The sequence below is a fragment of the Condylura cristata genome, unplaced genomic scaffold (assembly GCF_000260355.1).
Source record: "Condylura cristata isolate star-nosed mole 26May11 unplaced genomic scaffold, ConCri1.0 scaffold00033, whole genome shotgun sequence".
Lineage (NCBI taxonomy): Eukaryota > Metazoa > Chordata > Mammalia > Eulipotyphla > Talpidae > Condylura > Condylura cristata.
This window is the reverse complement of record NW_004567134.1, coordinates 8774864-8846952: the sequence shown is the minus strand read 5'-3', so window position 1 is coordinate 8846952 and position 72089 is coordinate 8774864.

The following is a 72089-nucleotide window of genomic DNA, read 5'->3' as shown; positions in this document are numbered from 1 at the left end:
CTGTAGCTGTTTTATTTTTATTTATCTGATTTTAAAAAGCTGATGTTCTAAACAATATTCAAAAAATCATACATTCTATTATATAAAATATTAAATAACTATATTATTTAACAGTATTGAAATTAATAAATAAATCTTAATGATTAAATATTAAATAATATTCAATATAAATTATTATCAATTAATTATAATAATTTACTATTATTGATTATATAATATATAATGTTATTAATTGTATTATATTAATAATTATATTAGTTAATTAATAATTAAATATTAAAATTTAAAATTCAAAGCACTGTTTGTCAGTGTATGACTTCAAATCATATTCTCCCAGTGCAACAAGTAACATATTTTTGGAAAACACTGGATTAGTAGAATTTTTTTATCTAGTTTTTGGATATGCATTGTTAGGCTCAGGCAGTGTATTAGGCAGTGTTCTGCGTAATAAGAGTAATTGAACTTGAAGGGGAATACCAAACAAGACTGGAGAAGTGGAAATCTGGGAATTCAGAGAAAAGAAGTAGCATTGCAAAATAACAAAAAGTTGTTGTGTGAAGTAAGAAAGGCTGTCTGAGTACATTGGAATCATCTAGTACATTGGAATCATTGTGTGACTTAAAAGGTCATATTCCCAGTCGTACCCAAACCAATGATAGCAACCAGGGTAAGAACCAGATGTCACTGTTTTATTTTTTTAATGTTTCTCAAGTTACTCCAATATGCAACCAAAATTGAGCTTTGCTCCTCAAAGTGTGACCCTCAGAACAGAAGCTTTGCATTACCATGGGTCACATGGGTATGGCCATGTTCCATGTCCTCTATGACCCTAAACCAGAATTTGCACTTCACAAAATCTCTTGGGACTCACTATCACATTCAAGTCCAAGAAACATTGGCACAGGGATACTTGCCATAAACATCTTGCCTCCTTGGATTTGATAGCCCCTCACCTTTCAGGGACAGACTCCTTTTCCAACGTCTTTTGTGATTAGACCTGGGCATGTGACCTATATAGCCAAAGTAATGCACCTACCCTGAGTCTTGAAAAGGGAACTAATCATACCAGAAAGCAGTGACTACAGGAAAGACGCCCTGGAGAAGAGTAGCAGCAGGAGCAGAGCCAGAGAAGTTGTGTCCATGCTCTCCATTGGGCCACCTGTGATGCAGTTCTGTGCCCTGAAGTGGGAGCTGGAGTTTCTTCTCTGGGCCAGTTCTGTGGCACGATTCCATGTGTCATTCCTGGAGACACATTTCCATTTGGTGCCTCGGTTGTTTTGAGCTTCTTTTCCTGCTTAAATCAGCCCCAAATTAAGTGGCTACTGCTTGCAACAAAGAACCTTGACTAAAATAGATGAAGAGTGAGGTCAGCCAAAATACTTTTAAGAAGAGGGTTAACAGCTGTAAGATTTATGACTCTTTGTTCTATGACTACATAGCACAATACCACTTTGCTTCCAATCCTTAGTACAGTTCTGCCATGTACACAATCACTGTGCCAGTAGTGTTTCGTGAGGGATGTCAGGGAAGGGTCTCTTTTCCCTCTCTGCAGCATCACAGTATAGACAGGGACTGTGTTCTGGACAGCTAAATGATCCGCAGATAAAATGATTCAGCAAGAACAGAAGCTTGGAGCCAGAAATGACCTGGAAGAGCATAAATCACAATCTCAGATTCCTGGAGAGACAGGATGAGACATATGTGCTGTTCCCACTGCATGAGCTAGTTGAGCCAATTCCATTTAAATCTGAGTGTAATGCCTCCACAGCAGGGTAAAACCCACCTCAGGTGCACTTGTGCACACTTGGCCAAGCAAGGTAGCTTAAGCCCTGTTTATTCACCTGTGACCCTGGCATCTGCATGTAATTTATTTATTCAACACTGAATCTTCTAAGCAGATTGCCTGAATTTTCAGGTTGGTTTGAACCAGCCTTCATAGTGATATGCCACTGAAAAGTGACTTGTAAAATAACAGTGACAATGAGAGTGATAACCTGACATGGCTTATACTATGTGCATGTACTGTGTACTGTTCTGTACCATTATATTATTTTACCTATAGTAGTTCATAGGTACGATTATTAACCCCTCTTACAGAGAAGACAAATAACTTGTCTACATCATACATTTGGTAAATATAAGTGGCAGTTTTACCCCAGACTGACTTCTCAGTTTGACTTCTTAACTATCATGTTATAATTAGCAAACTATAAGGAGTAACATAGTGGGCAACATTATCCAATTTCTGATTGCATGAGAGTAGCCAAATAAAGAGGGAGTCTTGCCCCCCCCCCCGGTGGCACAACAGGTTAAAATGCAGCATTATAAAGGTAACAGCAACCACTGCAGCATGAGTTCCATCCCTGACCAAGGGGGTGACCCACGTGGAGTGGCAGACCTCTCCCGACCCGCCCGCTGTTCCCCTCAGCAGTGCATTTCAGAACATCTGCATGTTCTGCTCCCCACTCTGTCTCTGGTGAATTCTCTCACTCCTTGCACCTCTGGCCTGTTCCCCAGTTCTTGTATGCATAAATAAATAAACAAATCTATAAATAAAAAATTAAGAGGGTGTCTTAACCTCTTTTTAAAAAGTCTCTTAGTCATTTCTGTTATATCCACATTACCAGTGAAGTTCAGGATCATGACTTCAGATATCCCATCAAAATCAAACAAAACCCACAAATCTATACCAGCCAACATACACCAGTGAATGGCTCCAACACAGTAGGCCCTTGATGAGACTACTCACCTAACAGAAATAAATTTCCTTCTGAATTTTGTAAAAGAATCTCGTAGTTCTTTTGCAAGTGGTAGGATCAAATCTAAAGTGTTTGAGAATGTCATCTCCAGCCCTGCTCATAACATGTGCTTCCTATTAACACACATATTCCCAATTGCCTTGAGACTGCTTTTTCTGAATCAAGAGAATTCGCTGAGCAGAACTTCACAAAGAGAGAAGAAATACAACTGTGGAGAGGCAGGGAGACAGTGTGCTTGAGCTCGCTGTCTTCCTTTCCACTTCCCTGGCTGCTCTCATTTCCATGTCTATAGAGCTATTCATTCTATTTTTAAATTATTTCTTTTCTTATCCTTTTTTGAGAACACAAGTAGTGCCTGAATATGTACACCTTTCTTAAACATTTTTTAAAACGCAAAAGTAAGGATTATGTTCCTTTTTGACTGCAATTCTGCATACCAAATCCCTTCTGAAAGGTAACTACTCTTGGTAGTTCAATCTGAATCACTTGAGATCTATTCCTAGACATTACCTTTGGTATGTTTATATAAAATCTTTGCTATTACACATTTAGAATGTATTTGTACAAATGGAAATCAGTGGGCTTTTCTTGAACTTGTAGAAGATATATTTTTGCTGTAGAATATATATAATTTTATCATGTGTATTTTTAAAAAAGATTTATTTATGCATACAGAACTGGGGTACATGCAGAGGTTCAGGGGCAGTGAGAGGATTCACCAGAGACAGAGTGGGGAGCAGAACAGGCAGATCGACATAGTACACTGCTGAGGGGAGCAACAGGCGGGTCAGGAGAGGTCTGCCGCGCCATGTGGGTCACCTCCGGGGCCAGGGATGGAACTCATGCGGAAGTGGCTTTAGCTTCTTAGTGCTTTAACCCACTGCACCACCAGGGAAGGGCCTATTATGTGTATTTTTATTTAACACAAACTCTGTATTGCAACTCCTTTTTTTTTTTTTTGCATTAAGCCAAATGACTTAATTGATGTCAATATTTCTGTTTAACCTACTTCCTCTTAACTATGTCATAATTTTATGTAATATGAATATACTGTAGTTATTCACCCACCCCCTACTCAATGGATATTTGGGTGGTTTTTACTTTTTCATTGTTAGAAGTAATATATAATAAGCTTGTCTAATAGGAACCACACAAGTATTTTTCTGAGCTTATTATCAAGAAGTATAGCTGTTGGCTCATGGGATAAGCACATGTCAAATTTTAATAGATATGAAACTGTTATAGAATGCTGTGCCAATGTATACCAATCTACAGCTGTGACTGAGCCCCATTTACCCACTTTCCAATATTGATATTATCCCCCTTTAGTTTGCCAATCTGGTGGGCAAAAAGTGACATTTCTTTTCATTTTGCATTTCCCTGGTTGTTTATGGAGTTGAGCTTAACTAGTAATGTTAAGCTCCATCAGTACAGTTTATGAGCTCAACTGTTTACTGTGTGCGAGGCCCTATTAACTAGGGAATCCTATTCAGGGTGTTCTATGAATAGCCTGTTCTTAGCCTTTAGCCATTTTTCCTTAGGGTTATTTGTCTTTTTCATAGCATCGTGAGAGCCTGTCATCTTTGTTTTCCTTCTTAGTCCTCTGGCAAAGGGTACAACCTCGAGGCAGTATTGCTGCCTCCTTGAAGTTCTAATCCAGTGTAAGGAACCAGAGCAATACTCATTTCCAAGAATTTCTTTCTCTGAATTGAAGAGATATAAGCCACAGACAAGAAAGTAAAGGCAATTGCTGGCATAAACACCAACTGTCAAACCTTTTAAATACTTTTGAACATCAGTTCTTTCTTGAACATCCTCCTAACAAGCCAGATGCAAGCTCTTGCTTGAATCAGTCCCTCCCTTTCAAAGAACATATTTTATGAACTCAAGGAATTGACAAAGAGCAGGAGAATTATTAGAGTTATTCCAAAGAGTTTTTTTTTTTTTTAAGTAACAGTGTTTTTAGGTAATGTGACAATCTTACAGAAATTTGCTGAGGATAACACTGTGCTTGTGGGCCAACAACTTTTGAAGTTCTGTTTTCCTGATCCTTCAGTTTAGCCTGAGAATGTGTATAGACAAAGAGGACTATCAAGTGAATAAACATAACTTTCATAGGGCCAGCACTTAGGGTTAGCAGGGAAGGCTCTAAGAACCAGCTGACTAATACAAGTGGAAGACAATCTCTGATTACCCTAGAAAGGAGAGTCTGAGATACTTCCTTTTCCCCATTAAGGATTTTTCCTGTGTCTTGTATGGAATTGACTGGGAACAAATGTCTATAATTTCAGAACCACCATGTCTTCCCATTTGGCAAAAGCTTTGTGTTGTGTAGCTGCAGCGAGGGTTTCAGCCAGCTTGGACGAGGAAGAAGTGAAAAGACAGAAGCTAGAACCTGAGTAGAAAGAAATCACAGTGTAAAGAAAGACAAGATACACAAAAGGAGAGCATACATGTACTGGAAAAAAAAAAGGGTAAAGGAAGACAGTTGAAAGAAACAATTCTTTTGTCATTTCCCTTATCTGGTCAGTGAAAAGTTCTATTTTTTAACCTCTAAATTGATTCTCTAACAGGTCTTTCTTTCCATCCCCACCACTTTCTTTTAGACTATAGGACTGGGTCTGGATCATTCCAAGAGCTATCTGAAGGATCATGCTGCCTAAATCTCCAAGAAATGCTACTCCAGTGTATTCCACTTTGCTCTGCTCAAAAACCTTCCAGGGTTCCCTATTTCCAAAGCTATAGTGAAATTTAAGCTCTCCAGCCTGGTTTTTAGACCCCTTTATCAGGTGACCTCACCCTGCCTAGCTATAATTGGGCATGTCACCAGCATTTCGTTCTTATTCTGCCTCCTGTATTCTTTTCATGTAGAATCCTCTCCCAGCGTTGATTTTCCTCTCTGAATTCTGTGTATTAAAGATCCAGTCAAGTTTCCCTTTCTCTGTGAAATTCTGTCTTTCCAACCTTTGTCATCTTCTTGCATAGTCATTTCAGTCCCCAAAGTATGTAGGGTGCCATTTTTTTTTTAAGATTTATTTATTTGTGCATACAGAACTGGGGTATAGGCCAGAGGCTCAGGGGCGGTGAGAGGCTTCACCAGAGACAGAGTGGGGAACAGAACAGGCAGATCGACGAAGTACACTGCTGAGGGGAGCAGCGGGCGGGTCAGGAGAGGTCTGCCACACCATGTGGTCACCTCCGGGACAGGCGGGAATCAAACTCATGCGGAAGCGGCTTTAGATTCTCAGTGCTGTGCTTTAACCCACTGAGCCACCAGGGAGGGCCTGTAGGGTGCCATTTTAAGGGTAATTATGGTGAAACAGAGGGAAGAGACTAGAAAAGTCTTTGGACTTGCATGGAGTTTGCTTTGTCTCTAGGTTCCAATGACACTGGGCCACGTACCCTCTCAGAAGTTCTATTTATGTTTATAAAGGGAACAATAATGTTTTTTTTTTTAAAGATTTATTTATTTATTGCTTACAGAACTGGGGTATAGGTCAGAGGTGTGGTGGGTGAGAAAACTCACCAAAGAGCAGAACAAGCAGATCCACTGAAACACCACGGAGGGGAGCAGCGGGCAGGTCAGGAGAGGTCTGCCATGCCATGTGGTTCAGCTCCCTGTCGGGGGATCAAACTTGTGGTGCAGTGGCTTTGGAGAGCTTCATAATGCGGTGCTTTAACCCACCAGGGAGAGCCCATATAAAGGGGACAATAATGTTTTACTTTAGAGAAGCAGTGGAAGGAGGATTCGGTAGGCGGAAGAGTAGGTATATGGTGCTGTAAGAAAAATGGAGTTAAGTCTTCCCATCTGTGGCCTCCACAGTCGGCACCTGCAGTCTTCCATTCCTCCGAGGTGATAGCACAGACACTTGAGTGGACAGGGGCCCGCATTTGGGTATGGACAGCTGGGCCCAGAGAGCTCAGGTATGCACATGTGTAAATGCGGACACCTGGGCCTTGAGCACGTGCAGCTGTGTCACCCTGAGGCTCGTCGGCTTCTTGCTGCCTCCTGCCAGCCAGTTCCCTGATTCAGTATTAATGGCCTGAAAAATGATACTGAGGGCACCAAAAGGCTCTTAGCACGTATGAGAACTGACAATGAAACACCTGGCCTGGGATAGTTGTACCTAACACCAGGCCTCACCCAGAAAAACTAGACCAGGTCTGCAAATAATTTCCTTTCTATCCTCATACACTTCTTAAAAGAATCCACCCCTACAGTGACCCCAGAAGAAATACCTATCATTTGGGATGCATTTGGCTTTTTGGGTATAGGTGACAGAATGCCTGAATGGAAGTGACTAATTAATACTGATTAAAAAATAAAACATGAAGTCAGGATTTCAGCAGTTTCAGCTTTGGTGTTGAGGCTCAGTGACATTAGCACTCTGAGTTAGCACTTTTAGGGTTCTTTGGTTGACAAAACATGACTTACCCTCAGTGTCAAGAGTATGGAGACAAAAAAGGGACTCTTCTTACATCTTTCATTTGGAAGGAAAATTTTTCCCTTTTATACCTCCGTGGCTAGAACTGTGCAAAGAGTCCATTTAAGCGCAAAAAGAGCGTCAGGTTGGTGGATAGCTGGCACGAGAACAGTGCGCTATCTATAGTCGCCTGGGCCAGGTATGACTGTTCTGTGGCACATTTCTGCCTGAAGTCAGAAGTGGGTGGCTCTAGCAGAGTCTCTCCCCAGTCTGCTGCGGACAACTTGGATGTTCTGCGACCTCTTTCTTCTGGTTGCGACTGACTGTATGGGAACGGACAGAACCAATCTGAATCAGCCAGGTTGTCTATTAGAATCTGAACTATGAACTCAAGAATTAGTTAGTACCTGATTAAAGTGCTTTGGGTGGTATAGCTGAGCTTGAAAACCTGGCATTCTGTGATGTACCTCTGTGTCTTTCCAATCATCTTTTCAGAAAGGGTTTCTGTTTCTTGAAATCAACTATGCCTTGATTAAGTTACAGTTATAGGTCACTCAAATGGCCATGACTAATACTCCCTAAAATAATCTATTACTTACTGTTATTTTTTTTAAAGATTTATTTATTTATGCATACAGAACTGGGGTACAGGACAGAGGTGCAGGGGCGGTAAGAGGATTCACCAGAGACAGAGTGGGGAGCAGAACAGGCAGATCTACTGAAATACATTGCTGAGGGGAGCAGCGGGCAGATATAAGAGGTCTGCCTAGCCATGTGAGTCAGCTCCATGGCCAGAGACCAAACTCGAGCCCAAGTGCCTGCAGATAGTTTCATAGTGCTGAGCTTTAACCCAACACCAGGAAGGATTCTTTTTAAAAAATAATTTCATACATGTCAGTTTCATCTTGCATATACCCTATAAATTCTTTAAAGGCAAAAATCAACCTTGTTTTTTATTTCTCATAGTTCTTAATTTTATCTACCAGATATAATTCAGCTCATTTTAACTATCAGGTGTTGCAAGTTCCTTTAATACTTGTTGAATGTTGCCTGATTGGTTGGTTCCTGCTCTTTAAAGTTATTATGTTAAACTGTTCGAGATGCAGATTAAAAAGAGAAACATGGTGAGTTTTCTGTCAAGTTAGCAAAATGCAATTCCAGAGTGTTAATTTGATAAATTTAAAACTTTTAAAATATGGCAAATTGACTGAAGAGGAAAGTGTAGTCCAGTATGGGAACAGTAGTTATGTTCTCTAAGCTGCAGGATTTTGGTCCTAACTTTGGGTCTGTCTTCATCAAAATCTGTATTTTTCAGATTTTCCACACAGGCTGTCAATTACATTCAGAATCTAGAAAGAAAGAGACTAATCATTTCAAAAGAGGCAATGAAGGGAAAAATATATTTATTTAGTACATATTTGTTAATTTCCTTATTTTGTCCAAGGGTATGATGCTATAAATACAGTTTAACATTAAAGCCACCAATTTTGGCCTTAATTGACTAGTTTAAATTTGGATTTTGATTTCCTTTAAACTTAGAATTATACTAATCTTAGAGGAAAGTTTAACACATGATATCAAATTACAAGTTTATCCTTATAGAACTTTAAAAATTCTGATTTAATTTAATTTAAGCCATGTTTTAAAAATGAACAGGAGAATGCTTGGCTAGATTTTAATTTTAAAATCATTTGAATTTTGTTAACATAAAAGGAATGTTACTTTGATAACATCATTCAAAGAGTCTAAGGGGCATTTGTACAAAGTCTGACAAGTAAAAAAAAAATCTTCCCAAGAACCCAATATCACAAAAGCTTTTGTTTCAAACTACATATTAAACAAAACCTGTTTTTTTCTCTGACCACACTGAACACTTTATATCAAACAGCCCCAGTCCAAGTAAATAGCCATCTCTTTAAAAAATAAAATTAATACTAGAATTCTTTCTGTTTGTGAAAAAGAGCTAGATTCAACAAGTTCCAGATGTTGTAACTGTACCACAGATGTATCCAAAATAACACTAAGGAGAATACTTTTTTTTAAATTCCAAGCCCAGTTTGCTGGTATGAATTCACATTGGGGCCACACAAAAATTGTATTGTGCTCAGTAAGTAAACACTATTGTTTTAGCAAAGTGTTTTAAGACATGATGTTTTATGAACATCACACCTTCCTATCTCAGCATTTCTCATTTTTAAAAACCTGCTGCTGTTGATTTTATAAGGGTTATTACCAGCGTCCTCATGCTACATTCAGATGTATAAAGGCAAGGTCACTTACTTACATTTAATTTTCTGCAGCAGGCCCCCATGAAGTCAGACTGTGGAAGAGGGTGTGAATAAGGGGGAGGCAAATCCTAATCTGTCCTATTGATAAGATTGCAACTTCTTCTGGTGTCAGGTGGACTCCTTTGGGATGAAATCAGTAGATTCATGTTTCAGGATCAGATAAAAGCTCCCCTCCTTTCTTCTTCAAACAGGGCAGCCCGAAGATGGAAAGGTTATAAATCCTCATTGGTGAGGGAAGAAGGGTGTCTAACACCTGTTGGACTCTCACTGGTGTGAGTACAGGTGGCTGGTCAGTTCTCTCTATTCTTGTGACCCTGGGGGAAGTGGCCTGACGGGGTGCTTGGGTGTGGGTAACTCCACTTACCTGTTTCCACATAGGCTCTCACCTGGCTGCAGATCCTGGCTGTGTAGTGGCCAGTCAGACAATGTCCACGCCAGCACCTCTCTGCAAGCCTCCCCAAGGACTAATCTACAAGGTACAGCTAACAGAGAGAAAACGGACTGGCTCAGGGTGGGCTCCGAGTTCTACGCAGGCCCAGTTCTCCCCCCCCCGCTCTGTCGCCTGCCCAGCATGGTGACTCAGCTACTTTACTCCATTACCCACCAGTGAGGCCTCTCCTTAAAGACCACTCAACCCTTGACTTTTCCTTCCTCCATCTGATTCATCCTGGTCCTCTCATACTTTGACCTGAATTGTCAGGACAGATCTCCCAGCCTGTGTTTCTCTTTCGTCCCACAGTGCACCAGCAAAATAGGGCACTTTTTCTATCTTGCAATCCTCCTCCTCCTCCCAGAGGTTCTGTCCTCCTTCCTAAGTGCCATAATTGGGGATGGAACAAGTAAGATCACCCATAAAGGGAACATGACACTATGGAGGGGTGGTTTAAACATTTCAGCTGCCTCCTAAGTGTGTCAGGGTTCAGTTTGTCTGGAGTATCACCTCAAAACACGTATAAGTAAGCCTAGAGATTTTTTTTTCACGTTAAACTCAATAGGTGGGCAGTGCTGGGTAGGTATGGCTCCAGGAAGTCTTCCATGGGTGAGATCTGCTTGATGTGGTAAATTCATCATGTGTGACATTAGGTTTTGAGGGTACCTTGTGTTTTAAGATGGACGATCTATTCCACCTATTATGTCTGTCTGTATTTTGGCAGGGGTGGGAAAAAAAAAAAAAAGAGAAGAGCAACAGGTGAATAACAGCTAGATTTTAAGGAAAGTTCTAGGATAGTTTTGTTTTATCTCACTGGGTTACAGGACCAGAAAGTGGTCCAGTGCCATTTCTAGCTGCAGGGATTGTGGTGGGATGATACTGCATCGGGCAAACCATGTGCCCACCCAAAATGTGGATGTTTTCATTATGGAAGGATGGAACATGGCTGTTGGGGGACAACCAGAAATCTCTGGTGTGATATGCTTTCACCATTCCATCCTCAAACAACTCCCAGGGATCAATTCTTGAGTTTCTAAATGTACAGTTATGAAGATGGGGAATTTAACTAAAAGTCAAAAATTAAATAAAAACTTACATTATAGTTCCTGCTTTTCCACTGGCTTGAGTTGTTCTGAGGAAGCCAGTGCCTCTCTGAATTTGGTTTCCTTTTCTGTAAGATAGGAGGCATATTACATGCTTCAGAAATTTCTTTACAGCTCTGATTATATATAGTTTATACTTCAACCATGATTTTAAAGACCTATGTTTATGATCTTTTATTTATATAAATATCAGAACTTATCATGACTGGAACACATGAGGGGATAAATTTTTTAATCCAGCCTTAGGTGTATTAGGTGTTATTTAAAGAAATATTGCCCATCTTTCATATTCTAAATACTTGACCCTAATTGTCATTGATCTGATTTCCAGTTGTACTCTGTTGGCAGATACAGAATACTTTAGTCTAAGTGGTCATAACAACTGGATCCATGTACTGCAAACTGTAGAACAAATCACCTATTGGTATTGGTTCAAAGAATATGTGTGGTTATGAATATGAAAAATAGTATAAATAACATAATATGAACACATATAATCACATATTTTAGTATACTATAGTCATAAATAAACATATTGTATGTCATATAAATACACAGAATTATGTATTAAAGTAGACAATAAGATATACTCATAATATGACTATTCTGGATATGAAATATCAAATTCATAAAAATGGAGATATGAGTGACATATTCTTAGTCTCTACCTCAGAAAGTCATCAGAGACAAAATGTTGATTAAACTAATGATTTGGTCCAGTTACCATTTATTCAGAAGACTGAATGTGTCCTTCAGTTTGAGCAGACCCACCCCCCTTCTTACAGGCATAGGAGTGGCATGTGGATTGCTACAGTTAGAACTGATAGGTTCTTTTTCCATCCCCTTTTGAAAGTATGGTAGTGTTGTTACAACTAAATCGTTATAGCTGGAAGACCCCACTAAGTTAAAAAAAACCAACAAATTATTTGGAAACAGGCTTTTTATAGAATGAATAATCTTAAGTGATGTTCCTTGCTTAACACCTAGAGACATCTGTTTGTCTGGGGGAAAGGTTCAGGGCAGATTTTTCATGTTCTCTTAATAAACAGTAAGCCCTTCACATGGGCTGTGTTAGTACTTTTAGGAAGTCAAATGGGACGAGAAAAATTGAGAATAAGATATTTAAGTGTGATCAGGTTCAACAAGTGTTTTAAAATTTAGTGGTTTTAGTCAGAAAAATTGAGCTTGAACCAAGAACATAATTAAAAATGCAAGGGCGGCCCTCCCTGGTGGTGCAGCGGGTTAAAGCACAGCACAAAGAAGCTTAAGCCACTTCCGCATGAGTCGATCCCCGCCTGCCCTGGAGGAGATCCACATGGCGTGGCAGACCTCTCCTGACTCGCCCGCTGCTCCCCTCAGCAGTGTACTTCATCAATCTGCCTGTTCTGCACCCCACTCTGTCTCTGGTGAATCCCCTCACCCGCCACATCTCTGGCCTGTACCCCAGTTTTGTACGAATAAATAAATAAATCTTTAAAAAAAATGCAAGGGCAGTGAAAAATTAGATAGGTCATACTAATACCAACTAGTGTTGGTAACAAACTTCTAGTTTCCTGCCTAATTTTGACTCCCAAGAATAATATGGCATATATTATTAGGTAAAAACCAGTGCATGTTAGGGTGCTACCCAAAGAAAAGCTGCAAAGGCATCAAACAAAGAAGCTTGGAACATGGCCTGTGCCCATAGAGGTATATCTATAATTTCTTGCAAGGCAAAAGTTACTAAGGTTGCATTATGTGATGTCTTTTTTTAAAAGATTTATTTATTCATACAGAACTGGGGTACAGGCCAGAGATGTGGAGGGTGAGAGGATTCACCAGAGACAGAGTGGGGTGCAGAACAGGCAGATCGACAAAGTACACTGCTGAGGGGAGTAGCGGGTGGGTCAGGAGAGGTCTGCCTCACCATGTGGATCTCCTCCGGGGCAGGCGGGAATCGAACTCATGAGGAAGTGGCTTAAGCTTCTTAGTGCTGTGCTTTAACCCGCTGCGCCACCTGGGAGGGCCTGTGATGTCTTTTAAAAACTGTTTTTTTTCTTAAAACTTAAATTTGGTGGGCCCATCCTGGTGGCACAGTGGGTTAAAGTGCAGCATTATGACACCCTCTGCAACTTGAGTTCGATCCCTGCCCAGGGAGCTGACCAACATGTCACAGCAGACCTCTCCTGTCTCGCCCGCTGCCTCCTCAGCAGTGTATTTCAGTAGATCTGCCCCCACTCTGCCTCTGGTGAATCCTCTTACCACTCTGCCTCCTGTACCTCTGGCCTGTACCCTTAAATAACAGTTTCCTAATACACCTAAGGCTGGATTGAAGAATTTATGCCCTCATGTATTCCAGTCATGATAAGTTCTGATATTTATATAAATAAAAGAGTTATAAACATAGGTCTTTAAAATCATGGTTGAACTGTAAACTGTATATAATCAGAGCTGTAAAGAACCTTCTGAAGCATGTAGCGCGCCTCCCATCTTAAATTTCGCTGAAGAGTATTGAAAATATATCTCACATACAAACTTACTTGTATGCAAATATTCACAAACAGCATTGTGCATAATCTTATTATGAAGTATTATTCAAAGTACAGATGCCCCAACTAATGAAGTGTGAAGAATTATTCATAAGAGCCCAAAGTAGAGATGCCCCAACTAATGAACTGATAACACAAAATGAATGTCCTCCTTGCAGCGGACCTTTATTCTGCCGTAAAAAGGAATGACGTACTGACTCATGGCAGCACAGATGAACCTTGAAAACATGCCAGTGAGCCAGACATAAAAGACCATATATTGTGTAATTCTGTTGATAAGAAATGTCCAGAAAAGACAAACCCGTAGAGACAGAAAGGCAGTTTGTGGATGCCAGGAACTGGAGCGGGGAGAAAGCAGGGAGTGACTGCAGGGAGTGACTGCTAATGGGATTGAGGTTTCTTTTCAGGCTGATAAAAATAGCCTAAAGTTAGTGGGGATGGCTGCATGGCTTGTGAACATACCGAAAACTACTTTAAAAGGTTGCTGTATGGTCAAGAAAAAAAATGTATCTGTAGTAATATGTACTCTGACTGTATGTAGAAATATTCATACTACATAAACTTGTTCTCTGTGGATCTGAGATTTGAAAAGATGTTTTAAACAAATAGCAGTCTTAATAGCTCACAAACTGTGAAAGAAGTAAAGAGTGAAAGCTTCAAAATAAAAAAGAAAAACCCTAGATTTTGCTTTCTAAAAAAATGAAGAAAGCAGGAGCCTCCCTGGTGGCCCAAGGGGTTAAAATGCAGCACTAGGAAGCTATCCACGGCCATTGAGTTCCATCCCCAGCCAGCTGGCCCACATGGCACAGCAGATTCTCCTGTCTTGCCCACTGCTCCCCTCAGCAGTGTATTTTGGTTACTCTGCCTGTTCTATTCCCCACTGTCTCTGATGAATCCTTTCACTCCCCGCACCTCTGTCCTATACCCCAGTTCTTCTGTGCATAAATAAATAAATAAATAAATATTTTTTTTTAAATAGAAGAAAATAAGCTATTCAGGGTGAAACAATTAAATTTGGATAAACTTGCTTCAGTAGCCCCAACTATAGCAAAGTACACTGATCATATTGTTCTTCCTTTTCTGGCAAACTTGATTTTTTTTTCCAGATTATAATGAAGGAAAAACAAATTGTAGGGATAGATTATATGCTGTCCTTGATCAACAACATTGTTTCTGACACTAGGCAGGCTTGTCATTTTTAATTAAAAAAATTTTTTTTAAAGATTTATTTATTTATGCATACAGAACTATAGTGCAGGGGCGGCAAGAGAATTCACCAGAGTCAGAGCGGGGAGCAGAACAGGCAGATCAATGAAATACATTGCTGAGGGGAGCAGCAGGCGGGTCAGGAGAGGTGTGCTGAGCCATGTGGGTCACCTCCGGGGCTGGGGATTAAACTTGCACTGAAGCGGCTGAGGGTAACTTGCAGTGCTGCATTCTAACTTGCTGTGCCACCAAGGAGGGCCCAGGCTCGTCATTTTTTAAAAAGTCACAAACACATCCTCATAAAAAAATTTTGGTGAAACATAATTTTTTTAATGATTTATTTATACATACAAGAACTAGGGTACAGAACAGAGGTGTGGGGAATGAAAGGATTCATCAGAGATAGCAGGGAACAGAACAGGCAGATTGACCAAAATACACTGCTGAGGGGAGCAGTCAGTGAGACAGGAGAAGTCTGCTGCACCATGTGGGTCACCTCCCTGGCCGGGGATCCAACTCGTGCTGCAGTGGCTGTGGCCAGCTTTGTTCGTATTACTGTATTTCAACCTGTTGTACAACCAGAGAGGGCCCAACACAATCAATTTTAAAACGTAGAATAAATGTTCTTGATCTCTTAATTCCTGACATAAAAAATGATTTTCTAAAAACAACTTTATGTCAAAATTTGGTCATTGGCTCCATTAAGTGATATGTATGATCTTTGCTTGCTGTCTTCACTAAAATGATCTAAGTGTGCATTGTATGTCATGAACTCTAATCTCTTGTCAGCAAGTTACACTTTCAGAAGGGTTCTGTGTGAGGCGGCTTGGGAAATGCTGTGGTGGCCTGTTCTCTGCACATCTGTACATCAGCAATATACTTATCAAGGTGTTAGGTGATGCGACAGGAATGAACCAGCCCCAAATCTCTGTTGCTTATTTTGAAAAGTTTATTAGGTGGAACCTCAGATCACAGACAGCATGACAGAGGTTTAATCTCCTTATTCAAATCTGTCATTTCCTTGAAAGGCATTACTGTGTTTTGCATGAAAATTACAAGATTGCACACCTGAGGAGAGAAACCCTATACTGTGAAAGAAAAAATAAACAAGGATGTTTATAAAGTAAAAGCAAAAAACAAACAAACAAAGAGACCCCAATATCTTAATCACTACTACATGACACTGGGAAACTGGGCCACAATGACCCTATAGTCTGCTGCTCACCAGACTGTGAAGGACAAGACCAGGGCTTGGAGATAACTGTATCAGCTCCAGGAAATACTAGTCAGTCACAGAGCTTTAGGTGAGTCCTGCATCCTGCTGAGTGTCAGTCTCCTCAGCTGTAAGAAGGCTTGCCTCAATGAGGCAGTCTGGAGGGTGGTTTTTAAAGCCTCAAATTCTAAGAGTCTTGTGAGGACAGACTACTATGACAAGGACTGAAATTTTTAAAAACAAAAGTTGACTTCTTGTACAATCGCTTATGGATTGGCCTGTTTGAGGTCCCTTTTCCCAAGGAGGCTAGCCAGTGCCCCGCTCTGTGAATTCCATCATTACCGAACACCTTTTGGCAAAAGGGGGTCCACAGTCTCCCAACTTGAGTGGCACAGGAAGCTTCTCAGTCTTTGGAAAGAGTGGCCTTAGGTTTAGAGATTTAAAATCAAGCCCTCGTTGGCCATGGGCACCTGTCGATGGGAATCTGATGAACTCCCTCTTCTGTCTTTGCCACTGGAATCCTGCTGTGCTTTCACCCCAAGGCAGGGGAAAGTCCAGCATGGATTAATGATCCACAAGGTATTTTGGAGTCCAGAGTAATTATTTGAACTATAAAGGGGGAGGAGAATGAGAACTTACTGCTTTCACTCACTGGGCAGCCAACTGGCCGGGTGGAAGGGGAAGAGGAAGCCTGAGGATGGGACCCCGGAGGGGCTATGGCTGTGCTGGTCTTGCTTACACTGTGGTAGGAGGTCAGCCCAGAGAGGCAGGGCCTGGAAGGGCCTGGCGGGCAGGCTCTGTCCCTGCCTCAGCTGCCCCCTGAGACATTCTCCGGACAGGGGGCCTTCAACCAAATCGCCTTCTACAGATTTCTAGAGCAGGAGAAACAAGTGCTTTCCTCTCTTCCTCTGGTCTGCTCTGAATTCACTCACAAGGCAAATTTCCTCTTAATTTCTAAGTCTCTTCTCAGACAAGGCATTAGGGTTAATTAGCATCGTTCATTTACTGTTGCATGTGCGCTTGGGAATAGAGGACGCGGAACCAGGGCACTAGGTGAATGTAATTCATTATGAGTGTGCCGGGCAGGAGGACTTATTAATGATGGCTCTTTACTGTATGTAGATTAAATGTGCAAAGTCTTTTCTTGTCTCTTCAAAGCCATGAAGGAGAAAACATTGAGTATTTTTATGATTAAACTGTTGGGTTGCCGTTAGTCCAAGGAGGTGAGAAATTAGGACCTGGAAACTTCCTGCTTAAAAACAATGTTTAGACACCAGGATGTGGTCCAGGGTACTGATTTTTGAAACTTTATGCAGAAACACACCTAAGTTGAGTCCCCTGTGGGAAAAAAAAGTCTCGTGTTTAAAAAAAAAAAATCAGGATAAGGAGGACAAAAGAGTGTTGTACAGTTCAGCTTTCCTTCCAACTAGACATCTTATCACTAAATTCCTACATTCTTGGATCAGTTTCTAGTGAGCAGGTTGGAATAAAAGGTAATGTGAGTTCAGGAGAGGCGAAGTGAGTCTGCTTATTTGGAAAAAAAAAAAAAAAGCAACCTGTGTTTTTGTTCTGTTACAGCTGTGTGTTTATTTCTGGCTGTGTGAGCCACGTGGTACTGTCTGCTGAGCTGGGGTAGGGCTGAGCCTTTGACCACTTTTCCTTCTCGCTCCCCCATTCTTGAGTGTCCTAATAGGGGTGGGGGGATATGTCAGACCTCCTTAAATAGAAGACAGGCTGGAATGCCTGAGGGCTGCTTCCTGTCTTCTGCAGGCCTCCCAGCTGGGTGCACTGGCCTGACTCCTCTTGGCGCAGACCGCCAGGGGCTTTACCCTCCATTGCCTGTCTGCCTGCTGTTGGGCACTTTGCACCCCCACATTGCACTAGTGGGTGCCTCAAACATGTTGTGCACTTTCGCATGCCTCCACTGTCATTCTTGATGTTCTCTCTGATTAAAATAAATGGCCACCACCTTTCCACTTGCTTGTTGCTTATGAACTTTACTTATTCTTCAATATCCAACTTGAATTTCTTTACCTTTGTGGAGTCCTTCTAAAATCCCCTGCTTCCACCCCTCCTATTTTGGTCAGAAGTGCTTACAGCAGACACAATTTTTCTCATACAGTGCTCAACACATGATTTTGATGGGGTTCAGCACACGCTGCCCTGAGTCATGGCACCTTGGTGCATTGAACATTTTAAGCCAAAAAGACTTTGAAAAACAGCAGGTGCGGGAGAAACTCTTTGACCCTAAGATCCTCCTGTGAGAAGCGCCCCTCACAATAATGTGGAGAAAAAGAGCATCCTTATGGCCAGGATGGAGAGACCCTGAGAGGAATCCAAGCAAACAGCCCTGCTGTCTCCCAGCGTACACACACGTAGCTTTGTCCTCTCACATTTCTCCACGGCTCCTTACTCTTCACCAAATCTAATACCAAAGATCAGGTTTTTAACCATTTCTTCTGGTCCCCATGTCCTTATAAATGAGGCTTTGGTGTCTAAAAAGTGTGTTAATAAATTTGTTTATGTTTCTCGCATCAATCTGTCCTTGTTACAGAGGCTTTGTTGAGAATATAAAAGGATAGGAGCAGCACTCCCTGGTGGCGCAGCAGGTAAAAGCACAGCACTAAGAAGCTTAAGCCTGCGTGAGTTCGATCTCCACCTGCCCCAGAGGTGATCCACATGGCGAGGCAGACCTCTCCTGACTGCCCGCTCTCCCCTCAGCAGTGTACTTTAGTAGATCTCTCCTGTTCTGCTCTCCACTCTGTCCTTGGTGAATCCTCTCACCCTCCGCATCTCTGGCCTGTACCCCATTCTGTATGAATAAATTTTTTTTTTTTTAAAAGGATAGAAGGAAAAAAGATGTTTTCCTTTCCCTAGTTTCATGGTGTCCTGTGGCCTTAACCTAGTTTCTCAGGCCTCAGCACCTCAGTTACATGAGGTAAGTAAGATGTGGATAAAAGCAATACTTCAAAAGAGGACACTCGCCAAGCCCCAGCACGGTCCCGGCACGTCAGTAAGAATCAGTCGGTTGCAGCCACTCTGATTACCGTAGTTGCCATAATTATCCATAACCTGGAACAGTGTGGAATGATGGTAAAACACCACATGATTGGCAGAGTTTAATGGGAAGACCAACGCTGCATTCTTTTTGCTTTACTTTCTAAAAACTTCATTATGAAATGTTTCTGGTATTCTTGAGAAGGCAAAGCATCACAACCCCCTGTTTCCCATCATCTAGCTCCAACAATCATCAATATACTGCCTAGCTTATTTCAGCTATACCCCTACCCCCCACTTTGCTGGTTCTTATTTTCCTAGTGCTTTATTGAAATAAAACTTACATGTAATATTCTCACCTTATACATGTAGTTTTTATGAGTTTTAGTAAATTTATAGCACTGTGCAACTGTCAGCACCATCCAGTTTTAGGATCCATTCTTTTCTTTTGATTTAAAGGGAACAAAAGCAACTGTCATCATTACTGTAGTTCACTCTTTATTCTAAGGGGTTTTCATGAGATGAGATAACCCTCCTATGAGAACTGGCAGGTGTGGGTACTTTTTTATTTTCTATTCCTATCATGAGAGAAAGTTATTTTTTCTCCACACTGTGAGGTCTGTTTTGGAAATGAGGGTCTTTGGATTTCCACACTGCTCTTCATCTTTTCTTCTCACTGCAATGATAACCAGCTAGCATTTTGAAAAGATGGAAGAAAAAGACATCAACAAACAAACTATCAAATGTTGCTAGAGGCTGATGTTTAATAAGTGTAAGGGAAAAAACGACTGTATCGCTGGAGTGTCTAGCCTGCTCCTTTTCTTTTTAACCTGTTCATGGATTTACATTAATTTTTTTCTCTTACAGACAGCATATATTTCAGCCTTAACTTTGTATCCCACTTGACTGTTTCTGCCTTTTAAAGAACGTTGTGTACATTTGAAGTAAAACACACACACACACAATGCAGGTGTTTGACACATGTGTGGGTTCACCTTCAGGTTGCTGCCAGTCAGGGAATCAGGGCTGGTGTGGGAAAGCTGGGTCCCCCTGTCGCTGTGATCATTGGGGCCGTGGGGGCGATGATGACTGCTACTGCCCCCAGTTTCCTTTTATAAGTTGGACGCAGCAGCTCCAAACTATGTACCAGGCCAAGAAGGCGTCATTGTGGCTCAGTAGACGTTCACTGCTTCCTCTCATAACCGAGGTGGCCCTCGCGAGAAGTTGTGGGTGCTGACAGAGCAGAGGTGGGTTCATATCATGATCCTACTATTTCATGCTAAGCCCAATACCCTTTCTGCAGCGTGGGGATAATACTGACTCCTCATACAAAGGGTTCAGTGAGTTAGCACACGTCAAATACCTGTGAGTTAGCACACATCACAGGACTGAGTGACTGCTAGTGCTCATCTCTGTCCAGACTGTGGTGGGCTCACAGGTGTTTTGAGTCAGAAGCACAGGGTGTCTGCATTTCAGCACACACGAGGGCAAGCGTGCATCAAGATAAGGGAGAAGGTACCAAGTGAGGACAGGGGCGCAGAGAAATCAGGCTTGGCCTGGCCCACAGGGGCTCTGGAGCCAGCTGCACAGAGCCATTGCCCATTAAGCCGTCTGGACCTCATACCAGTTAGTTGTTGGCTGTGAGCTGCCCTGGTGGTGGGGTGAAGGTCAAGGGGACCTTGCCAGCTGTGGTATCTGTGAATTGTTTGTAGTCGGCACACTGGCCTGGTCATGCTCTCTGAGTGGGGCACCACAGCATCTTTAACAGAGACAATATATATATGATGAATCTTGGCTCCAGGAGTCAGCATATATGGAGGAGCTGAGAATTCATGAACCATGAGAGAACGGGGGCTGTTCCCCATTCTCCTGGTCAGGGGACTGTGTTGAAGTAGACTGTGAAGAAGGAAGCATTTGAGCTACACCTAAATAAATGAAGTAGAAACATGTGAGGAGACGAGAGTTTGCACTGGTGCTTCCAGTTGGGGAATTCAGTGCCCAGGACTTGGGAGGAAGAGCTGGAGTTCTGTCATTGAACACGCGACGCTTTGCTGAGTGCCAGAGAATGCAGAGAGTGTATGGCTGAGTACAGTAGACTCGCTTGAGTTTGGATAACAGGAAAGGGAAACGTAAGAGAGACAGAAAAGTAAATCGAGAGAAAAATGGGCTGGGGACACTTGAATGCCTCACTGTGGGCTTCAGAGTTGAGTCTGTAGTTAGAGGAGCCATGGGAGGCTTTTGAGTAAGAGTGTCATGTGATCAGATCTGACCAGGCTTACGGTCCCTAGTGGTGCCTCTCTGCTACCGGCTAAAGTCTCCTGGTTCGGACTGGCATGATCCCGACAGGCCTAGCTCAAGTAGTTCCTTCTCCACAAATCTGCTTTACCAGCCTCCCACCCCCCACCCCAGAAGAACAGTGGCAAGCCCCACCATGGTTCACCTGTGTCTCATCTCCCCCACTTACACTGATTTGGTAGGGCAGGTCCACGTCAGTTCTCCAGAGTCCACGAGTCAACAAGTGGCAAAGCCTGAAATGGAGAATCTGTGTTACCAATCACCTTTTATATTCACATTTTCTCATTTTGTTCCACCTGCCCAGATTTCTTGTAACCTCTAGTCAAGTTCTTCTCTCAGCCCCTTCCTTTCTGCTTGTGCCAGAAGCAAAGCAAAGCCACCACGCCCTAAGAGCACTGAATGGAAAGAGATGGTGTAGGACTTGGACCCTGGGCAACAGCCAGGGAGAAAATTTCTTGTGATACATAGGGCTGTATTGCTGGCTGAAGCTTCATCTCCCCTTTCTGGTATCTTGTGGAAGTTGAGCAGAGCTCCTTCTGGAGCCAACCAGGAATATGACTGGGTTTCTTATCAGAAGATCTGGCTTTCTAGTTGTGGTTTCCAGGTCCTCAGCAATAGGATGAGCACAGTCTCTTCGCTATCCCTAATGGTGCTTTCACCACCAGAGTGTTCCAGAACATATTGTAAGCTGTAAACTACCCTACACATATTAACTATTACTGTATAAACAATCGTGAAATCTGCATTTGTATTATGCTTTGCCACCTAAGAAAATAAAGTATTACATTGACTCTCAAGAACCCTGTGACTTAGGTCTGATTGTCTCTATCTTACAAGTGAGGAACTAAAACTTAAAACTATTACCTCTGTGTAGTAGTTAACTTGGGTTTTCATAACAAAATGCCAGACTGGGTGACTTACACAACAGAAATTAATCTGCCTACAGTTATGGAGGCCGGAAGTCTGAGATAAAGGGGCCAGAGTGGTTGGTTCTGCTGAGGCTCCCTTGATGGCTGCCAGACTGCCCCCTGCTGGCCGTGTCCTCAAAAGGAGTCCGAAGGGAGGGGAGAGGAGAGTGAGGAGGCTGATCTCCGGTGTTTCCTCTGGGCCTTAATTCCATCGTGTGGGCCTCATCTTGCTGGCTTCATCTGAATTATCTCCCAAAAGTACCTCCTCTAAATATCACCTGATTGGGGGTAGCGCTCCTCCAAATGAATTTATGGGGCATTCAGTTCAGTGCACATACTCCTCCTCTTCATCTCCTTCAAGGTCGTGTACCTCATAAATGCACAGCCAGAAATTAAAAGTTTTCCCACGCCAAACCTTAAACTGTTTCCCTAAAACCAGAGGCATCTCATATTATTTTGAAACTAATTCAGACAGGGCTTTCATCTGTTAGATTTGGTGCTTCTTGTAAGAGGCACCTTTTAAATGGAGATTATAGTGTTTTCCCATCCACTTTCCTGGCTTTTGTGGAAATTGGAATTTGAGAACATTTCTTCCCAGGTAGTAATTTCTTTATAAAAGAAACTAGCTAATAGGTCCTAGGCTGAGTTCAATCAGAAACTCAGTAGTTGCTAAAGGACCTTCAGGTTTTAAGATAAACGTAACTTTGGAAATTATTGTCGTAGAAAAATGAAGTTTATAGAATTGGAGGTTTTTTAAAATGTAATAACATGATTTTTTTTAATACCTCTTTGATAAAATGTGAAATTCAGGAGACTTCCACTTTTCTCCCTCTTAAAGAGCAGGGAAGCAATGATTTTGTTTTCCTGGCAACTCTGACCTCCCATAGACCTTTCCCTTCCATCAAATTCGGCGATGGCAGCTGAGATTAGCCTGAGAGCACTTGGCTTTTAGCCCCTCCCATGGTCTTGCAGGTTCCGGCTTTAGAACTCAGTTTTGCTGCTTAATTATTATGTGTTAAAGGTGAAAAGTGATCTTGAAGAGTTGTTAGCTCTTGAACATTTTATTTTTATCTTATTCATAAAAAGAGACAAGGTCACCTTGTTTTTCACTTTAATATTGTAGTAGGTGATTTCTGGACTAGTCGTAGAAAGGTTGTGAAAAATGTAGATAATTCCTTATTGTGGAGAGTTGTGCTGTACAAGATTGAAATTCAACAGCACCCCTGGCCCCTGCCCACTAGATTCCAGTGTCCTGCCCACCAACTCGGACAACTCAAGGTATCTCTGAGCTTTGCCAAATGTCCCCCAGGGGGCAAAATTGGTCCTTATTGAGAACCTGCTGCTTTATATACATATTCTCTTCCCACCTACTGACTGACTTCATTCATTGTGCTTCACAGAGTGTGGGTTTTACTGATTGAATATTTATGGCCATCTTCGATGGAGCAAATCTGTTAGTGCCTTTCCCAATAGTCTGTGTTGACTTTGCATTCTTGTTTCACATCTACCAGAGGAGGAGACATAGTTCTTTTAGACATAATGCTATCGCATACTTCATAAATATAAGTATAAATATAAATTTCTATGTGCTAGGAAACCAAACTATTTCTGTGACTCCCTTTCAGTCGATATTCACATGATGGCAATGGTCTGAGTCCAGTCATACAGTATCTCTGAGATATGGCTCCAGCTGCTGCAGATTGAAGCTCTAATATCAGACACAGAGTCTCACAGACTGCATAACCAGATCTCTATAAGTGGTATATAAATCTCTACATAAATCACTAAATAAATCTCTATAAACTGTTTATTTTGCTCTTAGTGGTTCTGTCTCAGATCCACTCCTAACTTATATCTCCCTTAAGAGCTGGTTGACTCTTCCTGAATCCCTTGGACCATTTCAGTCTTCACCCACATCTTTCCCCACCAACTCCACCTCTTTCATGAGACAATACTGCTTTGGAGAGGGATAGTCAGATTTCTAAGAAGTAACCCAGCCCTGTGGAAGTGTAAACTCTGACCTTTGTGAAGTTGGGGTGTCTGTGGGGCATCTCAGTAGGATTCACAACCACTGAGGATTACTGCTTTGTGGAGAATCTAAGCCCAGGACTTGTTTCTAAAAACTTCCACCATATTTTTATTAGATATGTTTCAAAGTAATTGGTGTAGAGTGTATTGTATATTTGAACCAATGAAAATGGCTTGCTGTTCACCTAATCTCTGGTTTCAGGGAACCTAGGAGAATGCCGTATCTTATATTGATAAACAGAAATCATCAACAGCTAGCTTCAAGGCCTTAATTTTCTGATAGACTGGTAAGAAATTTCCCTTGAAGAGTTGGTGAGAGTAAGACTAGACAGTGATAAAATCGGGTCTACTCATTTCTTATTGTGAGGACCTGGACATCGTGTCAGGTGCATCCAGTGGTTGACCAGACAAAGCTCCACCCTCACAAGCTCACAGTGGAGCAGGAGAAGCATTGCAGGAATAGATACTGGGGCACCTTCTTCAAAGGAGCATTGTAGAATCAGGGATGCCAAATACGGATGGCGTGGACAGTGGGGGGGGGGCTTTCCTGAAGGGTCTGCTGAGAAACAGATGAAGATGCAGGGACAGGAAAGAACTTGGACCATTTAGAAAGCTGCCAGAATATGAGAGTGGCTAGAGTGACCCCACGAGGAGAGAGGAGGGAGATGAGGCTTTGTAGGCGGGAAGGGGCCAGAGGGCTCCAGAGCTTGCAGGCCAAGTAAAGAACTCAACAGTCACTGAAATACTTTTAAGAAGTAGCACTATCTGATTTATGGTTTTAAAAGAACCCCCTGGAAGCACGTGCAGGATGGATTAGAAGGAAGCAAGTGTGGGAGGGGCTGTGACAAAGGAGGACCTCTCCAGAGGCGACAGAGGTCTTGGCAAGAACCACTCAGCAAATGGGTTAGAGATTTCATTTAGAAGTAGGTTGGATTCCTCCCACATCCGAGGGAGCCCTGGAAACTTCACTTCCACAGGCTTGCCAGGTGACACTGCCCCTGATGTTTGACAACTTTTGTGACTCTCCAGTCAGGTCTAGTGTCCTTTGATGTCATGTTCATCTGCAGATTCACCTAGACCTGTATCTCTTTTGGATGAAAAGAAAAGTCAGAGTACATGACAAGCGAGTCCGAAGGAAGGAAGGCATTTAAGCATTTCCCAGAATGGCAAGTCTGAAAGTAGGTAACTCAGGTTGCCCCTCAGAGTGAAGGCATGCCCTTTCAGGTTTGTCAGCTCACAGTTGCAAATTCCTGTTCCAGCTCCAAACAGTATTTCCCCAAACATTCAAAGCAGGGGAAGAAGGAATTCAAAGAGCCCTCATGTTATCACAGAGGACAGTCTTCCAGATGTGCTCCAGCTGACTTCCTCATGTTTAATGAGAGCACAAGGCCACCTGGAAGTGCAAAGTCACCGAAATACTGAGTTTGTACAGCTGTGCTAAATAGCTAGACTTGTGATTCAGCTCCTGAAGTTCTGGGCACTGCTATCATATCAGCCAGAATCGTATCAGCCAGAGACATGGGGAGGGAAGGGAGAGATTGAGTGACTTTTGTAGGTAATGAGCAATATTTATTACACCCCTTTAACTTTTTTTTAAGCAGAGATCTATGCATCTAGTATGCAAAAGGTTAACATTTCCTGAATTGAAAAAACCTCTGTCAGAAATATATTTAAAAAATAAAAGAACCTCACATTCAGTCATATCCAACTAATATATTTTAATACTCATGTGCCAGACACTGAATAGACAGTAGTGAACTAAACAGAAAATCCACTCACCTCATAGTGCTTCCAGTCCAGTGAATAGAGGCTATCAGAAAATACCCAAATTAAATGTTTTGTTTTCTTTTCAAAGACTGTAAAACCTAAAGAAAATTCAGGTAGCAAAATAGGGTAGGAGGTGACAGGCATGTGATTTTGAATTGAATGACTGGTAAGATTCCACAGGGAAGTGATTCTAACAAGGATCCAATCACATCATTAAGGTGATGTAGGGAGAGGGAAGAGTAGACCAGGAAGAGTGAATACCAGGTGCAAAGCCCTAAGAAAATGGCCACTGGGTTCATAAAAGCAACAACTCTGAGGAGGTCAGTAGAGTTGGTGTGGAGAGGGCATAGGGAATAATGGCAGAGAAGTGGGGACCAGAATTTCTAGGATTTAATTCTAGGTAAAATGGGGAGCTGCTGGGTATACAAGGGACATGACTTTTGACTTACGTTTTATAAGGATTACGCTGGCTGCCAAGTTGTAACAGAGTAGGGGTAGAGACTGTGTTGAGGCAGGTGGACCAGCTAGGGGGTTACTGTAATAATTGAGGCCAGATGAAGTTGGCTTGGATGAGGATGGGGGGGGTTGCAGAGGAGCTGGTGGTTAACAGTGGACAGAGCTATTGAAAGTCAAGTCAAGGATATGAAGTGGATTTGCTAAAATGATAAGAAAAAGGGCAATCAAGAATGGATGCAAGGTTTTTATCTTGAGCAAGAAAGTGGGTATGCATAAACTGAAATGTGAAAGGGTGCAAATAGATCAAGTTTGGAAGATGAGATCATCAACCAGTTTTGAACATATTGAGTTTTGAGATGTCTATCAGACTGAATGCCAGACTAAATGTCAAGTACATAACTGCCTTTGAGTCTGGGGTCAGGAGAGATGTTAGGTATGGATATGTACATTTGAGCAGCATCATCATGTAGATATATTTAAGGCCATGGAAATGGATATGCTCATAAGAAGAAAATGTCCATAGAGGAGATCAAGGACTGATCACGTACTCTCCTGTCAGTCCAGGAGGAACTAGCAAAAGCAGTTGAAAAGTAGCCAGTGGCATAGGAAGAAAACCAAGAAAGTCACGTACGTCAAGTGAGAAAAATGTTTCGAGGACAGTGGAGCAGTCAGGACATAAAGTAAGGGTAGGGCCGAAATTAACCCTAACATGGTGGTCATTTGCTGACCTTGACAAGGACAGTCTGCTGGGGTCAAAAGGCTGGCAACCAAAGGTTAGGAGAGAATTGAGAGCAGTAAGGAGATAGATATTGGCAACTGTCCTGAGAAGTTATCCTTCAAACAGTAGCAGGCATATGCAGTGGTGGTGGGAAGGCCCAGTGAGAGCCAAGAGAAAGATGGTTTGTTTTCAGGGTAAAAGAAACAGCACATGTGTTTGTGCTAACAGGGATGATTGTGCAGAGGACTGCCTTGGACAGAGGTCATGGAGTGTCAGGCAGGCAGCGAGAACACAGGAACACATGCTTGAGGGGAGGTAAATGAGATGGAGGATATTTGTAGACGGTCCATTTTGGTTGCTTGGGACCTTCTTGTTGCTTCTGTTTTCTCAATGATAGTGGTCACTGGCTAAAAGAGTGACTGGGGGAGGTGGGTCAGATGTGGGAAGACAACAGGTATGAATTACCCTGTCGATGAGTGGGAGAATGTACAGACCAGGGAAATGATGGGCAACGTATGGTACCTGATTGTGTATTTGCTCTGGCTCTTGTTCAGCCTTGTGGATGCAGTTGCACATCTGACAGAGTTGTATTTAACCCAACTCTTTGGGGTTTTGCCCAGTAAGAACAATGAAGTAGGTGGGAGGGAGGTACAAGGTAGTCAAAGGTGTGTGAAAGGCATGATTGTGTGTGAAAGGCATGATTAGAATAACTGAGTGTGGAGTTCATGCTGGATAAGGAGGGAAATGAAGCTGTGAAGCAAGGCGACAGAGTTCTAAATTGTGGGAACCAAGAGTTTAGGTCCCATGGGGTGGTAGGATTATTGGAATTGGGATATGTTGTAGCAGGCTAATGCCCCCTGCATGCCAAGATGTCCACATCCTAGTTGCTGGAACCTCTCTGCACGTTAGGTTACGGGGCAAGGGGAACAAAGATTGCTCATCCATGACTATAAAATAGGTTGTCTGTGTGGCCTAATGTAGTTATGGAGTCCTCAAAAATGGACTTTGAAATGGCTTTGAAGTTGGCAGAAGCCATGAGCCAAGGAATGCAGGTAGCCTCAGAAAACTGGAAAAGACAAGGGAACAGGCCATTCACAGAGCTCCCAGAGAGGAACACTGCTTGGCTCTGTCTTGATTTTAGCCTGGTTAGATTCACGTCATATTTCTGACTCATGAAACTGTAATATATTGAGTTTGTGTTGTTTAAGCCAGTGATTTCGTTATAGTTTGCTGTAGTAGCAATAGAAGTAGAATTCAGACACCAGAGGGAAGGAGCCAGAAATCCACAGTGAACTTGAAATTTGGGAGGGTTAACGTTTTGGTAATGACAGAGTCAAGTGTAGGGCCTAGACTTGAGGTAAAGTTGTCAACCAGGTTGTTGGAACATCCTCATAGAACCTGGCAACTGAACACCCAAATTTGTCATGACTTCTTATATAGATCAAGAATATGTGGCAACTTTTAAATGCGCTAGAATTTGTTTGTTGTCTCACTGGGCAGGCATGCCTGGCAGAAATAGCCTTCCCCATCCTGCAGCTGATCTTTATTAGTGTTTACTGCTCATTGGTGTAAACTGTGCTGCTCAGAATTGGATTAGGGGGAGATCTGGTCTAAATTAAAGCTGTAATAAATGAGCACTGTTTACATTTCCTCACACCCGCCCTTCTCCACACACACGTCAAATTGCTCTGGAAATGAAATGCAAAATAAAATGAGGAAGGATTCTGTTCTTCATTAATGTGTAATTATAAAACGCTGGGGCTCCCCTGCTGGGTGGAGACGGGAAGCCCACGGCATGGTGGGAATGCTTGAGGGTGGGATGTCTTCACTGCTGTTAACTATGGGTGAGTGATTATTTTCACATCTGCACAAGGAGATGAATAAAAAAAGTAAGGACTTAGATGAGATCTGTACCCCTTTGCAGAACCGTAACGAGGTGAGAAAAGCAAGTGGGCAGAACTGTTACATTGCAAGAGGAGAACCTTATCATCTAGTAGTCTCTCTCTTTTTAATAAGCCAAGGAATTAAATGAGTAACATCTAACTCAGCTTTATTCCCAGTCTTAATCCATTTAGTCTTTTGTATAACAGTAGCAAAGATCATAGAGATGTTTACGTTAAAGATATCTGTAGTTTCAGGGCTGGGAAAGGAGGCAGTGAGGCTGCAAGGAGCTCCAGGCTCAGCAGCCCGGGCTCTTAGGCTCCCTGTGCAGGGAGGCCATGGGGTCTCACCTGTGCAGGGATGTCATGAGGTCTCACCTGTGTGATGGAGGCCACAATAGCTTATCTGGCCTCACAGCAAGACTTGTGAGATAAGTGAGACTTGATGAGCTTATTGATAAAAGTGCTGGCTTGGGACCTGGCACCCTCCTCAAGGAAGGCGCATTGCTGTCATCACTGCTCTTGGCAGTGAAACAGGAAACAAGAGGAAAGGAAGCCTGTGTCCCTCATCCCATCTCCTTACCCCAGTGATCATTTCTCAGGTTTAATTTAAAACTTTGCATTTAATCTAAAATTTGACTCTTGTTAATGCACTGCTTTCTATAATATTTTCCCAAATGAATTACCCCTTCGAAATTCATGAGATAAAAGATATTATAGGGGCACTGTGGAAAGAAGGTATGGTTGCCCTCAAAGAGCACACGGATTTTTTTTTTCAAAGGATGGATTTGCACTTTCCACTTGGGTGGCCTCTGAACCCAAGGGGTTATTTAAATTTTAAAACAAAAATTTAATGAAATTAAAACTTCAGTCGCTCAGTTGTGCTAATCCCACTTACAAATGCTTGCATGGGCTTATGGAGACGACACTGAATGTGAAGCTTCATTAAATTATGGAGAACGAGTCCTGCTCTTTCCTGCACGGAAACCACTAAACAATAAACAAAATGGCCCATAAATTATCTGTGGAGAGTGTGAGAAAGAAATTTCAATGATTATATTTTAGCTATTGAAAAAATTCCTGGTGTACTTCTTTTTGCATAGGTTGTAAAAGTGTCTCCTGGATCCTGAGTTGAGAGTGTCATGTCTGGGACCAGCATGGTGAGAAGTAGTAGTTTCTGGAGATACATTGAAATGGAAAGATTATGCCACGTGTCCTGCAGACCTAATGCACGATGCAAGGAAAGTCACTTTGGGCTGGTGAGCCACCGGTATAACGTCAACCACGTTGGGTGCCAAACTGTCACAGGGCAACCCCAATGTGAAATGGAGTGGCCTGCGTGTGGGTCCTCATCTATGTGCTTACAAGGGACTTCTGAGACTCAACTTCAGACACACACACAAAAGCTAACAAGGGGCTTATTTCCAAAAAGGAAAACTGAAGAAATGAGTAATTCAGGTAGAGAGAGAGATGAATTGCTGAATGTGTCCTACCAGTTCCACTGAGCTGGAGCCCCAGAAGCATGCTGAAAGCCATCAAAAAATCAAGCCCCCCCCAGGCCCACTGTCTGGTCACACACCAACCTGGCTGCTGAACTCCACCCTCCCAGCGACTCTCCCTGTGGTGGTGATGACATTCTGGGATTTGTAGTCCTTGGTGCCTTGGATCTCTTGGCGTGGAGATGGGGACCCTAGACCTGTTTGTGGAGTTTTTTGAGGACATCCTTTCCCCCTTCGCCCCCCCAACAGACCTACGCATCATCTAGTTATTTCTTTTTGCCTTTCTAAATGTGATTCCTAGAAAACACAAGATTACCAAGGTGTTCAGCATTGCATTTCAGTGGCACAGTGCTTGTCTCAAATACAGTCACTCAGGCTTAAAGTTACCAAAAACAGATGACTTATTTTAGGAAGAAAGGCATTTGTAATGTGCCTCCCCATTGTTTTGTCCAAAGGTGATGCGGAAATCCTTAATGTAGGGACTGTTCTCCAGGAGGCCGTCACACTGCAGGGAGCATTGAGACCCATCCTGAGACAGAAGCCCGATTACAAGGTTTTTGATTGGTAGTCTCCCACGCCCCCCCAACTACCAGAGTAAAGGCAGTAATTATGTCCGCATTGTCTGACTAAATGCTGCTGGCTGTGGCATAGACGCTGCTTATTTCGGTGGCTCTGGGAGAGCTGAGTGCTGTCCTCCCTGAATAGATAATGAAGGTGGGGGCTGAGCCCCCAAGGCTTTCCTGTGTGGCTGACACCTCCATACCAGCTCTGCATTGCAAGATAAGAAGAAAGAATGATTCTGAGAATCCCTGGGAAGTGAGGGGGGACCCCTGCTGTTCTCTAAAAGGCATTCTAAGAAAAGACTTCACAGAAAATCAATTGCTATCACTTAAGACCTTTCCTTTAACTCACTCTGTTTCACTATAGGCACATTTTTTCTTAAAAGAGAACAAAGCAATGTGTGAAAATTATATACCATTCCTGTGGTGCCTTTGAAACAAGTTTATAAATTCCTAAAATACATTCCTATTAGTTAGGAGGCGCAAAGAAAAGAGGGTGTCAGTAAAAATCATCCAGTGGGACAGGTGCTGTTTTTGAAGCAGGGAGCATAGGCATTGTTGAGATAGATGATCCTGGATCTGGGAGAAGAAATGAATCTGAAGAAAGGAAAAGCTTTGCGGTGAGGCAGAAAGCCCTGCACCCTACCCTGTGTGGGGTGTCTTCTCTCTCCACTCCATGCCTTACTTCCCTGTGGGTGGCGGCTTTCATTCTCCATGGGAAACCAGGAACATTTAGGCTGGGAAGACCGGATCCCATTAGTGCATGGATTTCCCCTTTTTGCTGTTTCTGCTCACAGCCCTCCTTGTTTTTAAACCAGATGTTTTAAGTATGTCAGCTACTTTTATCTGAGCAGGCTGTGGGGTGAACAGTGTGGGGACAACCTCCCCAAAGTGCCACAAACCTTTCTCATATGCCCAGAATAGGCCTCTTCCAAGAGGTGTGACCTTGACACAGAACCAAAGGTCAGCGACACCCTGTGAACCACAGAAGGCCTAGTCTGTTACTTGAAGAACTTAGGTTATTTTACATTAAGAGCAGCAAGGCCTGGTTACTTTTGTCCTCTTCCCTTTTCCTAGTTGAAGACGTCATCACTGCTGTCCCTTTCATGGAAGTAATGGAGATTGGAGGGTATCACCCAGGAATTGGCCTATCACGAGTGTGTCCACTCTGTCTGAGACTCTCATCTTTACTGTCCTCCTGTTCCAGGGCACCCCAGTGTGAATTGGGTTGCCTATCTGTGGGTCCTCACCCAGGCGCTTACAATTCAGTCGTATTATGGACACACTCAAAAGGTTAAATAATGGATTTATTTATAAGGAGAAAGGTAAAGGAATAACCCAGGGAAAGAGGGAGAGAAACACAGGTTAACTAGGATGTCCTACCAGCTCTGCTGACTTGGACTCCACCTATATGCTGAAAACCGATCGAGAGCCAAAACGACCAGCCACAAACCACCAGGCCAAGAGCCCCCCAGAGCCCACATGTCGGGTTTTATCCCAACCTGGCTGCTCAGCTCCACCCTCACGTCCCGGCGTACTTCTCCTTCGTACTGATGGGATTTGGAGTTCCAGCATCTGGAGTGGGGGCTGAGTCCATGAAACCTGTACCTGTCACACTCCCCTTGTCTATCATGTGATGTCTTCCTGTCTCTCTTCTTAGTGCCCAGATCCCTAAACACAGAAGAACCTCTGGGTCGTTACATTATTCTTCAGCATTTACTGTATAAATTCTCCATACAAATTACTAAATGTCGATACCTTTTCTCTACTGATCTGTCTAAAGTAAAATTGCTCAGAGAAACCCAGGTGGGCTGGAGGGAGTTTTTCCTAGTGCTGTGATAACAGCATTGACTCTAGAGACAGATAAAGCCTGGGGTTTCACCCAAGTCCATTATTACTCCTCAGTTGTGTCACATCAGGCTCTCTGACCTTGGGGAGCCTCCCTGCCTCCCCTATAGCTTGGGGCACTGATAGCCGCTGCCTGGTGGGCTGGGCCATGGTAGAGAATAAGGTGCTGGGTGTTCTGGACTAAGGGTCTGCCACGGGGAAGTGCTCAGAAATGTTCACTATAATGGTAACAACTTGGTACCATTCTAGGGAATAAGCGGTCGGTAAAATAAGGCTGAAGTTCACAGCACAGGAGTTTCGCATTACTTGGTTTGTCTTATTTTGTCATAAGGGACTGCCATCTAAGTTACTTGGCTTATTGGCCAACCAATTTGTCATTTCCTAGGTGCGGAAAACTAAGAACAAGAATAGTATGCTGCTTTAACACATACATACGTACACACACACAAACACACAATTCCTTTTTTTAAAACAGTTGAGTATCTAATAAATTAAGTCAGTGATTTTCAAATTTGTATAGATTATAAAATGTAGCTAGAAGCTGCCAGTTGGTTTTTAAAAGCATGACCCTACATCGCTGAGAGGGGTGGTGAGAAAGTGTGGCACCGCTGACTAAGGTACCCTTTTCTTCTGTAAACATGTGATGATGGAGGTTAATGCAGGTAAATCTTAGCTCAGTAGCTGGCTTGTTTTACCCATTTTTTCTCACTCTGTCGATGATCAGAAATCCTTGGCTGACTCCAGCTGGGGCTTTCCAGCGCCACCAGCTGCAGAGACTGAAGAGACTCTGCATGAGCATCTTTGGTGTTGGTATATTAATAGTCCGTGACCACAAATCACCCATGGACCCATAGGTCTGAAAATTGCATAAAATCTGTGCCTGCTTCTAGACTCCCCAAGCATTTGTGCTGCGGGAACCTGAGTTGTTCCCGCTGATCTATCCCAGGCCCTGTTGGTAAAGCTGCTGGAGGTTGCACAGCCTGCCTGTGCCTGCTCAGCTCAGCCCTAAAATACAGTGACGTCAGTTCCAGTCGTGCCCGTCAGAATCTTTACTCCGACTTTCCAGGGATCTTCCTGATTGCTATCCAATATTTTAGCAGGATGTTTGCAATAGGGCACGTGGGAACAAAGCCAGGGTAAAATCTTAAGGCTTTGGCTAGAACATGCGGGCAGGGGAGAGAGGAGCTCCTGCTTCCTGGCAGCTCCTGGGGAGAGAGAGCAGGCAGTATGAGAAATAATTGGAGTTGCTGGGGAGGGGGGTGGCACCTCAGGCTGCTTGGTGGCAGCCAGCGCCAGGGCGCGAGTGATGACTGGATCAGGAGTGGCCCACGGAGGCAAAGAGCATGCAGGGAGAGCTGTTCACTCTGCAGACCAGGGAGCTGAAAACGGAAATGGCTGAGATGAAACCTGGGCTGCCCCTGGGGCTTGTCCATTTCACAGTCTTTTACACCTGCTCTTTGCCCGTCTCAGGAGAGCACTGCGAGCCAGAGAAGGAGCAAGAGAGGAGGTGGAGGTATGGCTCAGCCGGTGTTAGCTGACAGTTCTGTGGGTATAGAGAAATTCAGGGGGATGCTGGGGACATAAAGCATGGGTAAGCAATACAGCCTAGAATAATAATCGTCATTTATTCACACATTTCTTGGGGGACTCAATAAGCAAAGCACTTTCTGTATTTTCTCGCACTCTCTGACTGTCCCATTACCCAGATGAATGAGAAGAGACTCCAAGAGCTCCCGGCACTTGCACAGAGCCACAGGTTCACTAGGTTGAAGAGCCAGGATTCCGACCAAAGCCTGTCAGTCTCCCAAGCCATGGTGAGTTCCAGCTCTGGTGCCTGGTCCCCTAGCCCCTGTGCAGAATCAGAAATATGCCACTGAGAGCTGACAAACAATGGGTGTGCCAGACGAGGAAGAGAGGAGCATGCATCTTGCCTGATAGGCCCCTGAGGAGTGGCAGAGCTGCTTTGGAAATGGGCTTCTGCTGGGATTGTGCTGGAAGCAGGCAGCACGCTTTGGGCTGGGAGCCCTGGTCACCTTGTGGTTTCTACCTCTGCCCCACACTGAGGCCCATGGTGAACAGGGAAGGGGCAGACTGAGAGCACCTGCAGTGTGACAGGCCTGCCCTTCTCAGGAGCACATCCCACCCCCGCAACTTCTTGAGGGAGGTGGGTGGGAGTTCTTTCACTGAATCAGCTGATAGAAGAAGTCTTAGTGAGGAACTTGCCTGCAGGGGATAGCAGGGAAGGGGTGGAGAGGGTTCCCCAGGCCCTGTGGTTCACCCTTGCTCACCCTATTCCCATTTGTCTCTGGAGTCTTCCATGTGTTGGTTGTCCACATTCTCTGGGTAGGTGCTAAGCTGCTCTCTGAAGGATATGTAGATATTAGCAAAGGGAAGCGAATACAGAACATTCTAGACTGATAAGAATGCAGCATGTCAAACATGTGAGGTTAACCTGTGTTTGCCACACAGCGTGCAGGGCAGGTGTGAGAAAAGGCGGCGGCAGCTAGGGAGAGCCTGGATCCTGCAGGCCCCACGTGACATGGGGAACAGAGGCAACACCTCTGAATGTGGGTGACCCCAGTGTTCCTAACTCAGAGATGAGCGTCTGAATCAATCAGGACATAAGTGTCCTTTTTCTTTCCTCTTTATCTCCAAACCAGTTTTAAGATGGACCTAACAATCCCAGCTAATTAATTCCCTATGAATAAAAACTCCATCATAAGATATCATGGTAAAATCAACAGCAGTGACAAAGAAATGTCATAGTCTATAGCAAATAGCAAACTGTGGATCACATAAAAAGCAATTTTCAAAGTGGTAATTGCTGTCATTTATTGAAATCCGACTGTAAGACAGGCAGTACTTACTAAGTGTAGGCAATTTACATGTAATATTTCATTTATTCTTTATAACCATGCTATGAGGTACATGGTAATTTCCATATTTTAAAGACAGGAAACTAAAACTCAGAGAGGTTAAGTCACTGGCTCCATCTTACAGAAAATGGCAAGGCACAGAGATGCTGGCACCCACGCTCAGCTCTCCTGGGGCTTTTTGTCTCAGGTGATCTGTGGACGTCAGTGGCTTAGGGGCTGGGAGTTGGCAGGTGCACGGAGGGGGTAGTGCCCTGGTGTGGGGCAGGACTGGGTATCCCTGATGCCAGTGCTCCTGTTTTAGACCATGTCAACCTACGAGAACTTCACCCAGGGTCATCCATCCCAACTCTTTCACTGTACTGATCACACCTTTTTAAAACTTGAAAGGCTTCCAAAACACCAGGTGGTTGCTCTCCTAAGTGGGTCTTTTCATAAGTGGATCTCAACCCCACAGAATTTAATCTTTCACAAATGTGAAAGGCTCTTTAATGCCTTAGGGCTTTCCTGGGTCATAATAAATAATATTCTCTCAGGGTAATCTGGTGTTGCCTAAGAAAAGCAGAGAAGTATTTTGCTGTGCAGGAGAAGCTAAAGCCCTATTCAGCAGTGAGTGTCACAGGGCAGATAGCAGATGCCATCTCTCTCAAACTGCGCAGCGTTTGCCCATTTCTAGGCGTCATGTCTATGTTCTTGCTCATCCTTTCCCAAGGAAGCAAAATTCTTTCCTCTTGTCCACAGCCATGTTAGCCCTCAGAGTCTGCTCCTCTGCCGTGAGGTCTGGCTTCCATTAGGATGGGCTAGGTTATGCTCCAGTAACAAACAGCTCTAAACATTAGAGGCTACAAACCACAAAGATCCTTTCTTACTTCCACATAGTTTACCCCAGGTCAGCTGGGAACTTTCACTTCACCTGTGTGGTCCCCCTTGCCACCCGATAGGGCTGGTGCTTTGAATTCCAGCTCTTAATAAGAAAACAGGGACACAAATGTGAACAGTGTGCTGAGGGATTCATCTTGACCAAATTGATTTGGCCTTTGTTTCCAGCTGCTGACAAAATGGGGTCACCCGACACCTGAATGGCCTGGTTGTTGCAGGTTTTGAAACTCCAGCCAAAGCTTAGTCATTCAAAAGATTTTTTCCCTCAGAAAGCACATTTTTGGTAAGCTAAAATCCCAGTTTTACTGTCACAAATTTCAAACGCCTGCTTAGAAACTCAGAAAACCTAGAACCTTAGCTCTAAGTTCTCCACTGTCTACCTTCTCAGCTAGAACCCTCAGGCCTCCCCACGCAGTGAGGAGGAAGGTGTGGAGTGAGACAGAGTTGGCAATGGAAAACAGCAGCGAGTGTGTCAAGTCAGCACCTTTTCCCTCCGTATCAGAAAGTGTCCAAAGGAGCCTGTTTTCTCCACATCCTCCAGCTTTCTGTGTCACTCGAGATCTACCGTGACAAACGTTCAATCCAAGAAGTCACATCAGAGATTTCCTCTTACCCTCACTCCCTCACAGGTGACATGGCAGACAGATGCTACTGTTTCCTAACTGCCCAATAGTATTGCTGGCGGGAATGAGAATTTTCCTATCAAGGTGAGTGTTGGATATATTATTCTTGAACTAACACCTTTTTTTTTCCCTCCAGGATATTTTTTCCCATTGATATAGGCTAGTGAACAATTTTTAGAGTACCTGATGTAATACTTTAGTTTTATAAGTCAAGTCATTTGCAAGCCCTCCTGTTAGCCTTCCACCGGGCTAAATACTTTTCTCTCTTGGACTAGTCAACCCAGTTGATTTCTTCTTTTGCAATGGATGTCAAGATAAAGTCTGCAGTCTTCACAGGGACCATGCAGTGTAATATATGGGAATACACAACTTCCAGAGTTTCAGGGTCTTTGTGAGAAGAGAGCCAGGGAGCAGTGTTTTTCTTTTCTGGAAGCCAAATAAAAATTTTGGGAAAGTAATATTTATATTTATCTTTTGGGTGTTTTTTTTTTAAACTTTCCCCCAACATTTTATTTTTTTAAATTTCAAACATAATATAAAGAAATTGAAAGAGTTTGAAGCTAGCCCACCACCTAGGTTCTACCATTAATATTTTGCTGTCTTTGCTTCATCACATGTAGAAGTATGTGTTCCTGTATCTAACCCAGTTAACTTGTCTGATTTTGATGCTTATCAAAAATAGATTCAGACATCACTGTAACTCGATTCAAAATACTTTTGACTTATCACTAGTTTTTTTTTTAACCCCCAAAAGACAAATTCATCATTTTGCAGTTCTGGAGATTGGAAGTCTGGAAGGGGTCTTTTGGGGACTAAAAGCAAGGTGCTGGGAGACCCTCATTCTTCTTACTGGCTTTGGGAGCCTACCCATTTTGTTGGCTTCTGCAGAGTCAGGAGACCACCCACACTACTTGGCTCCAGGGCCCTTCTCCATCTTCAGGCCAGACCTGTAGCATCTTCAGATTCTCTCTGACCTCTATTTCTATCATCATACATCATATCCTCTCTGCCTCCGACACACCCCCTCCCTGTTTCCTTCTTGTAAGGTACCTTGTGATATCATTGCGCGCATTTAGCTTATCGAGGATAACCTGCCCATCTCTCGATCCTTAATCACATCCCCACGGTCCCTTTGCCTTGAGAGATAACTTTATTAGTTGACTTGGGTTGTAATAGCAAAATGTCATAAACTGGGTGGCTTAAACAACAGAAGTTTATTTTTGTTGTTGTTTTAGAGGCTGGGAAGTTCAAGATCAAAGTGCTGATCTGTTTGGTTCCTGGTGAGGGCTCACTTCCTGGCTTCTTGGATCAGAAGTGAGTGAATAACCTGGTGTGTCTTCTTATAAAGACACTAGTCCTGTTGGAGCAAGGTGCTGCTCCTAGGACTTCTTTTAAAGTGTAATCACCTCTTTATAGACCCCAGCTCCATAGAGTGCTACATGGGAGTGTACGGTCAAATGAATGAATTTTGGAGAAAGAGATAAAATTCAGTCCATTGTAGTAACATGTTTAACCATAGGTTCCTAGTGTTAGGACACAGATATCTTCATGGAAGTGGGAATGGGCATTATCCTATCCCCTAGGGCATAAAAAACCTTTTTCCTTTCTAAGTATCTCTAGAGACTTATAGTCAGATGGCAGTTAGGGAACTGACGTATGGATGATGTGTCCAAGGAGTAAGTCCTGGGGCACTCCTGGAGGTCAAGGAGATGAAGAGAAGCCAGACAAGGAGCCCCCAGAAGGAACAGTCAGTGAGATGAGAGAGGAGGAACCCTAGCAAGTCTCCAGAAGGAGAGCGTGTTTCTGGAAGGGACTGCATGTCACTGCTGCTTACAAGTCAAAGAGAGGAAGAAGGCGGCTTGGCCACTGGAGGGTTTATCTAAGTGAAGATCGCGAGCACCTTGTTCTGCTGCTGTGACGGAGTTGAGTGCCTGGGTGGAGCAGCTTCATCACAGGTGGGAGGAGAGAAGATGGGGTGGGCACAGCAGTGAATGGAGGGGAAACGGACACATCAAAGAACTTTTTCAGGGAATGTTGGTAGAAAGCAGAGCAAGGAAAGGGCTAGTAACTTTTGTGGGCATCATCATCAACCGGCAGTATTTGAAAATATTGACCAACTCCATTCACAAGCTCCAGAAATAGAGGATAAGAGAAGGAGAAAGAAGGAGTCCACAGTACACATAGACTGCCCACCATGATCCAGCACTACTGAAGAAGTCTCATGAAGCCGACGTCCTAACTTCCCAAGTACTACAACTGCCCTTCCTCCTGACCTTCCTCTGTCGTATCTTTCTGTTCTCTTTGTGCATTTCTCATTTATTCCTTCCATCATTTCACAAACACATAAGCCCACCCATACAGTTGAAAATTTGCATTTACAGCAGGGATCAGCATGAATTAGTTAACATACAGCTCACATGGGCACTTGGTGTGTGTGTGTGGTAAGGGGAGGTGGATATTCATCACTCACCTCCAGAAAAGTGTCTCACAATATGGAGATTAGATCCCTACCTTGTTCTATATATAAAAGTAAGCTTTTGGTGAACTAAACGTTAAGTAGAAAAGAGAAAGATCTATATTGATAAGAACATACAGACTATTTTTGTATGTGTTGGAATGGAGAATTGTTTCTTAAGGTGCCAAAAAGTTAAAAACCCTACAGGAGGTAACTGAGAGAATTAGTGATACCTGAATTAAAGATTTCTGATGTCATCAGCAAAGTTAATCAGTAATAGATTTGGAGGTGACCAAGTGGCAACCGCTAACAAATATTTCAAATATACAGAGAACTCCTGCGAGGGAGTTACATCAAAGCAAAGAAGAGGATAAAGGTTGCTGTCACAAATCCTGTTGATCACCAGCCTGCAGCCCTCAGTCTACTTCTGAGCTCACCTGCAGCTGTGTTTGGTCTTTGGTCCCCTGCATCAACTGGCTTCCGACCTAAGGTGGGAACCCCCTCTCTGCATCCTGGACTGAAGGCTCTCCCAGGTACGGGGAGCATTCTCTATGAAGTCCCATGCAAGCTGAAGTGCTGTGGTTGAATCTCTCAGGATGGCGCTTCACCTAGTGAAGATTAAAGGAAGAATATAAATGGCCTGGCTTCCCCAATTCTTAGGAAGACAATTCTGAGGCATGCATCACCATTCCTCTGAGGATCCCTGGCAAGACTGAGCCTCCATGACCCACAGCAGTGACCTGTTCATAACCTGCCCTGCTTTGGTTTTGCTCCTTCCTTGTTTCATTGTGCTGTTCTCCCACTTGTGCTTCTAAATAAATAATCTGCATTCAATCCTTGTCTCAGGATCTGCTTTCAGGGGAACCCAAATTGAAAAGCTGAATGGATGCCAAATGGATAGAATCTGGAAACCAGCTTAGGACAGATATAAATAAGCATTTCACAGAAGGGGAAATAAGGAAGGTTAATAAGCGTGGGAAGAGATGTTCAACTTCAGTAATCAGAGAATGAAAGCTATATAGGGAACTGCCACTTCACCCCCTACCCCAAAGTAGGGCAGAAATTAAAAATCTGAATTTTATAAAGTGTCTGTGAAGATGTGGAGAAACCGAAAGCACACTGGTGCAGCCACAGTGGGAAAATCTCCAGCTGAGTGCATTTATGTATCTGTACACCTTGTGGTATCATGAAGCCGCCCTTGTGCATCACTCTCACAAGCTCACACCCAGCCTGCCTGTCTGCTAATCAAGTCAGTCTTCGGTGCTCCTGGTAAACCTGACATTTCCCAAATATATCTCGCTCCTTGTCAACTTCTCTTCCTTTCTTACCTGGTTACTTTTACTTCTTACTGAATGGAGGACATGGAAGTAAAAAGAAAGATGTTTCCATGTGTTCCCATCAGCAGATGCACCAATGTGCCCTGCCCAATGCTGTCCCCTCTTCCCAAAGTACAATCCTCCATTTCTTCTCTCCTAAAGAAACCTTGCTCTGAAACCTGTAGGTCATTTGCATCAATCCTGTGTTATCTTCATCTAGAAAGAGGCAGAGAAGGAAGCAGAGGAGAAAGAAAAAGGAAAGATAACTTCTTTCTTTTACCCATTTTCCTCCATGTTTTGTTCCATTTTTGTTCTTCCCTCTCCAGTAAAATTTCTCCAACGAATTGTCTGTAATTCGCAGTCTCCCCCAGAATGAGTCCGTCAACATCATTTCACATAATTGAAGGCTTCCTCTTTCCTGAAGCTTTTCCTCACTGTTTCAAAGACATTTCTCTCTGGCTTGATTCTTCTATCTCATGGCCTCTGGTTTTTAATAAAACAAATACAGTATGATAAAATAATGGCTCTTCCATAGGGCGATGATGATGTTATGTTAAGAATTGTGGGTATTCTTTTGTTTGGTTGTTTGAGAAAAAAATGAGTTGTTCTTGGAAAGTATGTAAGTGGGGAATAGGACAGGAGCTACAGGTGAGGCTGAATGGGGCTGAACATACCAGGAAAGCTTTGCAGAAGCAGCGTCACTTTGTTGCACTCTGAAGGATGTAGATTTCATCAACAGAGAAGAGGAGCAGCAGGAGGACATCCCAGTGGGACAGAAAGGTAAGAGCCAGAGTAGGAAGATGGAAAAATAAGGGAAGAACTACTCATCTCAGCAGATGGTTCATGGGGTGGGAGATGGGGAGGAAGAGATGGTAAGTTAAAAATACTAAGATCAGAGTGTAGATGCCTTGGATAAGATTAAGGTTAAGGACTTTGGACTTGGTTCCAACACTAATAATATTAGTAATTTCTGACATTTATGGAATCTTACTATAAGTCAAAATACTTTTTTCTAAGTGCTTTATGTTTTATTTCACCTAGCTTTCTCAGTAAGTCTATAACGTATCCTATTCTGATGAGGGAAATAAGGCAAGGTCAAGTTAGTTGCTCAGGGTCACGCAATTATTGATGTGGAAGCCAAGATTTGACTTCAGGCAGTCTGACTCCAGAACACCCACTTTCTTGTATGTCCTTTAGTAAGAATCATTTAAGATTTCTGAGCAAAATCACAGCATAATGGATGTAGAATTTCAGTGACACAGTTGACCAGAAGTAATGCAGAGTGGCTGACAGAGCACAGAAACTGGAAATAGTGGTCCCTGAGGAAGGGAGTGTGGTGATAGTGTGGATGGGAGTCAGCGGGGAACTGACATGCGTGCTGCCAGTGACATGGCACAGGAAAGGGTCCGAGAGAGCTGGTCAGCCTGTCTGCTGGTCGGTGTTGCGATATTACCTGTGTTCGGCCTTGGGCTAGACTCGGGACTGTATGGTGAAAGAGATGGACAGGTAATTAAGAAGTGCACAAATCATGACTCAGTGAAAGGAATGGAGAGGCCCAGCCTGCAGCAGGAGGGGTTGGTGTTCCCTGCAAGTCATTATAGTTCCTTACTAAGTTCCTTACTATACTTACTATAGTTCTTACTTCTGCATGAAGTAGATACTATTTCATAATTTTAGGGAAAAAAAAAGCAGTTTAGAATATCTCTCCATAACCTAAAGATAGAATATTTGTCCTTAGAAAACAGATGCCCTTTTCAAGTTAATCATCTTTTACCTGGAAAATCAAAGGAGGCAGTTTAATGATCATCTAATTGGCAGATGTAACTAGCACTATCAGAGATAATCTGGGTCTGTGAGGCACAGTTACGTAGAAAAATAAGGTCTGTGTTTGTGGATAATGAATATATTATCTTCAAGTAGGTTTTAGAAGTCAGAATGAAAACACATTTTAACTGGAAGATCAAAGGTGCAAATCAAGAAAATTCATCCCCAGGGAGAAGTTGCCTAAGGTGTAGCAATTTTTATGACTTTTATGAATATTTATATATTCACATGGAACATACTTTATTTGCCTGACTTAGTGGGTTATTTGAATTCTTTAGACATCCTTTTATTCATAAAATGTAATGGCATTGCTATCAAAATGACTATAATACCTGATACCATTTATCTCCTCTTTTTTAATGCAGAGATGCTTATGAAATAGATGTCTTCCTAGAAAGTTGTGCTTAAATGACATGTTCTCAGCCACCTCCTTTTATTCTCTTAGGAGATTATAGAATCTCTCACTGGTTCTTTTAATGTTCCTCCCTGCCCCTTCCCAACACATCCAGAATGAGCTTTCAAAGTAGGTCTGATTATATCACCACCACCTTAATATCTTCTACTGATCTGCTGCTCCTGGCTATCACCTGAGAGGTGATTATGACAAGTTACTGCCTCCTGCAGTCCTGTCTCTGTGCACATACTACTTCCTTTATCGTTCTGTATTCCTCCCAGAACAACCTCTTAATTCACCCATGCTTACTTCTACCTCAGGGCCTTTGCACAAGTACAGCCTTCTTCCCGAAAAAGTTCTGCCCCTTCCTCCTCTCATCTGGTGAACATCTGCAAACCTGCTCTGTAAAATACTGAAACTCTGAAGTTCCCTCCAGTAGGCCAGTAGGTGGAGGTAACCTTTGACATACAATTCACATCATTTGAATCTTTGAATGGTGATTTGCAAATGTCAAAGGACTCAAGGGCTGGGTACTCATTATTTGCCTGGATATTAGAATCACTTGGAGAGATTATTGAAAACACTGATCCTCCAGCTACATTTCTAGAAGGTTCTACTTTCATATGGGTACCACCTGAGCGCTAGGTTTTTTAAAACTCTCCAGGTGATTTCAAATGTGCAAATATGCTTGAGAACCACTGGGCCAGGAGAAAGTTTCTCAGCTGAAACATGTGACGAGGGTTAGAAATGTACAGGTGTGTAGGTTTTGGGTGGGAAAAAGCAGAAAGGGGGAGACATGAACAGAAGATGGTGATTAAAAGCTCAGGAACATCATGGGCGTAAGTTATGGAGAGAAGAGATGAGACTTTCTGTGAGCTGGTAGAGGCTGCTGTGACCATTGCAGTTGGGAGCTACATACACACATCCTAAAGACCCCATTGGAAAAATTCAAACCCCCTTCAAACAAAATAAACATTTAAAAGCCAAAAACTGGCCTGGACTGATACAAGTAGACCGCATAGCTAGAAGAGCCCAACTTCAGGGTTAGGGTCACAGTGGGGAGACTCCTCATGGGCAGTGTTTGAAGAAAGTTTGAATCGTAGCTGAATTGATGGTCTCAGGAGAGATCTTGTTTGTGAGTTGCCTCAACTGAAGCCACAGTACACTCTGTTTCTCCCACACAGTGTGGTTGATGAGCTGTGAAACTCATCATTCACGGAGGCACTGCCTGCAGGCGTCCAGTGAACCAATGAGAAAGAGGAGGAAGCCAGAAACAGGTGGATTTGGAATTCACTGGAAGGACTCACTCCGTGGCAGGATGTGCCCAGCAGGAAGTGATCAGATATCCAAACCTGTGTCCAAAAGGGAACAGCTCAAATCCCGCCGAGGCTGGCTTTGCTCCCAGTAAGCACGTCCAGTGGGAACAACGTGGCCCCAGATACTTGGAAGCCAGCTGGGCCAGTCTATGCAAGCTGTCCTACATTGCACTCTCCGGCATGTGGGGAAGACATGACTAAGTGATTACGGTACGATTTCACGATGCGTTTGACCATGACTTAGGATATTTCACAGCACAGAGCTCCAAATAGCTACCACCAAGTGAAGAGTTAGCACTTAATAACCATGCCAGTTCTCGGCTTCATGATATTCAGAGTGAAGTGGGTGGGAGCACTAGGATGGGAATAAAGAGCCCATTGATCTATTTATTTTATTGTCCTGATGCTGAAAAGTATAAATCTCTCCTTAGTACTATAGTAGACATTGGGGGAGACAACAGTGAATTAACAGATATGGGCCCTACACATGTAACTAACAGCTAAATGAATACGTTGTGATATAAATACAAAATATAGTGAATGCTGTGAGGGTTTAAGAGGCCAGTAAATAACATGCTTCTTTCCCCTTGGTTTGGAAACTACAAGATAGGCACAGAAGGACGTGGACATAAGCTGTATCATAGTCATTGCTCATTAAAAGGAATATGGGGCTCTCCCTGGTGGCGCAACAGGTTGAAGCACCGCATTATGAAGCTCTATGAAGCACTGGGGCACGAGCTTGATCCCCGGCCAGGGAGGTGACCTACATGGCACGGCAGACCTCTCCTGACCTGCCCGCTGCTCCCCTCAGCAGTGTACTTTGTCAATCTGCCTGTTCTGCTCCCCACTCTGTCTCTGTTGAATTCTCTCACCCACCATGCCTCTGGCCTGTACCCCAGTTCTAAATGAATCTACCCCAGCATAAATGAATCTTTAAAAAAAAAAAAGAATATGACACTGGTAGGGCCGACTGGACTTGTTCGTGCTGCTATGTATTTAATAGTTTCTGTAATGTATAGATCTATTTTCATGCTCTCTGTTTTGTTTCATTGAACTTTTGATCATTTCCTCTGTCAATCCCATAGTATTTTTTTTTAAGATTTATTTATGCATCAAGAACTGGGGTACAGGCCAGAGGTGTGAGGGGATGGTGAGGGGATTTACCAGAGACAGAGTGGGGACTGAAATCCACTGCTGAGGGGAGCAATGGGCACGTCAGGAGAGGTCTGCTGTGCCATGTGGGTCACCTATGGGGTGGGGATTGAACTCATGCTGCAGGAACTGGGAATAGGAAAGTATACATGTTGTTCCCCTTTGGGGGTAGGAGGTGTCTTGGCTATTGTAACCCTTTGATTTTTCATATAAATTTTCATATCCAGTTTGTTGAGTGAAAAATTAAAGATTATGGCAATCTTAGTTAAATTACATTGACTGTGTGGATGAATTAGGGGAGATTTGATATTCTTACAACACCAAACTTTATGTCAGCATAGTATTGGCCCTCTCTCATTTTTGTCTTTCTGCTGTAGTTCACAAAATTGTATGTTTCTGTCCATTAGCTTTTGTACAGCTCTAGTAGATTCATCTTATAAATCCTTCTTGGTTCTTAATACTGTTGTAAATGACATTTCTTCAAAATTATTCTTTCTTGTAGAAATGCCTTTGACTTACATAGAGAGATTTTTGTATCTAGTGAGCTGACTCGGAACTTTAGTTCATAGAACAATATTGCAACTTCTCTGGGGTTTTGACCTGTGGATATGTCATATCCACAGTTTGTGGCTTTTGTTTTTAATTACATCTTGCATTTATGCTATACACACACACATCCTATATACGTATATATCCTAAATATATATATACATACATATATTTTATATGCACATACATATATATATATAATATGTATTATATATATACATATATATATGTATATATATGTATATATATATTAATATGGGCTAGGGCCACCAGTACAGTGTTGAATACAAGAGTTGATGGCAGAGATTTTTTTTCTCTCCTAAACTTGAAAGAATGCTTTTGACATTTTACTTTTAAATGTAATGTTTGCTGTAGGTTTTTGGTAGATACTGTTTATCCATTAAGGAAGTTTCTGTGTAGTACTAATTTGTTAAGAATGTTTATCAGAAATATATGTTGAACTCTAGAAAATATTCTTTTTGTATCTGTTACGATGATTGTATGATATTTTCCCTTTAAATTAAGTGTGCTGTTAATTGTATTAGTTGATTTTCTGATGTTCAACCAACCTCTCATATGTTAAACATCATTTTGTTAACCTTTTAAATCTATTTCTGGATTTAGTTACCCAGTGTTTTGTTGAGAGTTTTTGTATTTGTGTTCATGACTGCAATGAACTTGTAATTTTTGTTTCTTATATTATCTTAGTCAGTTTTTACTCTGCAAGTTATATTAATCTCATCATATTAGTAGAGGAATGTTCTCTCCTTCTGTATACTCTGGGATATTTCACATAGGATTAAAATTCTTGTTCCTGAATGTTCAGTAGAAATCACTGATAAACCCATGTAGACATGCTGTGTTTTGTGGCAAGATTTTTAGTTTTTGATTCGACATATTTCACAGCTGTAGAGTTATCTGGGTTCTCTGTTTTCTCTTGAGCCCATTTAGTTGGCTTCTGTTTTTCTATACATTGCACTTAACTTTGCAATGCTATTGGCACTCTTTTTTAAAAAATCCTATCTTCTTATTTTACTTTAATTTTAGAAGTATCTGAAGTTTTATCCTCATTTCAATCATTATACTTTTTTTTAAAGAGTTATTTATTATGCACACAGAACTGGGGTACAAGTCAGAGGTGTAGGGGCAATGAGAGTATTACCAGAGACAGAGTGGGGAGCAGAACAGGCTGACTGATGAAGTACACTGCTGAGGGGAGCAGCGGGTGGGTCAGGAGAGGTCTGCCGCGCCATGTGGGTCACCTCCTGGGCAGGGATTGAACTCATGCTGAAGTGGCTTTAGCTTCTTAGTGCTGTGCTTTAACCTGCTGCACCACCAGGGAGGGCCCTAGACTTCTTTTTGCTCCCTTGATCAGTCTAGCCATTTTGATCTTGTTGCTTCTTTTCATATATATTTTATTACATCTTGACCAATGTGTGATTATATATATGAACTACCACAATCAAGACATGGACTATTTTTATCACTGTAAAGAATGTCTTCATGTTGTAACTTCTTCTTGTTGAGGGTTTATACTATAAACTTCCTCAGCCTCTAACTTCTGGCTTTATTTCTGATCTCAGCTCTCCCTTTCTAGTGTTGTCTGTTCAAAAATGTCACTTAAGTCATACCATATAAAGTGTTTCAGTTTTGACTCTTTCATTTAGTATATTACTTCACCTTTAGTTCTTCCTGACTTCTGAAGTAGTACCCATGTTTAGAAGAAAACTCATTACAGAGGAAATTTTAAAACATTATAATTTGGGCCCTCCCTGGTGGCACAGCAGGTTAAAGCACAGCACTAAGAAGCTAACTAACGCCACTTCCGCATGAGTTCAATCCCCACCTGGGGGGTGACCACATGGTGCGGCAGACCTCTTCTGACCTACCCACCGCTCCCCTCAGCAGTGTACCTCATCAGTCTGCCTGTTCTGCTCCCCACTCTGTCTCTGGTTAATCCCCGCACCGCCCCTGCACCTCTGGCCTGTACTCCAGTTCTGTATGCATAAATAAATAACTAAATATTTAAAAATATATTAATATAATTTGTTGCTCTGTCTCCCAGAGACAGTTTCCTTAATATTTGTCTGTGTTTCTACCTCATTTCTTGACCCACTCTTTTATCAATTTCCAAATCATGAAAGTAACATATATTCATAGTGACAACTTAAAACTTTGGAAAATGCTTTATATGCATATATATATTCTTTTTTTTCACTTATGGTATAATATTACAAACTGCTGTCTTTATTTACTGCTGGTTTTTACTAATATCTATTTTCTACACCTTCCTTCACAATAAAGCCTTAAACTTTTTTTTTTTTAGCTGAGAATTTCCCTTCCCAGAAGAAAATCTATGGCTCATAGCAGTGAGGCAGAATATTTTGACCCAGAGACTAAGTTCTGGTCAGTGACATGTAAGTACAAGTATGACTCAGCATTTGTGACAGAGTCCCTTAAAAAACGGACAATAAGTGGCTCTTTCTAGTAGCTCAGTGGGTTAAGGCGCAGCACTGCAAGCTAGCCATAGCCACTTCAGTGCGAATTCGATCCCGGGCCCCAGAGGTGATCCTTATGGTGCAGCAAACCTCTCCTGTTTTGTCTGCTGCTCCCCTCAGCAGTGTGCTTCATCAGTCTGCCTGTTCTACTCTCCACTGTGTCTCTGGTGAACCCTCAAACTAACCTATACCCCAGTTCTGTATGCATAAATCAATAAATCTTAAAAAAAAAAAAAGTCAATAAGAGCTACTTCCTCTTTCATTTTTTCTTTTGATCTGCTTCCTGGAAGGTAGGTAGTCACTGTGTCTAGAGCTCTGGTTCCTATCCTGGATGGTAAAACAAGGACTCCATCCTGGGGATGACAGAGCACTGATCTGGGAGAAGCCTATGACCCTGAAAATTTCATGAAACAATTATTCCTGAGCTTAAATACTTGCTTCTACACTTAAACTAGAGAAATAGCAGTTGTCAATTGAGTCACCAACCCAAATGTGCTGATGTTGTTAGTTTTTCTCATTTTTGTCATTTTCTCATAAAAAGTCACACCATTGTGTTGAAAACTTCCGGTTCCCATTTACCTTTTTTAAATGTATGTGTATGTGTAGAAAACTGGGGTGTAGGCCAGAGGTGCAGGAGGGTGAGAAGATTCACTAGAGACAGAGGAGGGAGCAAACAGTTTCTGCTAAAATGCTGCTAAGGAGAACAACGGCCAAGAAAGGAGAGGTATGTTACATCATACATGGCTCAGCTCCGGCCGGGGATCCAGCTCAGGCTGTAATGGTGATAGCACTGAGAATTAACTCTCCTGGGCCACCAGGGAGCCCCACCAGGTTTCCATATACCTTAAGTATTTCCAAATCACATGAAGTTGGATTATTGTACTAACTTTATCAATATAATACAAAGAGAAGATTTTACTACTACTACTGGGACTGGAACTTACTCCAGAGCTCAGAAATGGACCCACTGACTACTAGGTGAAGAAGCATAGCTTGGATTTTACCGGGGAAATTCCCTTGGATACCATCTGCTAACATTTCCAAGATGCAGACACTGTCTCCTGCCTTGCTGGGTGTACTGAGCAGAACATGTCAGGATGGCCACTTAATGATGTCCTGGTCACATGGCCTGGGTCGAATATCGTTCCTTCAGCCTCAGTTTCTTTGTCTCCCAGAGGAGACAGTACTCAGACCTCACAGAAATGCTGTAGAGAGCAAGCAGGCTGCCCTACATAATGTGTCTTAGCCAATCCCTGGCTGAGGAGCTCCAGAGCAGTCGCTCACACTTTGAGCCTGCTCCCCAAGGCCAGCGTGACACTAACTCCATGTGCTTCCTCCTTCAGTTGGGGTGTGCTCGTAAGTGGTCTTAAAGGATTATTTGCTGAGTCTTTTGGCTCTTCAGCTGTACTCCTAAACATGGGATCAGGTTTCTCTCCCATAAATTTATAGTGTGATTCTTAGGTAAGAGCATAACAGCTATGAGAAACCCATGGTAAGGAACTCGCTTTGGCAATGACAGTGATAACATGGATTTCATCAGCAGGTAGTTGAAGCCCAGTGTTTTGGCTGCGTATTCTCTCTTAATCCCTGCTCTCAAAGGAGGAAATAATCTTTGTCTATTTACTTTGGCTGAGTGGTCTGCTCAAGTCAACAAATCCTATTAATTATTGAATTGGACAAATAGTGACTTACTCTAAAGTTTCCTACTATTCTGAAATTTTATGTCTTGTAGTGTTAGTTTAGGGAGTTTCTAAATTGAAGCAAAGGATTATACACGATTAGTTTATACATAGTTGTATAAGCTACCATAAACACTCAGCATGTGACAGTTTTATTATCACTTTGAATCCAATGTTCCTAATGTCAGTTCCCCTTAAAAATCTTCTTTGGTCATCTACATCTTGCTAGTGACCATTTCCTATACTTTCCAATTAAAAGTTCTTTTAGGGTAGGCATCAAACTGCTTACAACATCTAAGACAAGTACTTGGCACCGGCTAAATGAATGCATGAACATTTAGTAAATAAAAATTTGGGTCCAATTGCAGTTTTTTTTTTTTTTAAGATTTAAAAAAAATTATGCATACAAGAACTGGGGTACAGACCAGAGATGTGGTGAAAGGATTCACAGAGACAGAGTGGGAAGAACACGCAGAGTTACACTGCTGAGTGGAGCAGCAGGTGAGAAAGGAGAGGTTGCTGCCCCAGGGAGATCACCTCCCTGGTGGGGGATTGAACTCATGCTGAAGTGACTGCAGTGAGCTTCATGGTGCTGTACCACCAGGGAGGGCCTTGTAGTAATAATTTAACCAGAATGCTAGAGGAATCTGGGTTCTAGTTTTTTTCTTTTTTAAAGGTTTTATTTATTTTTTCATACAAGAGCTGCAGTGTAGGCCAGAGGTATGAAGTGGTAATAAGACTCACCAGAGATGGAGTGAGGAACAGAACAAATAGATTGACTGAAACACACTGCTGAGGGGAGCAGCAGGTAAGACAGGAGAGGTCTGCCATGCCATGTGGGTCAGCTCCCTGGCCGGGATCAAACTCATGCTGCAGTGGCTGTGGAGAGCTTCACAGTGCTGATGTTTAATTCCTTTCACCACCAGGGAAACCCCTAGTTTCTTTAATCAGTTGGCTAAATGAAGGATTCAACTAGTAATGTTGAAAATCTGAAATATCCTGGTCTCATTTCTTAGTCAGGATAGTGCATCAAACAATATTTACCTATACTTCAATGGTCAGTCTTAACATGCCTGAGGATCAACATTATGACCATCGATCAGCACTGACCAAAACCACAGGTGCAGAGCGCCAAAGAAATTGCATGAGTCTGTTTAATTCTGGGGGATAGCTTGGAAAGTTATTTTAAACAAATGTGTTCAACATGAGTTTTTCTTCTTCTTCTAAATTGCTTCTTTATCCCATGACACAAGCTATGCAACCTCTGTGGACAGACATGGTACCAAAAGTTGTGTGCCAAAAAATTCTAGTGTTTATGTTTTCTGGTTGATGGGGATTTATTTCATGCAGGAATTGTCACTCATGTTTTGAAAGAAAAAATAACTTTCAAAAAAGCGTCAGTCACACATTGGGGCTATGAGTGGCAGTCACTTCTGAATTCAGCAGTTCTTTTTTTAATACAGCAAAGGGAAAACGGCATTATTTCTTACTGTCTTGATCATTAAAGACCAGCAACTAGGATCAACATGAAGGAGCGAGGCCAGGGAGGAGGAGAGAGACTGATCCATGGAATATCCCAAATTCCAGGAATATCCCACAAGCTTACAGAATATCTTGATTTAGGAATTTAAGTTGTTTTGAAAGCTGTGGCTCTTACTTTTCTTGGGGTGTGAGACTGAAAAGGAAGAGGAAACTTATGTTACAGGTTCCTCAAACTGCAGTTTATTTTTGATAACTGTCCAATATTTTAATGTAACAAGGCCTGTCTTGCACTTTAAAAGTTTATAATTTTTAATATTTTCCTTTAATCCCCTGAAACCAAAAGATAGGGCATTTTCTTTCCAAGCAGTTAGAGAGACATTCACCTGTTCGATATTTCCTCGAGGTCAGAGACGCCCATCTTCCTTAGTGTCTCATTGTCCTCATCAATGTTGGCACCTCCCACCTTTGAAATACAGAATTAACAACTCTGGGAGCTAAAAGTAGGAGACGAAAGGGTGTGGAAGCAAAATGTATGATGGTGACAAACTTTAATCTGAATAGAAGCCAGTTCTATTCGCAAACTGTTCCCAAAATAATAGATCCTTTCGAGAAATTTAGTCATCAAAGTCTAAACATGAACCAGGAGTAAAGGCTAAATTTTTACCCATTTAAAAATGCTACTTCGCAGTGTATGTTAGCAATTAAGACTTCACATGGGATTGGTCTTGTTTAAAATATGCTCTAACTCTTCTAGTTAAGAAAAGTGCCTGTGAACCTGATCTTCAAGGGAGATTTGAATTGATGGGAAGAACGACTAGGCTTTCAGATAGCTGTCAATCAGGATGCCCTGACTGTTGGTATTCAATGTGACTTGCTCAAATAAGAATGCAGTCAATGAAGTGGGGGCAGAGAAGAGGGGTGGGGAGTAGCCCCAGGGCAATGTCAGGAGGCAGCAAGGCCATGACTGTGTTTTCTGCCCAGGGGGGAGTCCTGTGTGGATGCCAAGGAGGAAATGGTGCTTCCTGTCACATAGATGTTAAACAGTAACCTCCACACTGCGTAAATGACAGGTGCCATTCAGACATAGGCAGAGTGCTCTGAGTAGAAGAGTGAGTCTTGCAAGATACTGCCATTCCTAAGAAAGCAGGTAAAGGAGGGAACTCACATTTGGGTTGTGCAGGGGAAGTGAGAGGATTCACCAGAGACAGAGTGGGGACAGAAGCATTGATGAAACAATACTGCTGAGGGGAGCAGTGGGCATGACAGGAGAGGTCTGCTGCGCCATGTGGGTCAGCTCCCTGGCTGGGGATTTACTCATGTAGAAGTGGCTGTGTCTAACTTTGTAGTGCTGCACTTCAACCTGTTACACCACCAGGGAGGGCCCAGGGAGGTGATATTTTCTAAGAGTAGCCTGGTACCTCTCTAGGGCTGTTGGTTACTGGCCCTCGAGATGTACTACTCAAAGAGACTTAGAGAGAGCACTTAGAAAAGATGCTAGTTCATATGTTGCAACAAATATAATCCTGGATTCTTGTCATTTATCTTGTATAGCAGAGTTATCTTTGTGTTGGGTTAGAGACAACAAGACAATGTGAGAAACATGCCACAGACATTACTCAAGCATATACAAAGCCTTGAGAGAATGGCTGAGTGGGTGGATGGATTTCAACTAAGGACCGGCGTGAGCCTGGAGGGGCAGAGACAGGTGGGGAAGCTCTGGATTTTTTCTCTGAACAGGGTACAGACCCTTGGTACCTGGTCACAATCGCACGCCGAGTCGTGTGGGAGGGGTGATAGTTTAATTTGTCAATTTTAACCTAAATGTATATGGCATCTAGAATACCAATTGCTCGTCAAAAGGTGCTTTGCATTTATGATTTAAATGGTTAAATAATTAGAACTGGCTGCAAATGAATAATGAGGGGATGACAGCATCTTTGTTTCATTGAAATTCTTGATATTAATAACCTACCTACAAACTTCCAAAAAGAACATGATGATTTCTGTAGTTCTTTTCTTTTATTCCTGGATATATTTGCCAGACAACTGTCTGAGCCATACAGCCCTTTAGACTATTTCTGACAAAATGTTGTACTTAGAATAACCACACCTGGATGTGCTGAATCCTTCTAGAATAATTCTTTAACCATTGAGACCTAGTTCTAAACGGATGTGCTACAAATTAATCTCCCTCTCAACCTGAAAGGCTTATATTTCTACTCCAGTAAATTACAGTTAATAAAAAACAACCACCAACAGCACCAGAATTTATGGCTTGGTTCCTGAGTTCTTATCTTTTGTCTGGTATGAGAGCTGTATTTTTTTTTTTTTTTGTTCAAGGCAACAAGAAAAACACAAAGATATATTCCTAAGATTACTCTCGTCATACAAAAGTTATGCATCTATCTGAGGGAGGCTCTTGTCTGAGTGAAAGGGTGTTGAGGATTTAAACTAAGGAGGAGATGATGGCGCCCAGGGGAACTAAGGATGAGTAGAAGAAGCACACAGACTAAAAGTCGGGAGGGGTGGACTTGAGCCCTGTCTTTGCCTTTTAACTGGCTGAATAACCCTGAGCAAGTCACTTAACCTCTTTCTACTTTACTTTCCACAAATCTAAAATGGGGAAATGCTTTTCTGGCTCCTTTGAAGTCTAAATGAAGGACTGTTTGTGAGATGATGCTCTATAGTGTGAGTCAGGAGTTGGGGGAAAGCAGAATAAGCCGTGGCTACGCACAGCAGATATTTTCTATGAAGGACCAGGTAGTAAATTAACATTTTGACTTGGTGAACAATACCGTCTCTGTTGGGGCTACTCCAATCCACTGCAGCAGCGAGAAAGGGGCTGTTTGTAACAGTGAATAGATGCCCTAGTAAAAGTTGGCAGTGGACTGGCTTTGACTGAAGAGTCAAAGTTTGTCAACCTCTGAAGTAGATGCCTAGACACTGAGTCTCACTCTAGGCCTGCTTTGATCTAGCTGGGGGACATTGTGCAAATGATTTCAGCACCCAGAGCCTCAGTTTGTCATGGACCTCGGAGTCTCTTCACTTATATACACATGGAAGGCTGACAGAGCATCTCACGGGCATGAAAGGACTTAAATGTATAGCATTTTTTAAAGATTTATTTATTTATGCATTCAGAACTGGGACACAGGCCAGAGGTTCATGGGCTCTGAGAGGATTCACCAGACACAGAGTGGGGAGCAGAACCGGCAGATTGAAGAAATAGGCTAGAGGTTCATGGGCTCTGAGAGGATTCACCAGACACAGAGTGGGGAGCAGAACTGGCAGATTGAAGAAATAGGCTGCTGAGGGGAAGTCTGCTGCACCGTGTGGGTCACCTCCTTGGCCAGTGATCGAACTTGCGCTGAAGTGAGTGTGGCTGGTGGCTTTCAGCTTTCAGAAGTACTGCACTTTAACCCGTTGCACCACCAGGGAGGACACATAAAATGCATGACATTTTACTTAATAGAAATGTAAAGCAATGCAGAAAGTGAAAAAATAACTGAGATATGCATATGGGCAGGAAGAGATAGCATAAAAGTTATATATAGTAAGGATTGTGTAGCTTTTTTAGTATCTGGGTAAATCAGAATAGTGAAGGTGAAATATGGTTGCCATCCACATCCTGACACCCGAAAGTCTAAGAACCCAGGGGCCTGATCCTCTTTGTCCCTGAGCTGCACCATCAGGGTTAGAACCTCATGGGAAGGACCCAGTAGTAGACTCTGGTCTCCCCCCCTACCCCAGGACTCTCCTTCCTCCTGGCTTCAGGGAAGGCAGGCCAGAAATGCTGGGAGTCAGCTCTCCTAGAAGCCAGCCTCATCTGATGAGAGGCAGGAATTGATAAATAATCGCCCCACTCCCCATCTTCTTGGGTGAATCAACTCTGAGATCTTTTGATACTATTTTCCAGAGATTCAACCCCCAGTTTCTCATAGCAGTTAACGTGATAACACCCCCTTTACTGGCTCCTTCCCTTGCCTGTCTGGCTTCTTGGGATTGCCCTTCCAAAAGTTACTAGTTCCCTTGTGTGGGCCTTAGGGTCTGTCTCTCAGAGAACTCAAAAGTAAGCAAAGGCATGCACTCATAGTCATTAGGAGATTCCCAGAAGCATACGAAACATAGAGTTGCTTTAGTACTTGGGGGCCACAAGAAAGTGCCCCTCTGTGTTGCCACCTTGGAACATGGGGTGTAGTAGACAAAAGGGGGATTTGCTTGCTTGTCAAGGGAAGTGTTCATGTACAATATGCATGAAGAATTTGTCTGTGTAAGAAAGCTGGCCTGTGTGGCCATCAAGATGAGAGAAGCATCTTGGTTCACCAGAAGCCGACCATTTGGCTTGGTCAGAACAGCAAAATGGCTTTTCAGCCAATAGACCCTTTTTTAAGTTTCAGTATAACTCTGCCATGGTGTCTTGACTGTTGCTGATGGCAGAAGTTATGCCTCCCACCCAGAATGCTTCTTACTTTCTGAACTTGTTTCTGAACAAGTCTTCACTTGTTTCTGGACTTGTGCGTGTGCTCTTCTTTCTGCCCGGAGGACCCATCCCCATCATTTTGCCTCGCTCTCACACATACCTCAGATTTCCACTTCCTTACCATTTCCTGTGGGAAGACTTTCCTGGTCGCCCCTAGACCCCTGTAAGTGTCTGTTCTTAGAAGGCTCTTACATGCCCTGTTGTAGCATGTAAAATCGGACACTACTGATTCTAGAAAAGGTCGAGGTCAGAGCTTTATATAGCTGTATCTCTAGCGCCTAGTACAGGACCTTGGTGCTCAATAAATATCTGTTGATAAGTAAGCAATATGCTTAATAGATGGAGGACCCACCCCAGGCCTCCACAGAAGTTTATAGACCCATTTGAGAGAGGTGACGGCTAGTAAGATTCATAGTTATTTTGACAGCTCACCGAGCCATCTCCAAAGGCTCTAAGCACCATAACAGCAATGTCACAAGTGGTGACTGACGTGACAATCTTCAAAATCCAAAAGTAGCTACTGTCAATCCACCCATTCCCTTTATCTACTCACTCATCGAACAATCACTGAGTTTTTGTTTCTTTCAGGTATTCTGGGAACCACTGGGGACATAACAATACCTGATCCCTGACTTTTAGAAGTTAAAAGCCATTTCACTTGAACATGTAATTAAAAGTTACTGCAATAAAATGCATCAATAGAGTTATTATGAACTATTGAGGAACATAGGGCAGAGGCAGATAACTTACTCTGGTTGTCTTTATCCTAATTCCCCAACAATTAATTATAATATGTTTCCAAATAGATAATGTGGCTCCAGGTGTTAGGGTTACCTCTCCCCCATGGCTCAATACTGACTCCCACATAGATTCTGTTCTTCCCTACATCCCCTTATCTTTATTAGGAGCTTATACCTTGAGGCCCAAAATCTAATTTGTGACGAAGATTAGAGCAGGGTAGATGGAGTAGTGTGAGTTTATCCTGCCATCAGTGTGAGGGAAAGCCTCCAGAATAATTCCACTTCTTGCTTTGACTCTCAATTGCCCACCAATTTCTATTAAGCCTCTTGTGATTGGGCCCCTCGGTTATGCATTAATGACAATAAACACCATCTGCAGTATTCTACACTGTTCTAAAAACTTCTCCATTGACCCTCAGGATTAAACATTAAAGGTCCTCATCTATCCAGCCACCCTCTGATGTTTTTAAGATTCTGTGCGAAAGCCCACCGACTGCCTTTGAAGATGATTCCTCTACCTGTCATCTGGAGCTACTTTTGTCTGCAAGACAAAGCAAGCCTTTAGTAAATATCTCCTCACTGTATGCCTAGAGTTCCCCCAGTTCTGAGCTTAGTTTCTGAATCCCCTGATCCTGTCCACTGCTCCTTGCTCTCCTGACATCCTTGCTTTTCTCTTAATACCCTGACTCCACCCTTCCAATTCCCTTCTTCACTGCGGCTCCTTTCCCTTCCTCCTAGTAGGGGACCACGCTCGCTCGTCCTGGGGTTGGACCCCTCTGTTAGAGTGGCTTTGGTTGCTTTATTCCAAAGCATAGTCACTTAAAAAATACCCTGATACACTCATTGTTTCTCTAGGTCAGGGCTACAGTAGAATTAGATGTCCTCTACTCGTAAAGTCTAGGGCAGCCGTTGAAGTCTTAAAAGGTGAGAGAGGGGATCATCTCAAGCTTCATTCGCTCAAACATGTAGTGGTTGAGGCTGCCTGTTAACCAGGAGAAGTATCATCAGTTGGGAGGTCTTAGACTAGAGCATTTCCATGTGGCCTTTCTGTATGGCTGGTTGGCTTCTTTTCTGCATGGTGACTAAGTTTCAGCAGAAGACTACCAACCAAGAAGGCGCCAACAGAGGTGTAAACTTTTTTGGACTTATCTCCAGCAGTCATTTTCTCTACTGGGCAAGATAGCTACACATACCTGCCCAGATTCAAGGGAAGAGAATATTGGCCTTTGTTCCTGGATGGAAACAAGGCACGTCACATGGTGCTTATACCTTGTGGGGTAGCCTGGAAATGCAATCTGCTGCATCCTTCTAGTGTCAAGGGCACTCTTTCTCTGCCCTGCCCAAGGGAGGTGCCACCGTCTGGCCGGCCTCATGGGCACAGTTCTGTAGTAATCGATACTCCTTTCTCATAAATTAAAGTGACTTTAATTTATGAGTCCCTGGGACTCAAACTCCGACCTTAATTATCTGGACTTGGGGCCACAAACAATGACTAATTTACTTCCAGTGCATTTAAGAATGTCTGGTTCTCTGGGTCAGAGGAAAAGGGAAGGCTGATCCCTTAGAATAACCATTCCAAAGGTTGAACTCTCATTCTGGCGCTCAATAGTACCGTCTTCTCTGAACAGAAATGAGTTTGTAGTGGGGCTTTTTTTTCTTTTGGTTTACCACTTTAAATTGTTGGGCTGCCCAGGTGAATACATACTCCAGAGGTGTTTCTCCATTCCAGATTAGAAAGGGATGAGCACCCCTCTTGATCTAGATCTGGACTCCTTTTAATGAGTCTGAGGCTTTCCGGGTTTTATTATTATGTTTATTTAGTAGTCATAGGGTACTGATGACTCAGTGCCAGCCAACAGTCAAGGAAAACGCCCAAATCATTTCACATATACTGTGACTGATTTCTGTCCCTCATCTTGTTCTTCAGTTAAGGGTTTTTTTTGGTCAAAGTTCCAAAATTTAAATTCTCTCTGTTAGACTTCATTTCATTAAAAGCATTCCATCATTCCAGCCTACTAAATAGTTTTGGAATTTGAGCGTTATCTGGAGGATTAGCTCTCCCTCCAATGCTGCACTTGGCCTCTGCCACCAAGACTTGTCCAAACCACTGATAAAAATGTCCAATAGGCATGTGATTTCTCAGCTGACATGCACACCCACCATCAGAAAACTGGTAAATCCTTTCTGCTTGTGAGATGAGGGAACTAGAACTCAGTGTTTCAAGGATTTGTCCAGTTTCCTTACTAAAAGATGTGATAAAGAAGGAACTTGCAACTATATTTTCTGCTTTCTCTGCTCCATTCAGGTATTCCTCCAGCCCTGGATATTTGGTACAGTGGGGTAAGGGAAAAGCAAACAACAGGTAAGCCATGCAGAATAATAGAAATACACACATACACCTAGAATGACACAAAAGGATCAGCTCTGACAATGACTTGTGGGGCATTTCTTTCTTGGCCTCCATTTTCTACCATGGTGTATTTCCTCCTCCTTATTTGCAAATACTCACTTTCCAACGGCAGTTTCAGAAAGCCATCTCAGACTATCTTTTTGAACTTTAGCATATGCAAGGTGAAGTGAATCAAGAATGAGGCTGAGTAAGTAAGGGAACCCATTGCCTGTGTCCCTCTGAAGTGACCTCAACGTTAACCCTAGAAGTCCCAGGAAGTCCCTAAGTCCTGGGCAAGTCAGACCTCTGGTCCCCCTGCGAGTAGGATGGGGTAGTATGCTCCAGCCTCTTCCTTTTAAAGCTGTGACTGGAAAGGAGTTGCTGAATATTAGGGGGAGCGCCGATTGCCCCCCTCAGATCTTAAGTTAGAAGCTTCTACTTCCTTAAGAAATCCTTCTCGGGCCCTCCCTGGTGGCCTAACAGGTTAGAGCACAGCACTGCAAGCTAACTGCAGCAGCTTCACTGCGAGTTCAATCCCCGCCCGCCCACTGCTCCCCTCAGCAGTGTACTTCGTTGATCTGCCTGTTCTGCTTTCTGCTCTGTCTCTGGTGAATCCTCTCACTGCCTTTGTACCCCAGTTCTGTATGCATAAATAAATAAATCTTTATAAAAAATAACCCTTCTCTTGAGCTCTGAGCTCTTATATAAGAATCCCTAGGTCAGGCCTTCCCTGGTGGCACAACAGGTTAAAGCGCAGTACAGCTGCTTCACCATGAGTTCAATCCCAGGCCGGGGACATCACCCACATGGCACAGCAGACCTCTCCTGTTTCACTCGCTCCCCTCAGTGGCGTGTTTCAGTCAGTCTACCTGTTCTGCTCCCCACTCTGTCTCTGGTGAATCCTCTCATCGCCCCTGCACCTCTGGCCTGTACCCCAGTTCTGTGTGCATTACTAAATCTTAAAATAAAAAAGAATCCTTAGGTCCCTGAGACTGTCAGGCTGGAGAGTCACCCAGGGACATGGCAGCCACTAGTCCAGGCTGAACACACCCTCCTCTTCTGCCACAGCCCCGTGGTGTGAGACCAACCCCTGCAACCAATGAATGCACATCTGAACTAACCAGGTGACCTCAGCTGAAAGCTTACTGAGAAGGAGAATTTCCCAGTTGAGTTTGATGTTCAGAATCATGATATGCAAATAAAATGGTTGTTTCCTTAAGTAGCTGTTTGGGCAGCTAGTGTAAAGGGTGAATGCCAAAAGTGACCTACATAAACCATGCCTAATCTTCTCACTTGCTGTCACAGGAGTGGCCCATCTCCAGACAAGTATTCTGTGTCACATTTGTGCCAGCTTTGCCTGGCCTCAGCAGGCCGCTCTGGTTGGGTCATGGTGCAAGGTGAACTGAGAGCTTGGCTTTGACTCTCTCACATACATTCTTCCTGCGTCACCTTGGCAGGCCATATCGGCACGCGTCCTTCCCTATAAGCAGGCTCGTCTCTCTGCCGTATGCTCCAAAGACTCCTTCATGACGAGATCTACATCTTTCATCCCAGGTTTTGGCATTTTGTTGGCACGAACGGACTGCATGCCCGTAGGCTGCCATCTCCACCAAGTGAAATCTCACCCAACCTCACATTTATCTGGAGCAGCAAACACTTGACTGCTGTTCTCCAATTTGGCTCCATGCTTGCAAATCTGACTGATGAGACTTTGGGTTCCTGGAGGGCAAGAATGTGTTTTAAGTGTCCTTGGGTCCCCAGTAACTTCTCTCTGGATGAGAAAATGCTATTGCACCATTCTGGCAGCTCCAGGAAGCTCTGCTTCTGCTACTTCCTGGACCTTATGCTTTTACCTAAGCCTTGTTAGTATCTCCTCGATCCTAGAAAGGATAGGTTTCTACAATTGAGGAGTCACAGACTCCTCAATTCTCAACGAATAATTTGTTTCTGATTTTTTTTTTCCTGTTTGAAATATTTAAAGATTCCTTAGACAGTGGGAAGAAAGTGGCAGGCATGTTCATTTGGGATGCCTTGGGGTGACTGGAGGAATGTTAGAGATAAGGCTCACAGAGTCAGCTGGTGAGTGTCAGCTTTATGTTCCTGAAAAAAAAAAAAAGAAAAGAAAAGAAACTCTGAGGATATTGGAACTCTAAGGAACTGATGGGGGAAAGGAGTGTAAGAACTTGGTGATGTAAGAGGGCTCGGGAAAGGACTAGTTTTCATCCTCTCTGTTCCAACCTAGACACTACACTGGGTTGGAATAATGTATGGATAGGTTTCCAGGTCAAGGTGACGGGACCACCTGCCATGTTCTCCCCATGCTCGCTCCAAATCCCATTAAAGTTATGACACAGGCCCTTCCTGGTGGCACAACAGGTTGGGGCGCAGCACTGCAGGCTAGCCACAGCTGCTTCAGTGCAAGTTCGATCCCCGGCTCCGGAGGTGACCCACACGGTGCAGCAGACCTCTCCTGTCTCACCCACTGCTCCCCTCAGCAGTGTACTTTGTTGATCTGCCTGTTCTACTCCCGGATCTGGCTCTGGTAAATCCTCTCACCACCCCTGCACCTCTAGCCTGTACCCCAATTCTGTATGCATAAATAATCTTAAAAAAAAAAATAAAGCTATGACACATATGTTTCAAGGGAAATGAGCCCCCAACGGCATGGAGAGTGGGAGCAGGGCAGTCATTACATGAGCATTATTCATGAATGGATGGCAGACGGTGAGCGTGGAACACGTTGACAGGTAAACAGATGGAGGGCACCACCATTGCCACAGTGGAGTTTGCAGCTCAGCATGGAACCCTGCTCCCCTACAAGTCCCAGGATGCTGGAAGCCGGGAGTCACCAGGTAGAGTGAGCGAGCGTGGGAGGTGGGATAGTAAGCTGTGAAGGGAGTGTCCATTGGAAAACTGCCATGCAGAACTGTGTGGTTTTCTTCCTCTCCCCACTTGCAAGCATGGCATCTCGCACGCCCACCCATGGAGCTGCAGGGGAGCTGGCAAGCACAGGTACACCTCTGGGGGAGCTGTTGGCTAAAGATGGTCACAGAACTGCTTGGAGAGGCCATGAGGGCTTCTTAAGTGGACTGCCAGAGGGACAAGGGACAGCCCTCTTGATTCTGGCATTTTGAGGGGGTTCTCAGTAGCTCAGCTCCTAGTCTTGCATGCTTCCATGTGCCTTCGTGGTCTTTCTCCATCTGCTCTCATCTCTAGTGTCTCCTCAATCTTTTTGTGACGACACCAGTGTCCTGGATAAGGCTCCATCCTTATGGTCTTATTTAGCCTTAATTATCTAAATTTAGGTACTTCCTACAGGTGGTTAAGGTGCCAGTGGTTAAGGCTGCAGCATGCAAATTTGGGGGAAATGATTCAGGGCATAGAATCCCTCCATAAGAGAGTTGTTGAGTAGACCATGAAATAGCTACACAGTGGAATTCCAGGCAGGCATAAGAAAGTCTGAGGAAACTTGCTGAACTGATAGGGACAATAACCAGGGTGCATTCTTGACTGATAAAAACAAAAGTGCAAAATACTTTATATTTTATCTAGGAAAATATGTTCATGCTTGCAGATGTGCATGTAATCTTTGAATAGCTAAGAGCTGACTTCTGAGTGACCAAGTTTTGCAGTCCTGCACAGATAGTGCAGTCCTTCAACCTTCAGTTCTCCCTACTCACTTAATTAATCAGCCAATTACCATATTCAGCTGCTTCATAAACTTTGATCTCAATACTTGGTTAAATTTTAATTAATCAAGATTCGTTACCTAATGATGCTTCTAATTAGTTGTCACAGTCACAGAGTCAAAAATACTATTTTATTTTAAGGACTTGGGGATTTAACTTGACAATTACTATTTTAGGCTACAAGCAGCAGAAAACTCAATCATAAGTTACCTAAACAAATTGAGGCTTCTTTTTCCTTGCAACAAATGCTATACATATAAGGAGCCCAGAATGCTGCTTAAGGCGGACTCTCTTTCCTTCTAATCCTCTCAGTCATCATTAACCTGTTGGCTTATTGCCTCATGGTGGCAAGATGCCTGCTGCAGCTCCAGGCATCACGTCTGCAGTCACACAAGAGAGGAGGTTGGACTGGTGAGCACCTGTTCTGTCCCTTTGTTATCAGGAAAGTAAAAACCTTCCTAGAATTCCTCCCCCCACTCCTGTGAGCTTTTACTTGACATTTCATTGGCTGGAACTATTCACATGGCAACTTGAAGCTGCTCAGGATGAGTCATAGGGAGACAGAATTGTCACCGTTGACTTAAATCCGTCTAGAGTCATTGTGGCTGAACACATTGCCCCTAACAAAGATTAGATTTCATCAGCAAGGAAAGGTGACTGACATTTCTGACAGATACTATTTTAGACTACAAGCAGCAGAAAATCATAAGTTACCTAAACAAATTGAGGCTTCTTTCCTCAATTGAGGAAACAAGAGACTTTAAAAAAAAGATTTGTTTATTTATGCATACAGGAGCTGGGATATAGGCCAAAGGTGCAGAGGATTCACCAGAGACAGAGTGGGGAGCAGAACAGGTGGATCTACTGAAATACACTGCTGAGGGGAGCAGCCTATAGGTCAGGGGAGGTCTGCTGTGCCGTGTGGGTCACCTCCCTGGCTGGGGGTCAAACTCATGGTGAAGCAGCTGTGGCTGGCTACGTAGTGCTGCACCTTAACCCCTTCGCACCAGGGAGGCTCAAGAGACTGTTCTTTATCTCTGCTCATCACCTTTTTTCTGCCATTTTTAAGGTAGTGATCGTTTTTAGATAACCACACCATTTAACCTGCTCTAGATAAACCCATCCTTTATGTAGCAAGGCCACAGAAGACAGTAGTTGTCTGAAAAGCTGAGAACGTCATGTCACCATATGACTGGTCTGCTCAAACACCAGGAGAGGCAGGGACCGCTGGAATCCTGGGATTGTGCATAATTCTGTTTAACAATACCACACCTGTGATTACTCAGATGGAGAGCAGGACTTGAGGGAACAGATTTTGATCAGGCTCCCATAGTTTATTTCACTATGCAGCAGCAGAACAGTTTCATCTTTGACCCACTCTGCATGTAGGATCTGCTTAGGCAGCCCTTGGAGGACCACCCCACACTGCCCGTTGCCTCAGCCACGGGCCTATTCCAGACTCCAGGTGTCCCTCCGGCCTCCACGCCTCTGCCTCTGTGTGCCCCATGTAGGCCTTTCCACTACCCGTCTGCGAACGCTTCTCTTGCAAGACTTTTCTCAAAAGCTGCTTCCACATTCACTTTTCCTTTCCCCTCTCTAATTTCTTAAAGTTTGAGTGTTTTCAAAAACATATCTTGTGGCAGGGGCTGGGCACAGACACAGATACTATATTTGCACAAGTGGAAGAGTGGAGAAAGGGAGATGAAGAAGGGCAGGTGCCCACATGACTCTACAAATTCTTCCTAATAGTCCTAAGAGCCCTGAAAGTAGTCCATATTTGATTCTCTAGTAGACATTAAGTCCATTTAATGCTTCTGTGTTACATTTAACGTGAGGGGCAGGTCCTGTCACTATCCCATGGAATAACGAGACTGTAGCATCATGGAGAGATTAGCTCACTTTTTCTTAATGTGCTTGTCACCTACTTCCCTTCCAGACTGTGAGCTCTGGAGAGTCCTCGGCCATTGTGTGACTGCTGTTTGTGCACTCTCGTCCCCCAATACCTGGCACATAGTAGCTACGTCATACACGTCACCTGAATCCGATGATTCCGAATCATCATGGAAAGTGCAAAGAAACACAAGCATTGACAATAGTTTTGGGAACAGCTTTTCAATTATCAACAAAGCAGCCCTGGGCCTAGCTGGAATGATCAGATTATACAGAGTCTCTCAGGAAGGCTTTGGGAAGAAGGATGTGTGGGGGAGCTCTGCTTTCCCGAGTGTAGGGATTAACCAGCAGTTTCAGTAATTCTATTTACACCTACATTTTTTTAAAAAAAAATAATTCCAAACAGAATTAATCCTCAGCCCTCACCCTTTGATGCAATGCTAAGAAACTGTTGGGAACACAATTTAGTCTCTGCCCAGCATATATTGAAAATAACCCAAAGGAACTGTGGAGGCATAAACAACTGAGGAGGAAAGCATTGCTGTGGTTTTACTGAACAGATGGTCTGATGACGTCGGTGTCTCCAAATTACCTGCAGCCAAAACAGATGGAAAAATTAACATCACAGCCCAAGTTTGATGGCAGGCGGAGAGCCACAGAGAACTTCAGGGGAGAAAAGTCACAGGGGAGGCTTGCTCTGCTTTGTTTTCAAGCTCTACTGGGACCTTGTCCTCTTCACAAATTCCTACAATGAAATAGTAAGAATGATAACAGCTGATCCCACAAATAGCCACCATCAATGCAGGAGAAGACAGGCACTCAGGAATGCCAAATGAAAAGTGAAAGTGACTCTAAAAAGAGGCTCTACATGTGCGGAAGGAAGGTGTCAATGACAAAAAGCCACAGAGGTGCAACTGAACATCATGGTTCTCTGAACATCGTCATGACTGCATGATCAGCCCTGGACACAGTGTGGTCTGGAGGATTTGTCTTCCTCCAGGAGGCAGATTCTAATTAACATGGTCACCTGGACCAACAGCCTGGCCCTTCCTCTCTGCTCACCTTATTCTCTTGTTGAGTGTGATCTCACCTTTTCCTGCCTCCCATTGTCCTGGGCTCATGTTACCTTGATGCAAAAATGTCAAATGCATAAAGTGATGGAACTGGTTTGGCTAATTTCTGCTGCTGCCCTTTCATTCAAGATCTGAAACCTCAAACTGAAACAGCACTTTCAGTTTACCAGTGAAGAAGTGGCCTCTGGAGTGTGCACTCTGGTCTGAGGGTGCAGACAGGGCTGAGGTCAGAACAGGAACCTCAGGGGTCCTTGGGTCTGTACTCCAGGAAGCCAGGTGGCCTTCACAGTTCACCAGCTCCCTGGTAGCCTAACTCATCTCTGTCCAACAGTCCTGACCTGTGGTAATGGCTTCTGTAAGTCACTCCAGGGAGCTCAGTAAGACCTGAAAGGCAATCTTTTATCTGCATTTATTTATATATTTTTAGAAGATTTATTTATTTATTTATGCATACAGACTTGGGGTACAGGCCAGAGGCACAGGGGTGGTGAGAAGATCCACCAGAGACAGAGTGGGGAGCAGAACAGGCAGATTGATGAAGCACACTACTGAGGGGAGGAGCAGGTGGGCCAGGAGAGGTCTGCTGTGCCATGTGGGTCACCTCCCTGGCTGGGGATCCAACTCGTGCTGCTATAGCTTCTGAGAGCTTCATAGTGTGGTGCTTTAACCCTTTGCGCCACCAGGGAGAGCCCCAAAACAATCTTTTAAGTTAATTCATTTTCTTCTATCATTGTGAGTTACTGTACAGTGTTTGCTCTCTCCCCTCAGGTGTCCCCTAGCATTGTGACCCATCGGTACAGTTCTTGTGTCTTCCCCACCCCACGTCACCCCCCCCCCCCATTTTGGCTCCTCTTCCATTCCCTCCCCTGCTGCAGGCCTCAAGTCTATGATCAACTTGCAAATTTTGTCTTTGGAAAAACAATTTTTAAATGTGTTTTTCTATGACATTCCTGTACAGTTGTCATTGGTGTTAGCGCCAATGGACCAACATTGCTTTGGCTTAAGTTCAGGGAAGCAGATACCGAAAAGTACAGCTGTAAGCAGACCTCAGCCTGGCTGGTGGGGAGCCCCAGCACCGAAATGTCCCAGTTCCTGGTACTTGTACCGTGCTCAGTCACTGGGCACAGCCCAGCGAGAGTGTGGCCCAGGGACTCACTCGGTGGATCCCAGGCATGTGGCAGTTGGAGGCTGTGGGCTCAGTACCGTGGCCTGAGCGTGGCCTCTTAAGGGGAGATGGGAATGCTGTACTCGGAGCACTGGAGGTCGCCAGCAGTGAGAGAAGAGGGTGTAGTTGAACTCTAAGAATGTGAAGAACTATCTCAAGTCTGCCGCATGACTCACCGAACTACCTCGTTACACAAGTGTACGAGGGAGGGTGTCAGTGTAAGCTACAGAACCCTCCAACTATCTAAGCAGAAGTGCATCTCACAGCCTCTCTAGGAGGGCATGAGGGTCTCCCTCAGGGGGCAGCAGCCTGATCAGGCAACTGTTCCTGTGGAAATCGCCTTGGACAGACACCACAGGCCATAACACTCATTTCTAGACCACACCACTCATTTCTACAATTTCACATCCCTGCTGGCTCTGGCAACCCAGCATTTCTGTCTCCTATTAAATGTTTATTGCATGACTCTGCCTCCTGTAGGTCATTAGTTTACAACTTGAAGTCTGAGATGGGGACTCTGACCAGGGAAACCTGGGTCGTGGACCTTTAGCTCAAAATCAAGGCTGGAAGTCAAGCCTCAGCTTTATGTGTCACCACATCAGGTTAAATCCCCAAACCTACATATTAATTTTTAGTCATTCTATTTTACACTGCTTCCTTTTTATACCAATGGGACTGTGTGACCTCATAGGGAAAGCACCTCCATTTTCCAGGGAAAATACATGCCCCCCAACCATGGTACATGGACTCTTGTTAACTTCCCTATAGGCACCACACCGTGACACATACTCATACAATGACTGGAAGATTTGTGAAGAGGAGTCAAGGATGGGGAAGTTACAGCTCAAGAGGAGGTACATGAGGCAAGGTAAAGAGATATTACAGTAAACTGTGCTGTAAATAACAAAGTCATTTCATGAATGGCCCTCTGCAACATATACTTGCTCTTCGTCCATCCAGAGATGGAGTCAACATCCTCTTAAAACTGGGCCACTCCTGTGACTTTCTTCAACCAATGAAATGTCATGAAACTGACTTTGTGCAAATTGCAAAGCCTAGACCTTGTGAATCCTTGCAACTGATAGCCTTGAACATTTGGAGCATTCCTCTGTGGTCACTATGTCATGAAGAAGCCCAGGTGAAAAATTACCTGGAGAGAGAGGCCGGCAGCTGCCTGTTCCTGCTGGGCCTAGTCCCAGCTGACTTTACATGAGAGAACCCAGGTAAGACCAGCAGAAGAGGGCCTCCCTCGTGGTACAAGGGGTTAAGTCTCAGCACTATGAAGGTACCAGCGGCCACTGTAGCATGAGTTCTATCCCTGGCCAGGGAGGTGACCCATGTGGCGCAGCAGACCTCTCCTGTCTCACCCGCTGCTCCCCTCAGCAGTGTACTTCGTCAATCTGCCTGTTCTGCTCCCCACTCAGTCTCTGGTGAATCCTCTCACCTCCCCTCTGGTCTATATCCCAGCTCTTATATGCATAAATAAATAAATCCTTAAAAAATAATGACCAGCAGAAGAACACCCAGTCAACCCCAAAATCATTTAAAAAAAGAAAAAAAAAAGAATTTTATTGTTTCGTGCCACTAAACTTTGGAGTATTTTTTTTTAAGCTGCAATAAACACCTGACATGATAATAGTCGAGGTCTTGAATGCCTTCCAATAATAGAAGAATGTGATAAGTTAATAGAGTGTTATTAAATGTTTAGTGAGCATCTAGTATGTGTCAGACACTTGGTGTATCAAATTGAATCTTCCTAACAAAGGTACGAGATAGATACTACTTTACAAAGGAGGAAACCAAAACTCAGAAAAGTGAATGCATTTTCCAATGTCACATGACTAGCAAGGACAGGTCATAGACTTGACTTTGGGTCTGCTTGATTCTGGAATCCTTTTTCATGGCTAGATCCCTATACTTCTGCTGACATTTACAATGAAGTCAAATCCGTATAATAACAGATAAGCAAAGACAGGGACACTTCGCTCAAGTTTTATAGTTTTTGATTTCTACATTTATTCTTAGCTACAAATAGCTTTCTTTAAGAAGGGAAGAATGATTTTCAAAAGGGTGTTTTGCTTCCCTATTCAAGTTCTGTTTCAACCATTCCTTCCTTGAATTTTCACTGTATAAAGATGGGTATTCTAAGAGTGACTCGGGTTATAAGAAACAAGGACAGTACAATTCAAACACTTGTAAAAAATTAAGTAGATCTGCATTTACTAAAAATTCCTATTCTGAAATCAATCATTGACATTGACTTGCTCAACACAAATCTCTCCAGTAATTAGGAAGTGCCAGCATCATCCTAAATGCCAGGAAGACAAATGTCATCTTCCGAACACTCGAGCTGGTTAAGCTGGTCAGAATAGGAAATTAACCAGAGCCTAACACATGACTTTTCTGTTTATTTTTTTCCCCAAAATTAAAGGAAACTTGCTTTGATTTGATTCCTAGTTTCAGTGATAGAGCTGTAGTGATAACATTGTTCTCAACAATCTCCTGGAGGATCAGAGCCTCTGTGTTTACATACCACATGTTTATTCATTTCCAGTAAAGGCTAACTGCTCTTCCAAACTTATAATCCAGAATGTGGTAGGAATTCATTTCTTCATGGAACCATAAAGAATATTTCAGTGATCACTCACTCTAAAAGGCAATAATCGAGACACTCCTGTAGGCAATACATTCCCTCCACCTCACCTTTGCTGCCTCAGAATGCTCAGAAACACTCCAGCTTAGAACTATATTTTTATTTGATGACTGCCTTTTTTTTTTTTTTTTCAATGAGAACTATGCTAGAAAACTGGCTTCAGGGGAATGTTCCACAGTATTGTGCGGGGAATGTTCTAGGCTCTGCTGAGGAGACTAGTACATGTTCCTTGTCTTCCTGTGCCTGGTTTCATATATAGTAAGCCTTTTGAGTGAGATGGGACCTAAAATCCTCCCCCTATGTAAAATTGTTCTTTGAAGAGCTCTGTTGGGAGTGACCAAATGTGGAGATTTACTGAGGGACTGGATAAGGGCAATAAAAAATCAGGCCTTGCATCGAAGGGTGATAAGGTGGCAATAAACTGGGCCTTGCATCTAATTAACGGGTCCTTGCGTAGGGATGGGACTAGATGAAGGTGGTAACGAACTGGGCCTTACCTCAAGGACACAGCGATGAGTCACCCCTTTGGAATCTGAGCTTAGAACCTATATAAGAGACCTTTTCCCCCTTATTGAGTTGGCAGTAGCTGCGGACCCCACTCTAGGGGCTCCGTCTCAGCTGCTGTCCTGGAGCAATAAACTCTGCTTGCTCAGCCTTTCTGCCCCCTGCCTTCCTTTCTTGCGGCCGGTCACAGAAGTTGGGACAAAACAAGCTTTTGTAGGTTATTGGTGTTTTCTCTAGCTCCTTATGGCATCTTAAAAAGTCAGAATTCCTCAGGATTCTTAAGAGTATAAGCTTGATCACACTTTTTCCTCCTGCTTTTCACCTGAAATTTAAAAAGGGCTTTAAAGCTGAGTGTCCTATATTGTTTTCCAGCATAAGGAATCTAGGGAGTGCACACATGTGTGTGTTTGCGTGTGTGTGTGTGTATGTGTGTGGGGAGGGTATAGTGGAGCATACTGTGTATGTTTGTGTGTGTTTGTATATAATATTGTGCCTACCCTTTGGGGGCTACATGAGAAATTGGGCACAGTTCACTGTAATAAGTCTGACATTTATCAGGGTGCAGTAATTTTGAGAAATTTCTAGCTTCACTGCTAGCCATCTGTGGCCTTATTTACTCTACCCAGCAGTAGAATACTGGGGTCTTCATGTTCCTCTCCACCCCTGGGAAAGGGAGTATGGGCTGGGAGTCCATAGTCTGTGTTTTGGTCCTGATTTGGCACTTCAGTGATTAAAAGAGATCAAAAGAGAAGCTACCTGCCCAAGAACCATCACAGTCAGTGCCTGGCCTGCAATGACCGTGAAGTTAGGACCCAACAGAAGGTCCTTTCACATTACAGCTGCTGGAGCTGCATTATCCCCGCACACCAGGAAACAGCTTTTCTGTTACCCACAGCAGAAGAGTAGCTGACCTGGATGGCCTGGATGGTTTCACCCTGAGAGCTCCTTCTCCAAGAAGAGTCTTTTCTGCAGCTTCTGAGATCACAAGTTGAGCCACTGGCATGAGACAGGGGGAGCCTGTTTTCCTGCTATGGGCCTCCCACCCTCAGCACTGCTGGGCAGTGGTGGGCAGGCTCCATCTTGGCTGTGGGGGGCCTTCCCTCCACATTGCAGGATATTTAGCAGCAACCCCGGTCTTGACTCAGTACATGCCAGTAACCCCCTCCCCTTAACTTGTGATACTCAAAGACACCTCCAGATTTTGCCAAATGCCCTCTGGGGGCACACTCAGCTCCAGTTGAGCACCAGTCCTCGGAAGGGAGTGCCTTTGGACGTATGGCTCTCCACATTGGCCAAAGCAGTCCTTGAGAAAAAGAATTGGTTGTGAAGAGTTTAATTGGGAGGTGATCTCATGGAACATTGTGAGAGGCTGTGGTAGGTAGTCAGGAAAGTAAGGAAAACCAATAAAGAGGCTACTAATGAATGAATTGATGCTGTGGGTGACAAGAGGCCTCTGGAACCTAAAATTGCCTCAGTGAGGAGCATGGAAACTGAGGTGTTTGTCTTCCATCCAACCACGGGCAGTATGTCAACCTTCTCCAGACTTTTTCCTTCAACTT